A 72,089-nucleotide genomic window follows, 5' to 3' on the forward strand; every position below is an offset into this window, starting at 1 on the left:
GAGCTGTGACGACAAGGTCTGCTTGTTCTGGATGTCATTTTTTGGTGAGTATTGTTCAGGGAAGAAAGAGGTGTTGGTGGCGCGAGGATTCAATGCAGATGGACCAACGTTTAATGGGGCTGAGGACACAGATGTGGAAGACAGGGTCCCCTGAGGTGCTCCTTGACACTTGACACACAGACACAGCCTGGGGGACTTAGTTGTTGCCAAGCCAGCTCTTGGTGTGATGTGAGGTGCAGGAGTGGGGACGGACGGCCGCTGCGGACCCACCACCCCAGGATGGCCGGGCGCCTCTGGCAGATTGTCTACGGTTACTGATTGTCATGGCCAAGCTCAAACTGGGTCCGACAGGAGATGTGACTGGCCCATTTTGCTTCTTTTATCTGAGCCCGCACCTTTCCTCAGATTTTTAAGAGACTTTTTCTTTATGCTTATTTCCTTTTTCTCTGTACTGATACACTAACTCGGACTTCTGGCTTTTATTGGGCCAAGGTCCCACCAACCTGGGTGCTCAGCCTCATTTGGTAAAGAAAGAAAAGTATCTGAGAAACGTTCCCTATGGGCTGACTTCACCCCAAACCGTCGCTCAGTGCTGAGCCTCACTTCCCAGGGACACACCCCCAGAAGGCATCTCCTGGCCTCCGGGTCTGTTACCGCAGAGAGTGCTGGAGCAGGTGTGGTTGGGTGACCAGCAAGCTGGGTTTCAGTCTCTTTCCAGGCCCAGGGAATGATCGGAATTGGAGAGGCTTGGCTTTTAGCCTCCTATTAGAGAGGAGAAAGACTTCAAAAACTCAACAGCTGCTAAGGCATTTTACATCAGCAAAGTCCTGCAAAGCCTGCAAATGAAGGCTGCCTTGGCGCCTTTCATTCTAAGGACAGAGAAGGCAAATTCCGCGGCCACTTTCTGCAGAGCAGCGACTAGGCTCCTTTTTACTTCCAGGGGGAGGACGGCAGATTCATTTGCTTTCTGTTGCTGAGAATGCTACCAAAACAAATCTTCCTTTTAGCTGCAACCTTTCAAAAGCGTCTTAAGAATAGAACCCCAAAACATCTCCAGGCTTGTGTAGGCATTCTAGTTTTTTCGTGGTTGGTGTTTGTTTGTTTTTTTAATGGTGCCAGTTTCAGCGGAAACGGTTCAATTTGTTTCCATTTCCCACTGGACATACAGCAGTATATTCTTGGGGGGCAAAAGCAAGGGGGCAGATTGAGAAAACCCAGTTCATGAGAAGTGTGTTGTTGTTTTAGCAAAGAGAGGAAATCGGTAAATAGCTCTCATGTTGAGTCAGCAGGAGGTCAGGACATGGACGACTTGCAGTTGGGGTTATGGACTCAGGGCTGAGCGGCCGGAAGGACAAGAGAGTTGCCTGGCTGCGGGGTTGAGGGAAGTGGAGAAAGATGCCATCTCCTGATGGGAAGGCCTGTCAATATTTTGTGCCCACATTTAATCTACCACAGCTGGGAAGACTAATGAGAAGAAGGAGGTGACTGATCTAAGACCACACACACATCATGTACGTGTCAAGATCAGGGAATGGAGCCTGGGTGTCTCAGCTTCAGTCCTGTGTGGTCCCTTCTGTCCCCAAGCAGCCTCTTTTGGAAGGAAAGACAGAAATGTGCGCCTAGGGAAAAGTGAAGGCCTTCACCAAAGCCCTGGATATAATGAGGTCAGTCACATCCCTGCCATCTCAAACCCCACCTGACTTGGTTTGGCTCTGTGTCCCCACCCAAATCTCATCTTGAATTGTAGTTCCCATAATTCCCATGTGCTGTGGGAGGGACCCGGTGGGAGATAATTGAATCCCAGTCACTCGGTGATGCGCCTCCCCAGGTGCAGGCCTTCGGGAATGCCAGCCTTGAGTTGGGCTGTTCTGGCTCATTGTGTGGAGATGTCTCTGTACTCAGTGGTCAACGCAAACACAGTTGCTTTGAAGGAGGGCAATGGCGCCTTTCGCAGATGTAGGTAGGATACAGCTTGAAGTTGGGCTTTTCATCATTGAATAAAATCCTTTCCCTCTCAGATGGGAAGTTACAGTGCAGCAGCTGCTCCTCATACTTGGTATGAGGGAAACAGCATGATCTAGACTTGAACACGGCTCAGGCAACAGGAGCGCCAGCCGCAGACCCCACTCACTCTCACTGTTGTTTGCAGCTTTGGGCAAGTCAAATAACTTGTCTGCTGGATCACGGTTTTTCCAACTGTGTAAGCATTTGCAGCTTTCTCGCAAATAAGTACTTTGCTTCCTTACGTTTCAGAGTGGAGTCGGACTTCAGCATCACTGGGAGTTTGCTGGGAATGCTCAGTCTCAGCCCGGATTCCAGATCTACTACCGTGGAATCTGCGTAACCAGAGACCCAGTGCTGAGAGCACTGAGGTCTGAGAAGGACTGCTCTGTTCTCCCAGGTCACTGCGACAGTCTTAGGTTTTTCTGCTCCTCTCTCTCAGCAGACACTTGAAACTACACCTAAAAGAAAAGGACAATGTGGGTCAGGCATGGTGGCTCATGCTTGTAATCCTAGCACTTTGGGAGGCCAAGGCAGGAGGATCGCTTGAGCCCAGGAGTTTGGGACAAGCCTGGGCAACATAGTGAGACCCTACCTCTACAAAAGAATGAAAGATTAGCTGGGAGTGGTGGTGTACACCTGTGGTCTCAGCTACTCCAGAGGCTGAAGTGGGAGAAGTGGGAGGATCGCTTGAGTCTAGGAGGTCAAGGCTGCAGTGAGCCATGATTGCACCACTGCACTTCAGCCTAGATGACAGAGTGAGACCCTGTCTCAAAAAAAAAAAAAAAGATAATCTATATATATGGTCAGGACTTGGATAAGATCCTTAAGATGTTTTTGTATTCATCTGTAATACATCATTTTAATAACTGCATGTTCTCTGAAACATTTTCTGATAGTCATTTGTGCACCCATCTATTGCCAGTGATTTCTCCTCTGACTAGAGGTGTGAGATGTTTTTCAAGCCCGCTATGAATGTCTGTTAAATTACCTTACCCATTAGATGTTTTTTTCCCCTGCTGTCTCTCACCAGGGGAACGCTGTGAAAAAGCTTTAGAACATTGCGCAAGCAATCACCCTTTCCAGCCACCTGTTTCTGCTGACAACTTTATGAATGGCTTCTTTACCAATCATTAGACAAAAACCACTCCATTCCAGAGAATGATGACACAGAAGATTAAGGGCTTTTTATAAAAGCACACATGTGGCCAGGCACAGTGGCTCATGCCTGTAATCCCAGCACCTCAGAGGCCAAGGCAGGTGAGTCACCTGATGTCAGGAGTTTGAGACCAGCCTGGTCAACATGGTGAAACCCTGTCTACTAAAAATACAAAAATTAGCTGGATGTGGTGGCAGGTGCCTGTAATCCCATCTACTTGGAAGACTGAGGTCTGAGGCAGGAGAATCGCTTGAACCCAGGGGGCAGAGGTTGCAGTGAGCCAAGATTGTGCCATAGCACTTCAGCCTGGGGGACAAGAGCAAGACTTTGTCTCAAACACACACACACACACACACACACACACACACACACGTGTGAGGTTTGCCAAAACTAGCTTGTGTCCAAAGTGGGACACATGGGCCACTAAAGGGAAGGAGCAGAGACAGGGATTAAAGAGAAGGAAGTTTTTGTAAGGCTTGTGCTATAGACTGAGCGTGTCCCCCAAAATTTATAATCATCAATGTGATGGTGTCAGGAGATGGGGTATTTGGGAGATGCTTAGTTCATGAGAGTGGAGTCCAAATGAATGAGATTAGTGCCCCTATAGAAGAGACTCCAGAGAGCTCCCACACCCCACTGCCATGTAAGGATGCAGTGAGAAGACAGCAGTCTATGAACCAGGAAGCAGGCTCTCACCAGATACGTAAGCTGCAGGTGCCTTGATTTGGAACTTCCCAGCTCCAGAGCCATGACAAATAAATTGGTGTTTAGGCCCCCAGTCTACGGCATTTTTGTCAGAGCAGCCCAGGTGGATTCAGGCAGCTAAAAGGGGCCTTCTGAACGTGCATCTAGGAGACAAAGGTCACAGTTTGAAATGACTTCCTTAGACATGTCCTCTGAGAGTATGAAAGTAATAATAAGAAACCACTTTTGACAGAAGGCCCCCAGCTCCTAAGATTTCAGCCTTTAGGTTATGTCCCTGTCATCCTATTAATGAAACATGACTTTTTCAGTAGTAAAAAAAAGTGTTCCTTTTCATCCAAAGAAGACCACGGTCCTGTCTACTACACAGCATGAAGGAGGACTGATCAATAATCCAGATAATACAAGGCCAACCTTTCCCCCGCACACACAACCACCACTATACACAATATCATCACGGCCTTTTCCAAAGTATCAGACCAGGGAGACTCATCACCTGACTTGGACAAGGTTTTGCAAACCACCTGCCTCATGAATTCTTCTATTTATTCTATGGCAGAGATTCTCTACCCAGGAAGATTTGGCGATGTCTAGAGACATGTGTGGCTGTCATGACTGGCAATGGGGTGCTCCTAGTGGGCAGAGGCCAGGGAAGCTGCTGAACATCCTACACTGCGCAGGATGGTCCTCTACAACCTACAATTATCCAGCCCCAAGGTCAGCAGTGCTGAGGTGAAGAGGCTCCGTACTGGGAGATGGGGTTGAGCCTCCATTCACTGCAAAGTACAGGAATATTCACAGTAATATTGAAGGAATAGGGGCCAGGACTCTCTCCACCGTTTCTCCAACCACAGGAAAAGCAACATGAACAGCGTCTGGGATGAGCTAGATTGTGCTGCATTCCTGAGCCAAGTCCAGTCCCATTTAGCTATGTCATCATGGGGTGCCCTATGCCAGCAGAGCTCAGGTACTGACATATCGGCCCTACAGGGGGATTTCTGGGGTTTCTAGCTTCTTCCAGTCCTAGTACTTTGGCCTAGATCAGGGTTTCTGGGAGGTCAAGAGAAGCCCAAGTCACATCCATTTTGGAGGCTCCAATTATAAAAGCAAAAAGAGGCCGGGTGTGGTGGCTTACACCTATAATCCCAGCACTCTGGGAGGCCGAGGCAGGAGGATTGCTTGAGGTCAGGAGTTCAAGAGCAGCCTGGCCAACATGGTGAAACCCCGAATCTACTAAAAAAAATAAAAAGTACAAAAGTACAAAAAGAGGCCAAAATAAGATTATAAAAATTTCTATTTATTTTAAATATTTGCGTATAAGAAAGTCAAATATTTGCATGTAAGAAATTACCCCCCCCACCAATGGAATGCAATGCAGTTGTAACATTCACAATATAATTGCAATATTTATACAATTTATATATTAATTCATAGTGCCCTAGAGACAGGATTGCCTTAAAGTAGGGTACAACCTGAAGGAAGGTTTCTTTTCCTTAGTCCTGTCAGCGTGTCTTTGTAACTGTAAATGTAACCTTACCTGGAAATAATATTAAAGATCCAAATTTACAGCTCTTTGAGGCTATATCACAAGGAACAACAAATTTCAGAGGCAGAAAATAATAGTTAAAACATACAAGTACTTACAAATTTATATACATATATGTATGAATATGTGTTTATAGTTAAAACATAAAAACTGGGTATGTTGGGTAGCATTCTAAGTGACCATGAGTGTGTGCAAACTTTGATTTTTTTTAGTTTTTGAGACGGAGTCTCGCTCTGTCATCCAGGCTGGAGTGCAGTGGTGTGATCTCAGCTCACTGCAACCTCTGCCTTCTGGGTTCAAGTGATTCTACTGCCTCAGCCTCCCGAGTAGTTGGAATTACAGGCACCTGCCACCATGCCCAGCTAATTTTTATATTTTTAGTAGAGATGGGGTTTCACCATGTTGGCCAGGCTGGTCTCAGGTTCCCAACCTCAGCTGATCCTCCAGCTTCAGCCTCCCAAAGTGCTGGGGTTACAGGCATGGGCCATGTGTAAACTTTTATAGTTACATTTTGTTGTCGTCTTCCTATTTTACAGATGGATAAACCAAAACGGAGGGTGATTGAGCGACATGCCCAAGGTCACACACCCCAGGAGTACATACGTAAGTAGAATCAGGATTCAGACTGAGAAAGTTCCGCTCCAGAGGCCACTACCCTTAACCATTTTCATATACAGCCTCTCATAAGAAGAGGGGCAGATTCGACAAGATGTGTAGAATCATAGCAAGGCCTTGAAAGTATATAAAGAGTTCTTCAGGCATTGGAGTTAAAGAGATCCAAGTTCAATTCCTGCTTTGAGCCTTCTTAGCTGTGAGGCCTTGGGCTCTTTAATCTAAAGCCTAACAGTCCCCACCAGGCATGGGAGGATGTGTTGGAATCTGAGAACTAGTTCAGGGGCACCAAATAAGGGCTCAGTCATCACAGCTGTGTCTGATCTCAGCCTCTGCCTTCCCAGATAATAAAAGCGAGGCTGAGAGAGAGCAAGTGGGCTGCCCAGGGCCACACAGCCAGCTAGTGACAGGCCTCTGCACAGCTGGTCCAATGTCCTGTGCATAGCTTTGGCAGCTCTGAGCCAACTCATCTAGTCTACTCGGCCCCCTCCAACTTCTTGCCAATTTCAGGGCTCCAGATAGGCTTCTGCCCACCTGCAGGGCACGCTGCCATACTTGGAGGTCTGTGCCAAAGTGGGTAAAGCGGGAACAACTGGAGAAGACACAGAACAAAGCAAGTGGGAATCAAATGTCCAAGGTCCAGGCATGGGCTAGGTGTGGTGGCTCATGCCTGTAATGCCAGCACTTTGGGAGGCTGAGGCAGGAGATTTTCTTGAGCCCAGGAGTTCAAGACCAGCCTGGGCAACATGTTGGAAGCCCATCTCTACAAAATATACAAAAATTAGTCAGGTATGGTGGTGTGCACCTGTAGTCCCAGCTACTTGGGAGGCTGAGGTTGGAGGAGCCCTTGAGCCCAAGAAGCAGAGGTTGCAGTGAACACGGATCACACTGCTGCATTTCAGCCTGGGCAACAGAGCCAGATCCCGTCTTAAAAAAAAAAAAAAATAGTCCAGGCACAGTGGCTCATGTCTGTAATCTCAGCACTTCAGGAGGCTGAGGCGGGCAGATCATGAGGTCAAGATCCTGGCCAACATGGTGAAACCCTGTCTCTAAAATACAAAAATTAGCTGGGCGTGATGGCGCGCGCCTATAGTCCCAGCTACTCAGGAGCCTGAGGCAGGAGAATCGCTTGAACCCGGGAATTGGAAGGTGCAGTGAGCCGAGATCTTGCCACGGCACTCCAGCCTGGCCGCAGAGCTGAGTGTCTCAAAAAAAAAAAAAAAAAAAAAAAAAAAAAAAAAAAAAGTCCAGGCATAACCTTGGAGTGTCCACTAGGTGGAGCCACACTTCTGCATTCTTGGGTTCCAAAGAATTAACTACTTTTTTTTTTTTTTTGGAAGAGCGTGAATCTAACTTATACATGAGGGATTGAGAAGTTTCACTCATCCATTCATTCATTCAATGTTTACTCAACACCCACTCTGTGCCACGCATGGGGATCCAACACTAAACGTGGTACCTAGGAGCTGTAATTATCATCCTGCAACAACTTTGCTTCTGTGATGAATCGCACAGCCATGAAACAAGTACACCATCCCATCCTTAACAAGGTCTGAGAAGTCATCTTCCATTTATTTCTCAAGTATTTATTTGGCGTGTACTCTCTGCCAGGCCCTGGGCATGCCAAGATGTATAAGACCGTCTAGTGGAGAAGACAAACGTATGACCAGTGTCCACTCAGCCTGACCTACATGGTGACTGACGCCTGCTGAAGCCTGGCTGTAGAATTCCAGGAACCATGCTCAGATCCTCCTTTCTCCTCTGCCATCACGAAGGGAGAGATCGCCCTTCCTCTGCTTCTCGTGAACAGTGTGGTCCATTTTTCGGTCCACTCAGAAATCTCTGTGAGTGCCACATAGGTGGGTATCATGCTGCTGATAAAGACACACCCAAGACTGCGTATAAAGAGAGAGGTTTAATAGACTCACACGGGGCTGGGGAGGCCTCACAATCACGGCACAAGGTGAAAGGCATGTCTTACAGAGCAGCGGGCAAGGGCAAAAATGAGAATGAAGAGAAAGGGGTTTCCCCTTATAAAACTATCAGATCTCATGAGACTTATTCACTATGATGGAACAGCATGGGGCAACCACCCCCATGATTCAATTATCTCCCACCGGGTCCCTCCCACAGCACATGGGAATTATGGGAACTACGATTCAATGAGATTTGGGTGGGGACACAGAGCCAAACCAAATCAGGTGGGGTTTGAGATGGCAGGGATGTGATTGACCTCATTATATCCAGGGCTGTGGTAAAGGTCTTGACTTTTCCCTAGGCGCACATTTCTGTCTTTCCTTCCAAAAGAGGCTGCGTGGGGACAGAAGGGACCACACAGGACTGAAGCTGAGACAGCCAGGCTCCGTCCCCGATCTTGACACGTACACGATGTGTGTGTGGTCTTAGATCAGTCACCTCCTTCTTCTCATTAGTCTTCCCAGCTGTGGTAGATTAAACGTGGGCACAAATTACTGACAGGTCTTCCCACCAGAAGATGGCATCTTTCTCCACTTCCCTCGACCCCACACCCAGGCAACACTCTTGTCCAAGTCACTGCCATCTGCCCCTTGATTACTGCAATGACCTCCTCATAGTTCTCCCCACATTCACTCAGCCCACCCACCACCCCCACCCCTGCAGGACACACACGGGAGCTGAAATGACCTGAAACCTAAGTTGGGTGGTGTCATTTACCATCCTACACCGCTCCCCACAGCCCCATACCTCCCTAACCACCCACAGCAACACTGCATCATCTGGCTCCCTGCCACCCATCTGCCCTCTCTCTTCCTCATTCACACTGCTCTAGCATCACCTCTGGGACTGTGACCCTGGTACCACACAGCTGGTCATCTGGAGACAGACTGGAGCAGAAAACCAAGGTAGAACTTGAGTTGGAAAGCTTATAGGGTTGAAGTTTCACTTGAACACTGAAGGGTTACGCAGACGCTAGAGGGTGCAGAAAACTACTCCTTAAGTCTGTGGAAAGGAGCTTTCTGACAGGTGGTGATGGTGATGGCATCAAGGAGGAGGAAATGCTGTTTCTGGGAAGGGTAGATAGTCAAACCTCAGCTACCACCCAGCAACTGGACAGTGAACAGGATGAAGCAGTCACCCATCAGGCTGTCACAGCCACATTTGCTTGGATGTCTTATTTAACTTTCCCTTGACCATAAACCTCTGATCCTACGCTAGAGCACAAAGTCCTGGGGTGAAGGGAAGGGCTGTGTCATGTTCATTTTGGTAGCTCCCTGTCTCCCAAACTGTCCTGCATAAAGATAGCAAAGAAAACAATCGCTGCATGTCACGAGTGGAAGTGCTTCTCGCCAGCCCACTCCTCGCAGCGGCACCCCAAGTTCCCTCCAGAGAATTCTTGCTGCCACACTCTGTTCCCTGCATGGCTAATTGTCTCCCTGGCTCCAGGGCTGGGCATGTGGCTCAGGCTTTGCTAAAAGCATCACCTTCTCCACAGTGACTAGTGACTAGTGATCATTCCAGAACCGAAGAGGCAAATGAGACACGGAGAAGTAGAGGGAAAGGTAAGTCCTTTTTCTGCTGAAGTTGCAGGTAGTGAAGAGGAGACAAGCCTGAAGCTGCTGACGGCTTAAAGTTAAGTCAACAGATTGGAAGACAGAGACAAAAATGGGAGAGAGGTCCAATCCTGATGACAGTGGTTTCAGCCCCGAGACCCAGCTATGTCTGACATTATTTATGTTAGTAGGTTCTTGAGCTATCCAAGTATGTAAATTCTGTTTCTTGCCTAAGGCAACTGGAGTTGGTTAGCGGTCACTCGCATTCAATAGAGTCCTGAAAGATGAAGGAGTGAATGAATGAACTGATGAGCAACTCTACCAGAAAACTTGTGCCGCGTGACAGACAGGATCCTATCTCAGGAGTCAAGGTACTGTCTTGCCATTACTAACTATATAACACAGGGCAAGTTTCCTGATATCTTTTTTTTGTTTGTTTTTTTGAGACGCGGTCTTGCTCTATTATCCAGGCTGGAGCGCAGTGGCACGATCACGGCTCACTGTAACCCCTGCCTCCGCAGTTGAAGTGATTCTCCTGCCTCAGCTTCCCGAGAAGCTGGGACTACAAGCACGCGCCACCACACCCGGCTAATTTTTGTATTTTTAGTAGAGATGGGTTTCACTGGCCAGGCTGGTCTCGTACTCCTGACCTCAGGAGTTCCACCCACCTTGACCTCCTAAAGTACTGGGATTACAGGCATGGGCCACCACGCCTAGCCTTCCTAATGTCTTTAAACTTCAGTTTAGAAGTCTAATATTATTCATTTATTCAATGAATATTTACTGGCATTTGCTGTGCCAGGCACTCTGCCAGGTGTTGCAAATACTGTGGTAACAAGACCCTCATGGCTCTCGTCCTTGTGAAAATGCAAATTAACTTGAGTTCTAGAAAAATCAAGTTCCATTTTGTACTCCTGATTTTGTGACTGCCTAATCTATTCATGGTGTATGACTCCAGCACTTGGTAACTGGTAGCTATTATTTCTCCCACTCCTTATCAGCTAGAGGAGGAGCAAGAAAGAGAGCCTCGTGCAAGGCGTAGGAGGGTACCGTAGGCTTCATTTCCTTCCCAGCACCAAAGGCCATGTAGAAAAAATGTTTATGAGCCTAAGTACAGATGACACTGAGCTGAGGGTGTAACAAAAGCCTGACATGGCCCAGAGTTCAATCCTCTGGGGCCTTTAACTGAGAATAGCCAACATGCCACAGACAACATTTTTTCTGGCCTCTGGCAAAGAGACTTTTCTGAGTTAAATATGTTCATTAGTTCCCAACAATCAGGCTTAGAAACAGGGCTACTTAAGCTCAATCTCTTTCAATTCTCATTATAAGGAACTAATAATACCTGCTGCCCTGGGATTTTCGTTTTTAAAGGGAATTCACAGCTTGGGCTGAAGTGGCAGAATGTCAGAAATACGTCCTGTAAAAGAGGCTGAGCTTAGCAGGCCCAAAATAACTGGAGTCCTAGCCTACCTTCTATTATTTAATTTTTTCACTCATTTGACAAATATTAATATTTATCAAGAGCCCACGCTGCAGCAGACACCGTGCTGGGTGTGACAGCAAACCCGAGGGGACTGGGCATCATGGAGCAGAAGCTGGCCCATAAGAGGGTGGCCCACGTGGGGAAAAGACCTAGGGTCAAATACTCAAACCTAAGCCCATTCCTGTCTACCAGGTGAGCCCACATAAGCCTCACCAGGACTTCATAAATCAGCTCTGCTAATAAATCAGTTCATACAGCACAGTTCTCACCTGCTTGTTATTATTGCTGCATTTAAAAGATGACCTCAAAACTTAGTGATTTAGTACTTACTACGCCTAAATTATACTCTTAAAAATGGCCAAGTTCAAGGCTGCAGTGAGTTACGATCATGCTACTGCACTCCAGCTTGGATGACAGAGTTGTAACCAGGCACCCCATTTTTTTTAAGAGAATGAGTTATTTTTTTAAATTTCGTTATTTTCTCTTTTCTCCTTTTCCCCTGTTCCCCACCTCCTACTTAGCTCTTTAGAAATGCAATTATCACCTTTTACCTTCTCTTCACCAGACACTCTCTACAGGGCAACCTTATCTAACTATGAGCTTAGATTCTCCGGAGTGGAAATCTCTCCCACCAGGAAGACTGCCTTGAGAGACGACAGTCAATTTACAACCAAGTTGTGTCTCCTACAAAACGCTGTCTCGCCTGGAGAGTATCAGGAGACAAGGGCCATTTTTACAACTTAGTTCTGCCCGCGAAGGTGCCAGTTCAACCATCTAGTAGATAAGGCACTGAAGCAAGTCACATAGGCCCCTACTGCCCCCTCCCATGCATGCCATTTATGCCACATCCGCCTTTAAAAGCCCTAGCTTTCTGCCCCAGAAGTGAAGCGGTACCCTTAAGGCAGGAAGCCTATACTTCTTCCCTTAAGCTAGCTTTGGAATAAAAAGTTACTTTTTTTTTTTTTTTTTTGATATGGGGTCTGCCTTCTTCACCGAGGCTGGAGTGCAATTGCGCCATCTCGGCTCACTGTAATCTCTGCCTCCTGGGTTCAAGGAATTCTCTAGCCTTAGCCTCCCAAGTAGCTGGGATTACAGGCACATGAGTTGGTGACAGAACTTGTAATTGTATCAGCTCCTGTATGCCTTAATCTCAGAGTGGGAAGGTATTTGGGGACTCTATAACTTCATCTTTAAAACAAAGTGTTGTGAGAACCAGGTAAAGTATTGGTTATAAAGATAAATGTGTTGCAAAAAGGTCCCCAAATGGAGCCCACAGGTGGACACCCCCACTTTGACAATGCGACTGGGGAAGACCATGTGTACAGTTTACCCTGGCCACTTTTCACCGTAGCAGCCACCTTCCTGTTCCTTTTGCTTGCCTCTCTCAAAGGTAGATGCATTGAGGGTAAATGACCAGGACAGGGCCACACAGCCATGAAAGAGATCAAAACCCAGAGTTTTTCTGGGATGCTAGTTTGAGACTTTCCATTCTATAGTCGTCTAGCCACTCACAAATTCTACCTGATGACCGATCTTAGCTGAGAAGCATGACATAGATACAAGGGAGTCACACTGCCTGGGTGACTATCCCAGCTACACCCCTTACTAGCAGTGTAATCTTGGGAAGGATCGCTGGTTTCCCTTGTGTAACATGGAAATAAGACCTCTCATAACGGGATAAGTAATCACGTGAATATACACAGCGCCTTCAATGTAACAAGCACTTCGTGTTTGCCAATATTAAATCACTACCGCATACTTAGTATATAATAGGTGTTAAATGTTTCAAGGTGAGAAAGTAACATTTAGGAATGTAATGAAATGTATGGTAGGATCTCCGTGAAAAAACAAATTAATTTTGGAGAAAGCTTTAAAAAAAAAAGCAAACTACAAACCTCTACCATTTGTCAGCTTGAAGTCTACAACAACTGCAAGCAAAATAAAGATTGGTGGGACTTTGCTTCTGACTGACCCCTACAGTCTCAAATATTTTCTTTGCTTTTACAACGCCCGCAGGCATCGTCACAGGCAGTCCTGAAAAGCCTTCTCTCGATACTCAACACAGCCCAGCCCACCCCACGTGGATTCCTCGCCCGGCCGCTTCCGCTTCCATTGTGTCCCCTCCCATTTTCCCTTCGGCGTCTCCATATGACGTCAGAAACGAGTGCCAACGCTGAACGAGCTAAAGTCGGCGCATGCGCTCTGAGGGCAGCGGCCCCGCGCAAAACCCGAGGCTTGCGGCTGCGGCACTGCGGTGGTCCCTCCCGCTAAGGTCGGTTTTCTAGCCTGACGTGCCCTTGAGCTGAGAACCATGAACCGCAGCCGCCAGGTGACGTGCGTGGCCTGGGTCCGCTGTGGCGTGGCCAAAGAGATGCCAGACAAGGTGAGGCCTGGTCGCTGGGAGATAAGGGGAGCGGCTTCTTTACGGCACGGCTGGTCTGCCCCGCTGGGGGAACGTGGACCCAGAACTCAGGGTGGTGGCTGGCGCAACTGGCTGGGGTGAGGCCGGCTTTGCCCGGATTGTCGCAACTAGAGCTGCAGCTCAAAGGGTCTGGTTCGCCTGAGCGTGGGGAGTCAGGGACCGCGCTTCCTCACTATCCCCACCCTCAAGCCCAGACCAATTCTCACGCACGTGGACTTCGCTGGTTGGAAAGCGGTGAGCTGCTGCTTTTGGTGGGAAATACCCCAAAAGGCTTTTTAGCAACACCACAGTTTCACTCGCACCCCAGTGCATCTTCAAGCAAAACTGGGAAAAGAGCATGAAAACTCCACTTTCCACTCCTGTGCTGGGTGTCTGAAGGAGTGAGGATGACTGCTGTAGAAAACTGGTGTGGAAACTAAGATGTCGTGAGACTGGGAGGTGAATTCGGAATTTTTTGCAGTAATCCAAGTGAGCTGTTGATGGTGGCAGTGAGGATGAGAGGTAATTGTAACACGTGAAAAACCTAAAGGCGTTGGAGACTTAAGACCGTAGCACAGGTGAAGATTACTTAAGTAATTTACTCATTGGATTCTAAGTGCTTTCTGTAGGCCAGGCATTGTTCAGGGTCCTGGGATAGACATGAACAAAACAGAAAAAGTCCCCGCTTTTATGTGACTGATATGTGCACATGTAGTATGTCAGTGGGAGTAAGTGCTCAAAGAGTACAGGGGTTGATTTGAATGTAATTGACTAAGATAATGATGATGGTGACAGGAGTGTGGCTTGGAGATGGAGTTAACAGGAAGGAGGGATTGGAGTAGTCCCAGTAGTTGTAAATTCCACCGGGGCATGGACTGTGTTTTATTTACCACTGTTTTCCAGGGTTGGTTGATGGTAAGCACTGTGTGTGTGTGTGTGTGTGTGTGTGTAGAATAGGAACAGAAAATTATTTCATATAAAAATTGTTGGAGGAAACCGTTATTAGAAAGAGACGTATAGCCTGTCAAGTACTTGAAGACAGTGATTTCCAGATGAATCTACACATTGAAAACACTTGGGGAGGTTCAAAAAATACTGATATTTATGTCCCACTCCCAAGTATTTGCGTTGTAATTAGTCTGGAGGGTACCCTAAAATTTTTAAGATTCCCAGACATGTTAGGGAATCAGTAAATTGAACAGCTTATAGGAAGAAGAGATTGAATTTATTTTATGAAATCCCAGAAAGAAAAACTTGGACCAACTAAGAGATGTTGGACAAGCCATTTGTGGTGGCTCGTGCCTGTGATCCCAGTCACTCAGGAGGCTGAAGTGAGAGGATCACATGAGCCCAGGAGTTCACGGCTGCAGGGAGCTATTACTGCCTGTGCCACATCTCTTAAAAATTAAAAGAAACTGGGCAACTAAGTAGCTTTTAATTAAACAACCTTTAATTTCTAGAGCTATCCCACAATAGAATTCTTAAGGGGATTTTCATATTACTAGAGGCATTGTAGTGGAAACTAGGTGATTGATTTATTTATCAGTCATTACGCATCACTATCACGGGCCAGGCACTGAACTATACAATGACAAGCCAGTTTCTGTCTTCAAAGAGTTTACAGTTCCGTTTTAATAGGGATTTTTTTTTTTTTTTTTTGGTAGAGTCTTGCTCTATAACCCAGGCTGCAGTGCCGTGGCGCAATCATGGTTTATTACAGCTTCAACCTCCTGGGCTCAAAGCAGTCCGACTGCCTCTGTCTGTTGAGGTGACTACAGTGCGTACCACCATGCCTGGCTAATTTTTTAATTTTTTTATAGAGATGGGGGTTTCCCAGTGTTGCCCAGGCTGGTCTCAAACTCCTGGGCTCAAGGAATCCTCCCACCTCAGCCTCCCAAAGTGCTGGGATTACAGGTGTGAGCCACTGCAGCCAGCTGTGATCGGGGTGTTTTTAAAAGGTACTGGAGCATTGATTAGGTGAGGGAACTCCAGTTTTGAAGTAGAGAGAGTGACGTCAGCTTTGAATTTGGTAATACTAGGATAAAGGATGTTCAGGTGGGAAGTTTTATAGGCAGTTGGAGAAGTGGAACTGGAATATCAAATTAGAGGAAGAAAGTTTGGAGTAATCCGTTCAGAGGTGGTAGTTTTAGTCTTGAGAATGAATGAACTTTGCAAGGACATGAGCCAGATAAGTGACTGTGTGGCAGTTATAATAGGCAAAAGAACAGAGGACTAATGCAAGGGTGGTTTGTTAAGCAATGTCCACAGGGAAGAGAGGGAGTCAGGGAAGAGAGCCCTACACGGAGTCAGAGATAGCTGGAAGAAAACCAAATGGGTACCACAGAACCACTTTAACAAAATCAGTCTTGGGGTTTTAAGACTGAGTGAGAGGTAGAGTAGAATGAGCATGATTTTTGAAGTTTCAGATGGGGAGGGATCTTAATTGTAAGGATCTAAAACATCTATATTTTTTAATGTAGTGTATGGATTGATGTTTGATTCTTGATTACATTGCGTGATGTTACATTTTACATTCGTTTGCAAACTACTTTTTAATTCAAAGAATTCTAATGATTTCCTTACATATATTGTAATGAAATGTTTGCTCTCTCACAGGTAGAGCTGAATAAAGAAGAAGTAAAACGACTCATTGCTGAGGCAAAGGAGAAGTTGCAGTAAGTTTAGGACCAGATGAAATCTACACCTTAAATCATGATGACGAGGTGGTGTTGTTATTGGAAGGTACCACTTGGGTAATTCTCTTTTATGTGTGTGTGCTGACAGAGAAGAAGGTGGCAGTGATGAAGAGGAGACAGGCAGTCCTTCAGAAGATGGCATGCAGAGTGCACGCACCCAAGCACGCCCAAGAGAGCCCCTGGAGGATGGTGACGCGGAGGATGACAGGACCCTCAATGATGATGAGCTGGCTGAGTACGACTTGGATAAATACGATGAGGAAGGTGACCCAGGTTAGAGTTTATCCCCTTCTGGTTTGTAATTATAAGCTCAGTGTGTTGGGTCATGTTTGTGGTGTTCCAAAGCTTTACTTTGAGATTTTATTGTTCCTGACATCAGTAAGATAATCTGGTTAAAGACTTGGGCAGAGGGCATGATTCCTAAACTAGTTTAGAGGATAAGCTCTAACCCACCAATCTAAGATATACATCTAGGATCTAAAAAAAAAAACAAAGTACTGTGTATTTTATTGCATCTATCAGGTTTAATAATCTGTAACCCGCTTGTGAGTTCCTTTATGCAATTGTGCTGTGGTGTGCTTGAACTGATATCCATATACCTTTTCCTCAACTGCAGTCAGTTTTCTCAGAATACAGAAGATCCCCCTTATCCACGGTTTTGCTTTCTTTGGTTTCAGTTAGCCACAGTCAACTGCGGTCTGAAAATGAGTAAGTAAAGTACAGTATTTTGAGAGAGATGACTTCCACATAACTTTTATTACAGTATAACTATTTGATTCCTAGGTAAGTATAGGAAAAGACAATGTATATAAGGTTTGATACTATCTGCAGTGTTAGACAACCATTGAGGGTCTTGGAATGTATCCCCCATAGATAAGGGGGGACTACTGTATGCATTGTGAGATGCTATTGTTGGAGATAATTAGAAAAAGGGGCTGGGTACGGTTGCTCATGCCTGTAATCCCAGCACTTTGGGAGGCCGAGGCAGCTGTATTACTTGAGGTCAGGAGTTCAAGACCAGCCTGGCCAATATGGCAAAACAGTGTCTCTACTAAAAATTAGCCAGGCGTGGTGGCAGGCCCCTGTAATCCCAGCTATTCAGGAGGCTTAGGCAGTAGAATTGCTTGAACCTGGGAGGTGGAAGTTGCAGTGAGCCGAGATTGTGTCACTGCACTCCAGCCTGGTTAACACAGTGAGAATCCATCTCAATAAGAAAAAATCATGAGTGGGAAGAGAAAAAGGAAATAGAGCAGAAGACAGATGATAAGCGGAAGTTTATAGAAAGCCTTGTGGGGGAATAAAGTGAGCTGCAATGACAACAATAGTGCTCTTCCGGGGAAAGTAAGTATAAAGATTAATGGGCCCGGTGCGGCGGCTCACGCCTGTAATCCCAGCAGTTTGGGAGGCCGAAGTGGGCAGATCACCTGAGGTCAGGTGTTTGAGACCACCAGCCTGGCCAACATGAGGTGAAACCCCATCTCTACTAAAAATACCAAAATTAGCTGGGTGTGGTGGCATGCACCTGTAATTCCAGCTAATTGACAAGCTGAGGCAGGAGAATCTCTTGAACTCAGGAGGTGGAGGCTGCAGTGAGCCGAGATCGAACCAGTGCATTCCAGCGTGGGCGACAGAGTGAGACCTTGTCTCAAAAAAAAAAAAAAAAAAAAAAAAAAAAAAAAAAAAAAAAAAAAAAAAGATAACTGGAAAAGGGGCTGACAAAAGCTGGATAAGCTCTCTGTTTCTTTTGGAATGTGCTACACTAGGTGGCACTAACCCCAAATCTTAAGAGTTTGAGAAACAGGCATTTGGCACACTGAGTAGGTGAAATAAGTTATTTAACTTGTAAATCCTAGTTAGTCTGCGGACCTGGGAGCTGAAGAGACTCTTGACAGCTAGAATCAGCTACTCCCAAGTTATAAAATGTAGATGATCTGAAACAGAAATTAACCCTTAGTACAAATGTTATCTGCGACAAAGTAGAATCACAATTACCTGTTAAATCACAGCTACCTGTTAAATTGATGGTTGAAATACTACATAAGAAAGTCATAGCAGAGCTGAGTATGGTGGCTCATGTCTGTAATCCCAGCTGCATGAGGCACTTAGGCAGCAGGATTGCCCGAGCCCAGGAGTTCAAGGCTGCAGTGAACTATGATCACGATACTGCACTCCATCCTGGACAACAGAGTGAGACTCCATGTCTAAATAATAAAAGTTTTAAAAAGTCTTACAGCAATTATAATTAGGCACTTAAAAATGACCGTATCTGTTAGGAGTATCATTGAAATGCTGAGTAAAAATAATATACTTTCAAGGATTCAATTTGAAAAACTCCAGAGATGGGGAGAGGGAGGGCTGAAAGTGATATTCAGAAAATAATGTTAATCGTTAAAGTGAGGTGATACAAGGTTCATGATGCCCTCTCTACTTATTTTCATTTTTCAAAAATTCTACAGCTGGGTGTGGTGGCTCACGCCTGTAATCCCAGTACTTTGGGAGGCCGAGACAGGCAGATCACGAGGTCAGGCGTTTGAGACCAGCCTGGCCAATATGGAGTGAAACCCTATCTCTACTAAAAATACAAAAATTAGCTGGGCATGGTGGAGGTGCCTGTGGTCCCAGTTACTTGGGAGGCTATCCGGGAGCAGAGGTTGCAGTGAGCCGAGATCTCACTACTGCTCGCCAGCCTGGGTGACAAAGCAAGACTCCATTCCAAAAAAAAAAGAAATTCTATAATACAAAGTTTTAAAATCAGACACGCACGGGTTGATGGTGAGCACTGTGGGGTATCGGGAAGAGCAGTGTGGTTGGAGTGCGTGAAGAATAGGACATGAGACATGGTCTGTGTTGGACACAGGACAATCAGTAAACAATGGACAGGCAATGAGAAATGAGGGAGTAGGTTCTGAGTGGAGGTGGGATTAACCAAAGTCAATCGGCAGACTTGGCCTGGATGCCTCAGGCGGGCATATTTGAGGACTGTAGATAACCTTGAGGAGGTAGACCTGAGCCAAGTAAGAGGAAAATTTTGTGGAATGTGACAAACTATAGGAAGCCTTTAGTGCCAGAGCAATGTTGAGCTTGGCCCAATGTGTGTGATGGGGAGAGGAAGAGCTTAGAAAAAGACCCAAAGGAGGGAAATGCTCGGTAAGTTGATCTGTATGAGTGAAACAGAGAAGGTGGGTGGGGAGTTGCTGTGAAGTCTGGAAGAAAGACTTATCAGGTCCCAGTAGACTTAGAAGACCAGGCTTAGCAATCTGTGTGTTCTGTGTGGGGGAAATCATTAAAGGTATTTGAGCATGGAACACATGATAATTGAACATGCCCTTAGGAAGTTAACTCAGGCAGCAGTGGAGAATAGGTTGGGAGATAGTGTGAATCTCTTTTTAGAGGAGCAGAAACTTAAATTAGGCCAGAAGCAAAGAGGGCCTGGCTTGGGGCACTAAGAATGAGGAGGAGGACAGGGAAGAAAGGGGTTACAGTGGTAGCTGGGAGTTTTGCATCATCCTGGTGGATGAACTTTCTTCCAGAATTGGTACCTCTAGTTTCCATCTTATTATCGCTAGTGTACTTCTTTTCCTTCAGACAAGAAGTAACCCTGATTTTTTTTTACTCCATCTATATTGAATTTTATTGTCACTTACCCATTTTTCCATCTAGATGTGTATTCCTCTTTTTTCCTCATTCCCTTGGCCATCTGTCCTATGGATTACTATTAACCTCATTTTTCTTTATCTGCATTACTTAGAAAGGAATCATTACCTCCATTTACACATAGCTCATGAAAGTGCTTAGTTTTGACCACTCTCTGGCTCTAAAGCCTTCATTCTTTTCACTGCATCTTTTCTATAGATACAATCCAGCAGAGGATAGTTTTTTCCATTTGACTCTGGGTTGTGGGCTCCAACCTTGTTAGGGACAGAGTGCTGTGAATTTACAGAGAAACAAAGAGCTAACCCAGCCTGGAGAGATGGCATTCAGAATCAGCTCTTTCTCAGGTAGCAGAAATTGCTTTCTCTGTTGCATATCAGATGTTTAAGACATCAGTCCTGCCTCCTTAAAGTGGCTTTCTCTAACAATTTAGTGTATCTTCCTTTTCCTGAGTTATCCTTTGTTACCCTTGTAGATGTGCCATAAAAGAATAATTTCATTTTCAAGTAAGTTAGTGGAAAAGGCATACAGTATTTCTTGTGCATATTTTTCATATGCTAATAAGGTCTATGGGCTATCAGCAGTTCTGAGAACATGTGCAGTAAAGCAACCTGGTTAATTTTTTGAAACACATCATTTCTCGATTGTTTTTACCAGGCAGTCCTTATTTATTGTGTTGATTTCATGTTTCAGGGTCATTTTACTTCCAGGTCCTCAAGAGTGCCTCTCTGTAGCACCTTCAGTCATGACTGCAAGGAGCCAGAGAATCTCAAGAGAGTTCTAATATTTTCGAAAAGGGTCTAATGCTCTGATGCAATTCTTTATATGAAGATTGTGAATTCCGAGACTATCTGAAATGCACTCCAAAAGTCAAATACAAATAGCTTTTAAATTCCTGCTGCTTCTTACGTACTTTTTTTCCCAATTCTGGATGATCCAGAATTAGTTATAGATGGTTGCATCTAAGTCCAAGAATGGATGTCACAGAAAAAATGTTTTTGTCAAGATGACTATTTTATTCATTTTAATTTATCAATTTTTCTTACAGATGCTGAGACTCTTGGTGAATCTCTCTTGGGTCTTACAGTCTACGGCAGTAATGATCAGGATCCTTACGTTACTCTGAAAGATACGGTAAATATTTACATCGTTTTTCTAATTATGCTCTTAAGTGTTTGAAAAACCTTACTGACTCTCTTGTTCTAGCCAATGACTTTTGTTTTCTCTCACCTAGGAACAATATGAACGTGAAGATTTCTTGATTAAGCCCAGTGATAATCTCATAGTTTGTGGCCGAGCTGAACAGGACCAGTGCAATTTAGAGGTGCATGGTAAGTGATAAATCCCTTACTACAAGATTTTCTAAGTGATGGTAAAATAATAAATGAAATAGTTACTATTTCATTTTTAGGTGCCAAATCCTATTGTATCTCATTTAAGTAAACTTTACACAGGTGGCCAATTTCTTGTTTATTGTTCTGGGGGCATGTATAGTCCAGTAGATACTTTGGTATCTGAATTTTTTATGGAAATAAGTCCCCTGGAAATTTTTCATAGGAGTGATTGCCTGAGCCCAGGAGTTTGAGACCAGCCTGGGCAACATAGTGAGACCGTCTCTACAAAAATTTTTTTAAATTACCTGGACCTGGTGGCACATGCCTGTAATCCCAGCTACTTGAGGACTAGGGAGGCTAAGGCGGGAGGATCACTTGAGCCCATGAGTTCTAGGCTGCAGTGAGCCTATGTTTGCTCCACTTTACTCTATCCTGGGTGACAAAGCCCATCTCGGTGAGAAGAAAAGAAAAATGTATAATTCTATTTCCTAGAGTTAATAACTTCTCACCTGGTTTTTTACTCCTAATTTTTTTTCTGGCCACTTTTTCTTTATGTGGATTATACCGGATGGACAGGTTTTTCTCATGTTTTTTAAATAGAGTTATTTCAGATATTTCCCCTTTGCAGAACATTTTATTTTCCTCATAATAATTCAACACAAAAGGCCGTATTTCTCTTTTGGAACCAAAATATCTTAGTTGTCTTTCCCACTTCAAGGAATATTTGTATCAAAGCCAGAAGTGAATGCTTTGCAGTAATCAGAAGCAGGCATGAAAATAGGAATTTTTAAATAATACTTTTAAATGTTGCTATTTTTGATTTAATAAACGTTGATTGAATGGCTTACCTCACTTGGGTATTTTTTTTTTTTTTTTTGAGACGGAGTTTCGCTCTTGTTACCCAGGCTGGAGTGCAATGGCGCGATCTCAGCTCACCGCAACCTCCGCCTCCTGGGTTCAGGCAATTCTCCTGCCTCAGCCTCCTGAGTAGCTGGGACTACAGGCACGCGCCACCATGCCCAGCTGAATTTTTGTATTTTTAGTAGAGACGGGGTTTCACCATGCTGACCAGGATGGTCTCGATCTCTTGACCTCGTGATCCACCCGCCTCGGCCTCCCAAAGTGCTGGGATTACAGGCGTGAGCCACCGCGCCCGGCCTCACTTGGGTATTTTTAATGTAAAATTTATTTTTTTATATGCTGAAAGTAGACTTCCACAATGTGTGGAGCACTCTCCCTACAGATTTTCCCTTTTGTTTTTTTGCCCCTTCCACTGTGCTCATATCCTCAGACAAGTCCATCCCTGCCCAGATACTCTCCTCCTCCAGCAGTCTTCAGATCATCTTGAAACTTTGAAGATTCAAAGAGATTATTAGGCTGATAAATCCTTTGTTATAGGAAACACAGTTGCACAGTTTGAAAAAAATAAAACCCTTAGGCTTAATGTTTATTGGCATCTTCTAGGTTGCTTCATCGCAGCTTCCATTGATTAACTTTTGGATTTCTGTAACTCTTCAGAATCTTTAAGGTTGCCAGTGGGAAGCCTATAGATGAGGCCCATTTTATCCCGTGGCTCATTGTGGTCCTCTTATGCAGTCTTTCTTAAAAAGGCTTTAAATAGCAGGCACTTTAATGTGAAATTATTCTTTCTAACTCTTGATATCTTTGAACTTTTACATATTTCAAATGAAAACCACTTGTTTACTTTGCTTTTAAGACCAATTCTAATTCCAAAAAATTGAGACCTTATAGTTTTTTAGTCATTATTGATTTTTTTATGCATTCTTATCTGAGAACTTATAGTCATTCCTTTGAACTCAGGATCAAAGAGGAGCTGAGAAAGAAGTTAAGGCTGTTGTATTTCCAGTTCCTTCTAAGTTAGGTTATTATAAATATACTTCATTATTTCAGTTTGGAAGGAATCTCCAAATTGCCCAGCATATCTGTGCAAGAATAACTTCAAATTTATATTCTAACACTGATCCAAATATTTATCTCACATGGTTAAGAGTATGTTTTAAAGTATTATCACCATTTTACATTTTATGTAAAATGTAAGCTGAATACATTGAACATGGTCGAGGGTTTTGTAGGACTACAGTCTAATAATTTTGAACATGAATTCTCTTTATAGAGATGTGTAGAACATTACACAAATCTGCTAATCCCAGGATGTATTCCAGAAGCAGAGATCTGAGGAATTAAAAATAAAATCCTTAGCTTGTTTTATATTTACCTCTTTTTTAATAAAAAGCATATGGGGAAGGGTTCTGATTAGTGGGTTCTGTTGTGAATTTTTTTTTTTTTTGAGACAGAGTCTCGCTCTGTCCCTTAGGCTGGAGTGCAGTGGTGCAAGGCTCACTGCAACCTCCCCCTCCTGGGTTCAAGTTATTCTCCTGTTTTAGCCTCCCGGGTAGCTTGGACTACAGGCACGTGCTACCACACCTGGCTAATGTTTTGTATTTTTAGTAGAGACGGGGTTTCACTGTGTTAGCCAAGATAATCTCGATTTCGTGACCTTGTGATTTGCCTGCCGCAGTCTCCCAAAGCGCTGGGATTATAGGCGTGAGCCACCACGCCTACCCTTCTGTGTAACTTTTAAAAGACTTCTTAGTCATTGATTTGACAGTGTTTTTGCTGCTTAACATTATAGCTGTTAATATTAAGGAGCTAACTCTGTTAGTTGCCATATTCCAAAAGGGTTTCCTCAGGAGCTTTGTTTGCATTGTTCGTCTTCATAAACCATTTTTAAAAATATTAAAGTAATTTTTGACAAGCATTTAGATTCCAAATATGAATTATTTCTCTGCAGTGCTATTTTTGGTTTGTTCTTTTTGACTTATAATCAGCTAGACCTTTAGAAGATAAAATAATAAGTACTTCTTGTGGAGACCTTATGAGCATTTGTTTTCTATGAATGAGCTAGAAGACAGGACTGTATATCTGATAAGGATGCAGGTGGAGTATCAGATGTCAGTGTTCATTTTCTCCTATGGAGTATGCCAGAAGATGAGACTATATTAGACATGCAAAATTTTTGCCTAGTCATGATATGGGAATTTTTTTTTTTTTTTTTTTTTGAGACAGTCTCTCTGTCCGCCAGGCAGGAGTGGGATGTGATTTTTGATGACTTGTTTTGATGCACTAAAGTCTCTTTTCCCAACCTTTTCAGTTTATAATCAAGAAGAAGACTCCTTTTATGTACACCATGATATACTCTTGTCTGCATATCCTCTGAGTGTGGAATGGCTGAATTTTGATCCTAGCCCAGATGATTCTACTGGTAATTACAAAACTTAAGGTTGCTCAATGATTTCCGGTCTAATTTTCTCCTAGATCTATAAATTATTCTCTTGAACGTTTTCAGAATTGTTGCTGATATTTTCTTAGTTTACTGTTATTTTATGAAGTTAAGTAGTTCTTAACACACCATCACTTTATTGTTTGGGATCCATAAATCCCCAGACTTTGATCAGCTGAGGAGGTAGCTGCTGTACTATAGGCTGAAGGACAGGACCTGAAAGCCTTTTGCACTGTAGAGCTGTAAAGTTCCCATAAAGTCTCAGTTTAAATAGTAAGATGTGTCAGGTGTTACCAGCTAGAGTTCAGGGGCGTAAACTGTTTTAGAAAACATAAGGTAAAATCGAAATGAGGAGGCTCGTGACAAGTGATTAGGTTTTCATGTTAGTCTTTGTAACCAAATCTGCACTCTATTAGTTGACCCTGTCTGTACTTTTTAATAAAGGTAAACACTGATTATACTATCTTACATCCTGTTTGCAAACCTTGTTCATGTTCATGATCTGATCTGATCTGATCTTCATTCCCATAGCACCCTGTGAAGGAGGAAAGGAGGAGGGCTGTTCTCATTATATAAGTGAGAACACTGAGGCCAAGAGATTGAGCCTTGGTTACTCAAAATTATGGGCCAAAGACCAGCAGCAGCACAGCCTGGGCATCACCCATGAGCTAGTTAGAACTGCCTGCCTAGAACTACTTGAAATAAGTCTGCTTTTTTTTTTTTTTTTTTTTTTTTTTTTTTTTTTTTTTTTTTTTTTTTTTTTTAAGACAGTCTCGCTGTGTTGCTTAGGCTGGAGTGCAGTGGCATGATCTCAGCTCACTACAACCTCTGCGTCCTGGGTTCAAGCGATTATCCTGCCTTAGCCTCCTGACTAGCTGGGATTACATGCATGTGCCACCATGCTCGGCTAATTTTGTATTTTTAGGAGAGACGGGATTTCTCCATGTTGGTCAGGCTGGTCTCAAACTCCCGACCTCAGGTGATCCACCCACCTCAGCCTCCCAAAGTGCCAGGGATTATAGGCGTGAGCCACCACACCCGGCCTACAATCTGCATTTTAACAACATTCAGATGCTGCATTTGCATATAGGTTTGAGAAGTACTGCTTTAAAGCATTTTTCAGTTAACCTACAATGTAATGTATTTGATTAGAAGTTCTGTATGTCTTTTTTTGTGTAATCATACGTGCATTATTTCCTCCCATAGGAAATTACATTGCTGTAGGAAACATGACCCCTGTTATTGAAGTGTGGGACCTTGATATAGTGGACTCTTTAGAGCCAGTCTTCACCCTTGGAACTAAACTTTCAAAAAAGAAGAAAAAGAAAGGAAAGAAGGTAAAGAAGTTAATGAATATTTAAACTCTAATGACAAAGATAAGTTTACTTGGGAGTAGGGGTGAAAAGGTAGGAATGTACACTTTTTCAATCAGATATTCTTGGTGAGATGGGATAGTTAGGAAATTATTGTAGTTTTTAGTTTTGAAAAGCCCATCCAAAGAAAACTTATTTCTGATTGCATAAAACCTCCATTGTCATGTTGTTCTTTCTTTACAAAACTAGTTCAGAGCTAGTATATTAATATGAATAGCTACCATAGATGGACTATCAGGTTATGAGCCTCCTCCATATACAGTAGCTATTTATACAGAAATACTAATCTTGAACTTTAAAACAATTTCTGTTATTGTGTTGAATTCTTACTATCCATGTATTAACTCCTGTAGCTTTAAAAACTGTTAGGTTTTATGAGGGTTGGGAACCATATTGATATTTGTATAATTATAGTGCTTAGATTAATAACTGCTAGACCAGGCCAGGCACGGTGGCTCACACCTGTAATCTCAGCACTTTAGGAGACCGAGGTGGGTGGAACACCTGAGGTCAGGAGTTTGAGACCAGTCTGGCCAACATGGTGAAACCCGGTCTCTACTAAAAATACAAAAATTAGCTGGGCGTGGTGGTGCACACCTGTAATTCCAGCTATGCTGGAGGCTGAGGCAGGAGAATTGCTTGAACCCAAGAGGTGGAGGTTGCAGTGAGCTGAGATCGCACCACTGCACTCCCGCCTGGGTGACAGAACGAGACTCTGTCTCAAAAAAAGGAACTATTAGGCCAGTCATAGTAGCTCATGCCTATAGTCCTAGCATAGGCATGGAAGGTCACTTGAGCCCAGGAGGTCGAGGCTGCAGTGAGCCATGATTGTGCTACTGCACTCCCACCTAGGTGGCAGAATGAGACTTTATCTATAAAAAAGAAAAAAGTTTCTTCCCTGTTCCCTGTAATGAAATTTTTTTCATTTTTTTTTTTTTTTCCCCCTTAGGGGTAGGGTCTTGCTCTGTCTCCCAGACTAGAGTGCAGTGGTACAATTATAGTTGTAGCCTTGAACTCCTAGGCTCAAGAGATCCCCTAATTCTCCTGTCTTAGCTTCCTAAGTAGCGGGGACTATAGGCTTGTTCCGCCATTGCCTGGCTAATTTTTACTTTTTTGTAGAGACAGAGTTCCGCTGTGTTGCCTGGGCTGATCTCAAACTCCTAGCCTCAAGCAATGCTCCCACATTCGCCTCCCAAGGTCCTGGGATTACAAGTGTGAGCCATCACGCCCAGCCCCTATAATGAAATTTATGATGAGCCTCTAAAGTAACAGGGAGACGAAGTTTTATTTATTTTATTCTTCAAAAGTTTATATGATATCAGTAGGTTGAGCGCAGTAGCTCACACCTGTAATCCCAGCACTTTGGGAGGCCGAGGCAAGTGGATCACGAGGCCAGGAGTTCCAGATTACCCTGGCAAACAGGGCAAAACCCCATCTCCGCAAAAATATAGAAATTAGCCGGGTGTAGTTGAGTGCATCTGTAATCCCAGCTACTCGAGAGACTGAGGCAGGAGAATGGCTTGAACCTAGAAGGCAGAGGTTGCGGTGAGCCAAGATCATGCCACTGCACTCCAGCTGGGGCAAGAGAGCGAGACTGTAGCTCAAAACTAAACAAAATGGTCTTTTTTTTTTTTTTTTTCCTTTTTCTTTTGTTTTTGAGATGGAGTTTTGTTCTTATTGCCCAGACTGGATGGAGTGCAATGGCACGATCTCAGCTCACTGCAACCTCCGCCTCCCGGGTTTAAGCGATTCTCCTGCCTCAGCCTCTAAGTAGCTGGGATTACAGGCATGCACCAGCATGCCCAGCTAATTTTGCATTTTTAGTAGAGACAGAGTTTCTCCATGTTGGTCAGGCTGGTCTCGAATTCTCGACCTCAGGTGATCTGCCCTCCTTGGCCTCCCAAAGTGCTGGGATTACAGGCGTGAGCCACCATGCCTGGCCAAAACAAAATAATCTTAAGGTTTAAAGAATCTTGTAAATTAATATATTCAGTTTTATTATGGGGGGACTTTAATACAAAAAAATAATTAAAACAAATTTTACAGAATTCCTCAGCAGAAGGGCATACCAGTGCTGTCCTTGACCTTTCATGGAATAAGCTAATCAGGTAAAAAGAAATAACATTTGAATGATTGTAAAAGACCATAGCCATTGTGATCTTACCTCATGCCTACACGTCTTTTTACTTGTGCCGTGGGCCTTTGTGTCTGTCTTCCTTTCTTGTAGTATGTTGTGCTTGCAGGCAGGAGCTCTGCCATCTGTTTCTTTGCATCCTCCAGGTCACTTGCCAGCTCATCACTGTGGGTGCTCATTACATGTTTGGTGACCAAGTGCTCTCTCCCCACCATCACTAGAAAAAAACAGTGTATGGCAGTGCCCATGGTGCAATAGGATGGTGTTTCTTCCCAGAAGACATTTTTCTCTGTTTAGTTTTCACGTCTTATCCACATATTCTTTTTTCTTTAGATTATGGCAAAATACATATAAAACTTACCAATGGTATTAGTCTGTTCTCACACTGCTAATGTAGACATACCCAAGACTGGATAATTTATAAAGGAAAGGTTTAATTGACTCACAGTTCCACATGGCTGGGGAAGCCTTACCATCATGGCAGAAAGTGAATGAGGAGCAAAGTCATGTCTTACATGGTAGCAGGCAGGAGAAGGGGCAGGTGCAGGGGAACTCTCCTTTATAAAACCGTCCAATATCGTGATACCCATTCACTCTCACGACAACAGCACAGGAAGGACCTGCCCACATGATTCAGTTGCCTTCCACTGGGTCCCTCCCACAACACATGGGAATTATGGGAGCTACAATTCAAGATGATATTTGGGTGAGGACACAACCAAACCATATCACCGCTTTAACCATTTTTAAGTGTGCAGTTCAGTGGCTTTCAGTACATTCACAGAGTTGTGCAACCACCACCACAATGCATCTCCAGAACATTTTCATCTTTCCACACTGCAGCTCTGCCCTTTAAACACTTAACTCCCCATTTTTCCCACTCCCAGCCCTGGCAACCACCACTCCACTTTTTGTCTCCATGAATTTGACCAAGCACCTCATATGAATGGAATCATACAGACTTATTTCTTTGTGTTTGGCTCATTTTACTTAGTGTCTTCAAGTTGAGTCATGTTCTAATAAGTGACAGAGTTTCCTTCCTTTTTAAGGCTAAAAAACATTCCATTGTATGTAATGTATGCTATCCATTTCTTTATCTGAATTTACCTGAATTGCTTCTACTTTTTGGATACTGTGAATAATGCTGCTATGAATGTGGGTGTACAAATATTAAAGTCCCTGCTTTCAATTCTTTTGGTAATGTACCCAGAACAGTTATTGCTGAATCTTATGGTAATTCTATTTTTAATTTTTGAGGAGCCACCATTTTACATTCACCAATAGTGCACACAGTGCCCTAGTATCTCCATATCCTCCCAACGCTCGTTATTTTCTGTTTTTCGAAGCAGCCATCCTAATGCAGATGAAGTGGTTATCTCATTGAGGTTTTAATTTGCATTTCCCCTCACCACCTCCCTTTAAAACAAAAATAAGATGAGGGTCTTACTATGTTGCTTAGGCTGGTCTCAGACTCTTGTGCTCAAGCATACCCTCCCAAGTTGCTGGGAGTACAGGGGTGTGCCACCACACCTGGCTTAATCTTTATTTCTTAATGAATAGTTAGTGATGTTGAACATCTTTGTTTTGTGCTTATTGGCCATTAATCTATCTTTGGGAGAAATGTTTTTCAAGTCCTTTGCTTACTTTTTTTGAGACAGGGTCTCACTCTGTCAGCCAGGCTGGAGTGCAGTGGCATGATCACAGCTCGCTGCAGCCTTGACCTCCCAGGGCTCAGGTGATCCTCCCACCTCAGCACTTGCAAAATGCTGGGATAACAGGCATGAGCCACCATGCCTGGCCTCCCTTTGCCTGATTTTTTTGTATTTGATGTTGAATTTTTAGAGTTCTTATATACTCTGAATGCTAACTCTTACCAAATACATGATTTGTAAATATTTTGTTGTATTCTGTGGGTTGTTTTTTCACTTTCTTGGTGCTATCATTTGTAGCAGAGGTTTTTCATGTGATGGTGCCTACTTTATTTCTTTTGTTGTTCATGCTTTTGGTACTGTATCTAAGAACCACTGACTAATTCAGGGTTATGAAGGTTTATATGTATATAAAGCATGTATGTTTTCTTCTGAGAGGTTTTTTTTGTTGTTGTTCGTTTTTGAGCTGGAGTCTCGCTCTATCTTCCAGGCTGAAGTGCAATGGCGCGATCTCAGCTCACTGCAGCCTCTACCTCTGGGTTCAAGCAATTCTCCTGCCTCAGCCTCCTAAGTAGCTGGGATTACAGGCACCCACCACCATACCCAGCTAATTTTTGTATTTTTATTCGAGATGGGGTTTCACCATGTTGGTCAGACTGGTCTTGAACTCCTGATCTTGTGATCCACTCGCCTCAGCCTCCCTAAGTGCTGGGATTACAGGGATGAGCCACCACGCCCAGCTGAGAGTTTTATAGTATTAGTTCTTACATTGATGTCTATGGTCCGTTTTGAGGTTTTTTATGTGTATGGTGTGAGGTAGGGGTCCAACTTCATTCTTTTTCATGAGGATGACTCATTTGTCCCTGCACTGTTTGTTTTTTTGTTTTGTTTGAGATAGGGTCTTACTCTGTCACCCCGGTGGAGTGTAGTGGTGTGCTATTAGCTCACTGGAAATTCCACCTCCAGGGTTCAAGTGATTCTCCTGCCTCAGCCCCAAGTACCTGGGATTACAGGTGCGCACCACCATGCCCAGCTAATTATTGTATTTTTAGTAGAGATGAGGTTTTACCATTTAGGCCAGGTTTGTTTTGAACTCCAGACCTCAAGTGATCTGTCTGCCTTGGCCTCCCAAAATGCTGGGATTACAGGTGTGAGCCACTGTGCCCAGCCCCATTTGTTAAGACTTTTTTCCCTCATTGAACATTCAGTTTTCTTAGCACCCTTGTCAAAAACCAGTGATTATAAATGTTTATTTCTGGACTGTTAGTTTTAGTCCATTAATGTGTATTTCCTTATGGCAGTAGCACATTGTTGTGGTTGCTGTATATTGTAAGTTTTGACGTCAGGAAGTGTTAGCTTGCCAGCTTTGTTCTTTTTTTGAGTACTATTTTGGGTATTCTGAGTTCCTTGCATTTTTATATGAATTTTTTCTTTTTTTTTTTTTTTTTTTTTTTTTTTTTTTTTTTTTTTTTTTTTTTTTTTTTTTTTTGTGAGACGGAGTCTTGCTCTGTTGCTCAGGCTGGAGTCCAGTGACATGATCTAGGTTCACTCCAACCTCCACTTCTTGGGTTCAAGCCAGTCTCCGCAGATCAGTTTAGAGCTCCATCTGTAGATATAGTATTTCCATATTAATATGTAGATATTAGATTTCCAATGAGAAGATCTAAATAAGTTGAAAGACACCCAATGTTCATGTATTAGAAGACTGTTAAGACTTAACAGTGTCTTTCAACTTATTTAGATCTTCTCATTTCTTTTGATAAGTTTTGGTAGTTTTCATTATGTAAGTCTTAAATTTCTTTTGTTAAACTTCTTCCTAAGTATTTTATTCTTTCTGATGCTATTGTAAATGCAATCCTTTTCTCATATTTAATGCTCTTGACTTTTAAAAAAGATTGCCTGATTTGATTCTTCTCTTTCTCAGAAATGTTTTGGCAAGTGCATCAGCAGACAACACTGTAATTCTGTGGGATATGTCCATGGGGAAGCCAGTAGCTAGCCTCGCTGTACATACAGACAAGGTATGGTGATTTAGTTGATCACGGTGATTCTTAAAAATCTGACACAATATTGGCTAAAAATAATCTCAAACGTTTATATATGGCTTTGAAAATAATGTTATCTGGCTTGCAGCATGCTTTCACATGTTATCTCAGGATTTGCACAAAGCCCTATGTGGTAGGTATAATGCCATCGTAGAGATGAAAAAATGGGTACAGAAAGGTATGGTTATTAGGAACATTAGTGCCCTCTAACATATTTATATCTCATCCCTAAAAAGGGATGAGAACTGTCGGTCACAATGATGTTAAAGAATTCACATCCATTACTGCATTATTCCTCAGGCATCTAATGCACATTATTTTGGGACTTCTGGAGCATGAGGAGTTGATCAGATACGTTTCACTACTTCCCTTTGTCTTCTGAGTAACCTTTAACATTTGAGGGACATAAGTGTTCTGCCAAACAGTTTGGGGAAACTATATTTTCTTTTTAAGTGCCAGCCTTTATTTGGGAGCATGGTTTGGGCCCTTTGATTATGAAGTATATTTGTGTTTCTTTTGTTTACTCTATTTCAAAGGGAAGCATTTATAGAAATACTGTCAAATCAGTTCTTAACACATAGTAGATAATTTTACAAAAAGCAAATGAACAGAGATCTCTGCATTTATATTTCTTCCCTTTAGGTCCAAACGCTGCAGTTTCATCCATTTGAAGCGCAGACTCTGATTTCTGGCTCGTATGACAAGTAAGAAAGCACCGCAGGAATGATTGCTGCTCTGTTTTTATCCTCTAGAACTCACTGAAAAAGTATAATTGATGCCCAGGCAGAATATATCCCTGAGGCCACCTACATGTTTAAATTATTCACACTACTGATTTTTCCTTTTAACTCTGGTCCCTTCAGTCTACAAGGGAACAACATGGTTCTGTCATAATAATGAAACTGTAGGAACTAGCTACTACTTTGGCTTTTAGAGGCTGTACTTTGCCTTTATGGGAAGAATTCCCATGTCACATGACAGCGGGCATGGATATAGGGAGAGGTGAAGAATTGGGGCCACTGTGGTCAGCCACGTGGTTTCTACCTCATGTCTGTGCTCCTTTTTACAGATTGGGTCTACAGGTGGGAGAAACAGATAGTAGAAGCCAAAACCAACTTTACAGTCTTTATTTTCATTTCTTATCCTCTTGAGGCATGGTATGTTTACATTTCTTGTGATTCATGCAGAATTTCAAGTGTATCCCTTGCTTCCCCCAACACAGTAACCTGCTTGTGGAGAGTAAATGTGCCTAAGACATGAGTAAGCAGGCTCTGAGCTCGACCAGAGAAGGGCAAATTGGAAATTGTTTGGGTTTTTGGACATAGAGAGGATTCTTGCAAGTGGAGGATCTGATCTAGAGAAGGTCAAGACTAGCTGTTACATTAGAGCCACCAGTGCCTTAAAGTGTTAAGATTAGAATCTACCAATTACTGAAACTGAGCTCATTTTTTTTTTCTACTTTATTTAGAACCTCAAAACAGGCTTTAGATGAATCTTGACTTCACAGTGCTATTTTATTATAAACAACCTTAAATATATAGGAGAATTGAACTCTTAAAACCCTAACTTTGCCTGAATGCTTCTAGGTCAGTGGCTTTGTATGACTGCCGAAGTCCAGATGAAAGCCATCGAATATGGCGATTCAGTGGGCAGATAGAGAGAGTGACTTGGAATCACTTTTCACCTTGTCATTTTTTGGTAAGAGTACGCATGTTATTGTTTTGCTCTTCTAGGTTACTAATGACTAAACTTTTTAAAAATTCCATGGTAGAATATCTGAAAAACTTTTTCTAGTTTTAACAGTATGAAGTATTTGGGTTTAGGGTTGAAAGCATAAGGTTTTTGGTTTTTTATCTCCCAAATAGGAAAAAAAAGTATAAAATCTCTCTCTAAATACCCTTATTATGTAGGTAGGATGATGAGTTTCCACACAGCATCCAAAGATTCCACTGACATTTCAGTACGTGTAAAAAGAAGATTCCAGCTTTCATCCAGAGAGTAGATTAGTTAAATCTGTATTGCCCAGTTTTCCTAAAGTAATTATGTAGTGCTTTGCCAAGGTAGGAAAGAGTTTTTTAAAAACAGCGTTCTCAAAAGACGTGAACAATTTTAATAAGGTTCCTGAAGTAATGATTCTGAGATACTTAATCTCAATTCTGCACTATTAGTAGAGGTTCATGCTGTTCCTAGTCAGGCGGACTGAAGCCAGACTCATTTTACAATGCTTAGGAATGAAGTCCAGTTGTACTTGACTGTTGTACTTCCACTCCCATTATTCAGGCACATAAACTTCCAGGGGTTATTTGCCAACAAATGGTCATAGATACTAAAATCCTAAATATTTAGGGAAGTGGGAGGTAAAAGTAGGAGATGAAATGGTTCGCCTGCTTCCCTCTCGTCTCAAAAGAAGAGCCAAGCGTTCTCTTCCCTGGCCCAGCCTTGAGGCTGCCTCAGCCATCCTTTTCTTTATCCTTTTTTTTTGTGCTGGCTGTTGCCCTTGGCCTGTATACAGGCTCAGGTTTCTGTCTCCCATTTTTGACTCTGTCTCCTAATTCCTTCATTTCTTCTCCCTTTCTTGGTAGTGTAACAGCCCATTCTAATCTGCCTTTCAGTCCTAAGTTCCTTATCTGATTGAATTTCTCTGCTGCTAAACTGGTCAGTTAGGCTGTTGGTGATGCCTTGGCTTCCTTGACACTCTTCCCTGTCCCTTCCCTCTCTGACCCACTTCTGTGGATGCCTCCGCAGCCTGCACCTTAAAGTAGCCATTCTCACCAGGCCTCTGCTTGCGTGGACGTAACTATGACTTCTTTGCTTCTACCTCTCTAGCCCCATTCCAGACCACTTACCACAGCTTCATTCTCATATCCAGTAGACATGTCAACTGAATTAGTCCTTGTGAGTGCAAACTCAGGTCGTCCAAAAGTAAATGATGTCTGTCCATGTTAATTTTTCATAAGCTCCACCAGTAAGTCATATAGCTGATTTTCACTGTGATTTAGACTTTTTACCTATTGTCAGATTTGTCACATAGCATGACCTTGCCCATCTTTTACTCTTTCTAGGCCAGTACAGATGATGGCTTTGTATATAATTTGGATGCACGTTCAGATAAGCCAATTTTTACACTTAATGCACACAATGATGAAATCTCTGGTGAGCAAGAATAATGTTTCTTTCATTTTTAACTGATGGTGAAGTAAATCTGTATTTCAAAGTGACAGTCTCTGAACTAATCTTCTCTTCCTTTAGGTCTTGATCTTAGCAGTCAAATCAAGGGCTGTCTCGTGACTGCTTCAGCAGACAAATACGTGAAGATCTGGGACATCTTAGGAGATAGGCCAAGTCTAATTCATTCTAGGGACATGAAAATGGTAAGAATCTCCCTGGGTATCTGTTTTTTTTTTGCTTATTCTGTTTCTGACCTTACCTTTCTCTGTAACTGGTGGTGCACTTTTTTCTCTTGGAGTCATTGCATTAACAAATATGGATGTGTTGGGGAAGTTAATTTTGAGCTTAGTAAAATTTGGTGGGATCTTTATGACTTAGGACACTGTGAGGAATTCAGTGACTGGTTCTTTTCCCACTCACATGATGAACAGTGCTTGGTAAGACAAAGAAGGCTAGGGAGAGGGTTTTCTAGGACACAAGTGAAATGGCCACTTTTTTTTTTTTTTACCCTGAAATCAGGACCATCCCAAGAAATCTTGAATCTCAGGGCACCTTAGTTATTAGGGTCAGTTTATGTATCCCTGTCTCTTTGCATAACTAGTTCTGACTACACTGAAATGAATTACTATGTAGTAGGAAAAATTTAGAAATAACCAGATTCATTCAAGAAATATTTACTGAGCACCTACTGTAGGGCACCACTGAGTTAGATTGCAGACATAGTAACACTGTACAACTGTTCAAAATTGTGTATGAATAAATAAATATATGTACAAATAATGAAAAGACAGGTTACAGAGCAATTTTTATACCATCTCATGCTTATTTTTAAATGCATAATTGCTTAAATGCTTACATTTAAATCTAGATTGTATCCCAGAACATGAACCGTGGTTATCTCCCTGTGATATTTTTGTATATTTCTCTTGTTCATATTTTCTGCAACAAATATATATTGCCTATCAATAAAAATGTAAAAAGGAAAACATTAAAGTTTAAAAATGATTTAAGCTGATATCATTGTCACTGTTTAAAAGGGGAGCTAAAGTTTCTGGAAATACATAACATGTTAGGTTTATTAGGAAATCCCTAAGAGACAGTCATAACGAAGATGCATGGCCTGAGTGGTCAGAAGATGCACATATCATCATGCAAGAATCAGCGTGCTGTGCTTCTCTGGCTTCGTATTGTAGTAATAGCCCTTCTGACTTGACTGTGAGCTACCTTTGCAGCACACTTGATAAGTTAGTTTTGAATAACCATTTAAATCAGAGACGAGAGTAAGGATCTGGATATTAGGGCTCTCTGAAAAGACCGAATTCACTGTCTTCCTGTTCTCTCTCCAGGGAGTTCTCTTCTGTTCTTCATGTTGCCCTGACTTGCCATTTATTTATGCCTTTGGAGGTCAAAAAGAAGGGCTTCGGGTCTGGGATATAAGCACAGTCTCTTCAGGTAAGGAGTTTTAGTTCTCTGCACACACCCCCTACTTTTTTGCTTTCTTTTCTTTTCTTTTTTTTTTTTAAAAAAAAAAAGGATCTCACTATGTTAGCCAGGCTGGTTGCATACTTCTGGCCTCAAACAATCATTGATCCTCAGCCTCCTGGGTAGCTGGGATTACAGGTGTGAGCCATCACACTGGCCTCTCCTTTTTCTGAATGAGTTCTGTAAGGACTGACACAGAATGTGTGACTTGAATCACCTCTCAGCATTTTGGCCTAGACCAAGTGCAGAATGTGTGACTTGACTACATCAGGAAAATAGCAAAGTTAGCATATAGTCTGCTTAGGAAAGAGAAAAGATCAGATGTAATTGGAAATGTTTATGTTCACAAGTTTGTCTTCACACTTTAAGTGTAAATTTTATCAAAAATTTTGATAAAATTTTTGCTCCAGAATAGAGAACTTCATTCCTCAATTCTGCATTTTAGTGTCTTTTTATATGGACTTAATTTCCTGATCTGGTGGTTTCTTAACTGTTTATTTGTATTTTAGTAAATGAAGCATTTGGAAGACGAGAGAGGCTTGTTCTTGGGAGTGCAAGAAATTCATCTGTTAGTGGCCCCTTTGGCAGCAGGAGCTCAGACATACCCATGGAATCTTAATGAAGATCATCTAATTTCCTGTTTACCTTAACTGGGAATTTTTTAAAGTTGGCCTAAAAATGCTCCATATGTGGCAGCAGCCTTGCAGAGCGACTGAAACACAATTCACATCTGACTGACATTCTTTTCTGCAACTGCGATGACACCAGAGCCAGTATTTGTGCTTGCTCTTCAGATGGATGGTTTGTAAGGCTCTTGTTGCATTTTTTAAAAAGTAATTCCTTAAACATACCATCTGTCACAATTAATCTAGGTTTGTAAATAGGTAGTAATTTATAGAATTTTTAAAGCATAAAATCCTGTAATATTAAAAGACTGGTAAACCTAGGCCTGAAAAGGTTGTTACTTGGCTAAGATTGCACAGGAGGCTGTAAACAGAGGCGAGTGCCCCAGAGACTCCACTTTCCAAACTGTTCTCAAATTAATGCTCATGATTGAAAGGTATTCTCAATGCAACGCTTAGAATTTGGTAAGTAAATTAAAAGTTACATGCCCCTATTTTCCTAGCATGATATTCAGTGTTATCAAAGACTACAGGCAGATCATTCATTCATTCTCAAAACACTGAATACCATTTTGTGCCTAGCGCAATACAAGGCATGGGAGATTCTGCATGAATAAGTCTTTGCTCTCCATCTAACAAGGGACAATTTTAATTATAGATTGTCTTCCTATTAAGTATGAATTTTAGTAGGCATTAAAAATTAGTTTGATGATACCCAATCCTAACTTGGTAGAAAAATAATCAGTTCATGAGCCATTGATATTTCCTGTATAATTCATGAATGTGACTTCAATCATTCTGGTGTTAATACTGTGGAATGTTATTAGTGTAACAACTTGGGTTCACCAAAACACCTTTCTACAAAGGACAGATGTCTGAATTAAAGAGATTAAAGGATAGAGTATTCTGTTTCTTTGATTTGGCTTTTAAGTCTCAAGGCCCAGATCACTAAAAATTAATGACAGAGGGAGACTTCTAATAGATTTAAACTTAGTTAATTCTCTCTCAAATTTGATGTTTTCTTCTGTAAAGAATAACTCTAAAATAGGCTTCTTCCCAGGACTTTCAGTTCGGGAGGCTGAGGTGAGCAGACCACGCAAGGTGAGGAGTCCAAGATCAGTCTAGGCAACATGGTGAAACCCCATCTCTACTAAAAATACAGGAATTAGCCAGGCGTGGTGGTGGGTACCTGTAATGCCAGCTACTTGGGAGGCTGAGGCAGGACGATCACCTGAACCTGGAAGGGGGAGATTGCCAAGACAGCACCATTGCACTCCAGCCTGAGCAGCAAGAGTGAAACAACATCTGAAAAAAAAAAAAAATTTACCCAGATGTGGGCAGGTGCCAGCCAGTTTTGTCTGGGAATTCAAATTCTGCAAGACCCAATTGTTTTACAAACTAGAAACAATCAACTTCTATGATACTCTATGAGCATTATAGAGGTGGAACTTTAAGGCCTCAATATTTCAGGACAATCCAAACTACATCTTATGAAGCTCTTTTCAGTAAAGGTGGTGTATGAAATGTATACTATATTCTTACATACTCTTTTTAGGTGGAGGGAGGTTTTTTCTTTTAGACAAGTGTGGTGGCTAAGCTGCTGACGCTGGAGTGGTGCAATGGCTTATCTCGGCTCACTGCAACCTCCCCCTCCCAGGTTTGAGCAGTTCTGCCTCAGCCTCCTGAGTGGCTGGGATTATAGGTACGTGCCACCATGCCCAGCTGATTTTTGTATTTTTAGTAGAGACAGGGTTTCACCATATTGGCCAGGCTGGTCTCGAACTCCTGACCTCAGGTGATGTGCCTGCCTTGCCTCCCAGAGTGCTGGGATTACAGGCATGAGCCACTGTGCCAGGCCAAGGGAGGTCTTTTCAAAATAAGTAATTTTACAACATCCTGTCGGAACAAATAGCCAGATTTTGTTTCAAAAACAACTTATTTCATACTCCCATTTCTAGATGTGACATTGTAGCAGCTTTACACTAAACAAAAGGTTGAACAGGAGGCATGCAACGTCTATTTGAAGACACTGAAATGCTTCTAAGGCAGCCAGGACTTGAGGGCAAAGATCCTGGGAGAAGGGAGATGCAGAGAACCCCATGTGACTATGCTGATTTTCTTAGTCATTTACCAAATTTTATGTTGTACAAGGTAAGAAAACTAAAGTGCAGCAGAGCAAAAACAAAAATTGAACTTGATTTTAAAGAGGAAGCTCTCTAAAAACACTCCAGGTGCTCTCACTGTAACCCCTCAAAGGCTTCATTCACCCCAAAAGCTGAGATAAACCAGAAGTAGAGCTAACTAAGGAATCTGAAGCCCAGCCATGAGTAAGCTCAGTTTTTGACTGGATTGAGGCGTCCCTGCTCTAGTTTGAGAGAGGACAGGGTGAATCTTCTCTTGAAGAGGATACTTTCATCCACAGCTTCTATAGTTTTTCAAACAATTTCTAGCATTCCAGCAAAAATTTCTAAGCATACTAAGAAATAGCACCATGAATCAAATTAGAACTTAGGATTAAGAAACTCACTCAAAACTGCACAACCACATGGAAACTGAAAAACCTGCTCCCAAATGACTACTGGATAAATAACATGAAGGCAGAAATAAAGATGTTCTTTGAAACCAATGAGAACAAAGATACAACATACCAAAATTTCTGGGACACATTTAAAGCAGTGTGTAGAGGGAAATATATAAGATTAAATGCCCACAAGAAAAAGGAAGACCTAAAATTGACATACCAACATCATGATTAAAAGAAGTAGAGGAGCAAGAACAAACAATTTCAAAAGCTAGCATAAAAGAAAGAACTAAGATGAGAGCAGAACTGAAGGAGATTGAGACACAATCCTTCAAAAAAATCAATCCAGGAGCTGGTTTTTGAAAAGATCAATAAAATAGACCGTTAGCCAGTCTAATAATGAAAAAAAGGTGAATCAAATAGATGCAATAAAACATGATAAAAGGGATCACCATGGATCCTACAGAAATACAAAATACCATCAGAGAATACTATAAACACCTCTATGCAAATAAACCAGAAAATCTAGAAGAAATGGATAAATTCCTGGACACTTAGACCCTCTCAAGACAAAATCAGGAAGAAGTCAAATACCTGAATAGACCAATAACAAGGTCTGAAGTTGAGGCAGCAATTAATAGCCTACTAACCAAAAAAAGTCCAGGACCAGATGGGTTGACAGCCAAATTCTACCAGAGGTACAAAGAGGAGCTGGTACCATTTCTTCTGAAACTATTCCAAACAATACAAAAAGAGGGAATTCTCCCTAACTCATTTTATGAGACCAACATCATCCTCATACCAAAACCTGGCAGAGAAAAAACTAAAAAAGAAAATTTCAGTCCAATATCCATGATGAACATCGATGCAAAAATCCTCAATAAAATACTGGCAAACTAAATCCAACAGCACATCAAAAAGCTTATCCATCACAATCAAGTCAGCTTCATCCATGGGATGGAAGACTGGTTCAACATAATGCAAATCAATAAACACAATCCATCACATAAACAGAAGCAAATATAAAAACCACATGATAATAGATGCAGAGAAGACCTTTGACAAAATTCAACAGACTTTATGCTAAAAACTCTTAATAAACTAGGTATTGATGCAACATATCTCAAGAGCTATTTATGACAACCCCACAGCCAATATCATCCTGAATGGGCAAAACTGGAAGCATTCCCTTTGAAAACAGGCACAAGACAAGGATGCCCCCTCTCGCCACTCCTATTCTAGATAGTATTAGAAATCCTGGACAGGGCAATCAGGCAAGAAAAAGAAAGAAAGGGTATTCAATTAGGAAAAGAGGAAGTCAAATTTTCTCTATTTGCAGACAACACGATTGCATATTTAGAAGGCCCCATTGTCTCAGCCCAAAATCTCCTTAAGCTGATAGCAACTTCAGCAAAGTCTCAGGATACAAAATCCATGTGCAAAAACCACAAGCATTCCTATACACCAATAACAGATTGAGAGCCAAATCATGAGTGAACTCACATTCACAATACTACAAAGAGAATACCTAGGAATACAACTAACAAGGGATGTGAAGGACCTCTTCAAGGAAAACTACAAACCACTGCTCAAGGAAATGAGAGGACACAAACAGATGGAAAAAACATTCCATGCTCATGGTTAGGAAGAATCAATATCGTGAAAATGGCCATACTGCCCAAAGTAATGGAGAGTTTCAATACTATCCCCATCAAGTTACCATTGACTTTCTTCACAGAATTGGGGGAAAAAAAACACTACCTTAAATTTCATATGGAACCAAAAAAGAGCCCTCACAGCTAAGACAATCCAAAGCAAATCAAACAATAACAACAACAAACAACACATACTGGAGGCATCACGCTACCTGACTTCAAACTATACTATAAGGCCACAGGTACTGTTACCAAAACAGATATAGACCAATAGAACAGAACAGAGGCCTCAGAAATAATGCCACATGTCTACAGCCATCTGATCTTTGACAAACCTGACAAAAACAAGCAATGGGGAAAGGATTCCCTATTTAATAAATGGTGTTGGGAAAACTGGCTGGCCATATGCAGAAAGCTAAAGCTGGATCTCTTCCTTACACCTTATACAAAAATTAACTCAAGATGAATTAAAGATTTAAACATAAGACCTAACACCATAAAAACCCAAGAAGAAAATCCAGGCAATACCATTCAGAACCTAGGCATGGGCACGGTCCTTACTTCATGAGTAAGACACCAAAAGCAATGGCAACAAAAACCAAAATTGACAAATGGATTTAATTAAAGAGCTTCTGCACAGCAAAATAAACTATTGTTAGAGTGAACTGGCAACCAACAGAATGGAAAAAAAAAATGTTTGCAATCTACCCATCTAACAAAGGGCTGATATCCAGAATCTACAACAACTTAAACAAATTTATAAGAAAACAACCACATCAAAAAGTGGATAAAGGATATGAACAGACACTTCTCAAAAGAAGACATTTGTGCAGCCAACTAACATAAGAAGAAAAGCTCATCAACACTGGTCATTAGAGAAATGCAAATCAAAACCACAATGAGATACCATCTCACACCAGTTAGAATGGCAATCATTAAAAAATCAGGATACAACAGATGATTGGGAGGATGTGAAGAAATAGGAACACTTTTATAGTGTTGGGAGTGTAAATTAGTTCAACCACTGTGGAAGACAAGTGTGGCAAATCCGCAAGAACCTAGAAATACCATTTGACCCAGCAACCCCATTGCTGGGTATATACTCAAAGGATTATAAATCATTCTATTATAAAGACACATGCACATGTATGTTTATTGTGGCACTGTTCACAATAGCAAAGACTTGGAACCAACCCAAATGCCCATCAATGATATACTGGATAAAGAAAATATGGCACATATACACCATGGAATGTGCCACATCCATATCCTTTGCAGGGATATGGATGAAGCTGGAAACTATCATTCTCAGCAAACTGACACAAGAACAGAAAACCAAACACTGCAATGTTCTCATTCATAAGTGGGTACTGAACAATGAGAACACATGGACACAGGGAGGGGAACATCACACAGTGGGGCCTGTCAGGGGTTTGGGGGTTAGGGGATGGATAGCAGGGGGGTGGGGACCTAGGGGAGGGGCAGCTTTAGGAGAAATACCTAATGTAGATGACAGGGTGATGAATGCAGCAAACCACCATAGCACATGTGACTTATATAACAAACGTGCACATTCTGCACAGGTACCCCAGATCTTAAAGTATAATTTTTAAAAAGTCAAGCTATATTTTCAGAAAAAGGTACCATTAGAAAAATAGATCTGTAATAAATTTACACATTGGATTTATGTTGGACACAAACTTTGAAATAGCCAGGATTGGTAAATGTAAGAAAAAACAAGATTGAATATATCATCAAAGAATTGGAATCTATAAAGAATAAAATGAGAAACCTAGAACTCAAGAGAATTTTATATATGAGATTACTCACAAATTAGGGTTGAAGGATTAGTGAATTTGAGGGTCACATTAAATACAAAGAGTAAAACACATATATATAATACATATATACTTTATACACACACACACACACACACACACACACACACATATATATATACATAATGCCTGACAAAAGAGCATTAGGGGCACATCAGGCATGGTACAAAAGTCTAACATACGTGTAACTGGAATCAGGATGAGGAAGAGCAAAATCCAAAAAGAATATAGCAAAAGTTAAACATATGTTTATGAACCTGAAACTACTCCTTGGTATATATCAAAGAGAAACAAAACATGTCCTTACAGAGACTTACATGCACATGTTCAGCGGCCATGTCATTCTTAACAGCCCAAAAGTGGAAACAATCCAAATATTCATCAGTGGGTGAATGAATAAACAAAATGTCGGATAGCCATAAAATGGATTTCTGTTCTGTGATAAAAGGGAATGAACTATTAATATATATTACAACATAGATGAACCTTTAAAACATGCCAAATGAGAGAAGTTGGACACAAGAGGACACATATATAATTCCATTTATATGAAATTTTCAGAAGAAAAGGCAAATCCATACAGACAGTAGCTTAATCATTTCCTGGGATTGGGTGTGAGAATAGAGTGTGACTGCAAATGAGCAAAATGGATCTTTTTGGGTGATGGAAGTGATTTAAAATAGAATTGTGATGGTTGCGCTATTCTGAATATCCTAAAAACCAATGGATTGTACACTTAAAATGGGTGGATTTTACAGTAAGTAAAAATATTTAAATAAAACTTTGTTTAAAAAGATGAAGTAAAGAAACTTTGGCTAAGCATGATGGCTCATTCCTGTAATCTCAGCATTTTGGGAGACCAAAGCAAATAGATTGCTTGAGCCTAGAAGTTCAAGACCAACTGGGCAACATGGCAAAACCCTATTTCTACAAAAATGCAAAAAAGCCAGATGTGGTGGTGCTCCCCTGTAGTCCCAGCTATGTGGGAAGCTGAGGTGGGAGGACTGCTTGAGCACAGGAAGTGGAGGTTGCAGTGAGCCAAGGTCATACCACTGCACTCCAGTCTGAGTAACAGAGTGACAGCCGGTCTCAAATGACAATAATAATAAAGTTATGCTAAACTTAGGCAGAATGAAAATGATCCCAGATTGAAACACAGAAATGCAAGAAAGAATAATGATCAACATGGGTAAATTTAAGTGAATATTACCACACACACACACACAAAAACAGTAATAATCATGTTTCATAGGGTTTAAAATGTCTGGAAGATTAAAATGCCTGACAAGAGGGTAAAAGGAGACAAATCGAGTTAAGATATTCTAAGATCTCAGCATTGTTTTGGAAGGGACAAAAGTATCACTATTACACTCTAATAAATCAAGGACGCATGTTGTAATCTCTAAGTGAACTACTAAAAGAGTACTGAAAAAAAGCCAAAAGGGGAGAAAGCAAATAATAAATACTTGATTAATCCAAAAGAAGCAAGGAGGCCAGGCACCATGGCTCATACCTGTAATCCCCACACTTTGGGAGGCCAAGGTGGGTGAATCACCTGAGGTCAGGAGTTCAAGACCAGGCTGGCCAACATAGTCAAACCCCATCTCCACTAAAAATGTCAAAATTAGCTGGGCATGGTGGCATGTGCCTGTAATCCCAGCTACTCGGGAGACTGAGGCAGAATTGCTTTAACCCGGGAGGCAGAGATTGCAGTGAGCCAAGACCATGCGACTGCACTCTAACCTGGGTGACAGAGTGAGATCCTGTCCCCCTCCAAAAAAAGGTACAGGAATTTAAACCCAAAAATGTGAACAGAAGGAAATAACAGTAGAAATTAATGTCAGAAAACAAACACAATATAGAAAATCCTCAAAGAAAAAATAGATTTATAATAGGAAGAAAGTTGATAAACCTATAGGAATAGTGAACATAACACAAATTACTAACATCAGACTTGAAAAGGAAGACATCACTACAGACCCTATAGACCCTAAACAGAAGATATGAACAATTTTATGTGATTAAATTTGAAAATGTGTATTAGACAAATTCCTAGAAAAATATAACTTATGAAAATCCATACTAGGAGAATTAGAAAATTTGAATATTGAAGCATGCTTCTTATCCATATACAACAGACATGTTTAGGTAGATCAAAGAAGCAGGGAGTTTGGTTCCATGACTGCCCTGAAATAATTTCTTTTCTCTCTAGCCACAGAGCGATACAGTGAAAAATCAGAAACAGAGTCTGTTCCTGCAGGTTACTGATAAACAACATAGGTTGAATTCATGGCTTCATCAGGTTTCTTAAATAATAATTAGATTATTTTGAAAGAAAGAATACAAACCCAAAAAGTAGAATAGTGGTACCTGAAAACATTACAATGACCAAGTACCCAAAACCCCGAAGATTTATCTTGCCAATACGTAGCTCCTACCCTATCTAATGAGAATGGTTTTGATTTTCTTGAATATCTTGAAAAGCAATTTTTCTGAACTTCATTTTCAACATCTAGACAACTGAGGGTAAAACCTACTTTTATAATACTCTATTGAAGAAGGAAATTAAATCATAGCAATAGTAAAGAAAAACCTTATACATTGTAGTTCCTATAAAATACAGTAAATTTTGCTGTGTTGTGTGCTGTCATACCTCCTTAGCTTCCTGCAAACCATTTAACCCTTATCTATCCTCCTCACATTCCTAGCAAAGTTCCCAGGCATCTAGAAATTCCTGTTTTTCTTGCTGACCTGCTGCAAGGTCACAGAGCAGATAGAAACTGAGGAATGCGTTTCTCAAAATGTTACTTTTCAAATGTAAAGTACATCACAAGACACGTCACAAACTGATTAACTGTTCTGTGTTCTGGCTTCTGTAACTACTGCATCATTTTAGGTGCATAAAAAGTACCCCATTTTCTTTGTCCTTTGCTCAGAATTAGGAAGCGATACTGCTAAGCCCAATCACGTTAAATAAAATCCTCCTGCAACCCCATTGGTCTCTCTAAATCTCTGATTTCCTGCTACATTTTCTGGCGCCTGAACAGGGACTTGAAACGGCAGGCTTACTGTCTCCTTTACCTGTGGGACGAAGGCCCTGGACCACAGGAGACCTGTGACCCTAGGTACTGCTGGGAGAACTTCAGCCCAGACAGGAGACCTGCTCTGCCGTGCCCCGGCATCCACTCCTGGACAGCGCATCAGACCTTTGGAAGGGGTTGCAGGACGATCTCCAGGACCAACATATTTCAGGAATTACAGTAAGGCATTTAAGGAAAAGAAGAGCCCGCCCCAAGAGGGTGGAAGGAGAGTCTGATCAACTCCTGGGAAGTGACTACTAATCCAACCCAGAAAGGCTGGGGGATGGAGAGCAGCTCGCTGATTTGGATGAAACTCACATCGCCACAGGCACACTGAACAGGGGTAACTCATCAAGCCAGTTTGTAGAGGAAAGTGGGAAAGGGGGAAGGAGTGTGGAAGTGTCTGAAAGAGACGGTTCTGGGAGGAGCCAATGTGGGGTGTGAAGCGGGGAGGCGCAGATCACTTAGCATGGATTGCATGCTCCGAAGCAAGTGAGGGCTGATTTACTAGGGGCTGACCGCATACGGTTGACAGGAGCGGCCCCACAGTTGCAGCTGACTGTGGTGGGATTAAGGCACTCTACTAGCTAAATGGCAGTCTGAAAACTCCCATAACAGGGGACGGTGTTCAATCCGAAGTAGAAGTCTGTGAGAGTGCACACTGTGTGGGAGGATGGGAGGAAAAGAGTCAAAACCCACACCACTAGAGTCCATGTTAGAGAACTTTAAAAAGGCTTCTCAGGAGACTATTGAGTTAAATTGTCCCCTCAGAAGTTAAGGACCTTGTGTGAGTTAGAATGGCCTTCCTTTGGGGTTGGATGGCTGGCCGAGGAAACGATAGACAAAGAAACCATTGGTTGAGTGTTTAGGGTGGTGACCAGGGTCAGACAGCCAGGACACCCAGATCAGTTTCCATATATCGATGCATGGCTAAATGTACGCCAGACACACCCTAAGTGGTTGCAACCCTGCCTAGCTGTCTACCACAAAGCCTTGGTGGCATGGACAGGTTCAAAGGAGGCCAAGGAACCTACAGACCCCAAGCCCACAAGGGAAGAGAAGAAAGGGCAAGAGGTACTAGAGAAACTGATTTTACAGGCTCGCCCTGAAGAAAGACAGATTCCACCCCCTTCTGCTCCAATATACCCATCCCTAGCACAACCTGAGGCAAGGTGAAGAGCAAGGAGCCAGAGCCCATGCTGTGCCAGGCCTAGGTGCAGGGGCTCAAGTAGAGTCAGACTTAGAGGGGAGCAAGAGCTCAATGTCTCCCCCTCATAAGGAAAGAAAAGAGAGAGAAAAAGTGAGTGACATGGCCAGTCATCTCCAATCTGGCTGTACTTGAGCCAGAGATGCCTCTCGGTGAAACACAGGCACCAGCCTATCTAGATGAGCAGGGCAGGTTCATGGTGGGCAAAGAATCTTTATCCACCAGCCCTTTTCTACTACCGACCTTCTGAATTGGAAACAACACATCCCCTCCTTCACGGAGAAGCCCTAAGAGCTCACTGATCTAATACAGTCCATCTTTGCTACTCATAATCTTAATTGGTTGGATTGCCAGGAACTGCTGTTAATGCTGTTTAATACAGAAGAGCACAGGAGAATAAACCAAGCAGCTCTCCAATAGTTTGAAAATAATGCACCAGCAGGCACTAATGATGCCCTGAAATATGCAGTGCAACGTTTTCCTCAATGTTGGGACCCCAAGGAACAGGAGGGGCTGCAAAACCTACAAACATATAGGACTGTACTTTTAAATGGGATGAAGGCAGGTGGGAAGAAGATAATAAATACAGGAAAAGTCTCAGAGGTCCATCAAAAATCTGATGAAAGCCCAAGTGAATTTTATGAGAGGCTCTGTGAAGCATACCAGCTTTATACCCTATTTGACCAAGAAGCCCCTGCCAACCAACGTATGGTGAATGTGGCTTTTGTCAGCCAGGCACAAGGAGACATTAAGTGGAAGCTACAGAAGTGAGAAGGATTTAAGGACAAGAGTGCTACTGAACTCATACAGATGGCTACCAAGGTGTTTCACAATTGAGAGGAAGAGGCTGAAAGAAAGGCAAGGCGAAAGGCAAAAGAAAAGGTGGACTTGTTAGTGGCTGCCTTAGTTGAGAGGGGAGCTGGTGTAACAAGAGGACATGGAAGAGGGCATGGGAGAGGTGTAGTCAGACTGGAGTCTGAAACTTGGCCTAGGTTAGAGAGAGATCAATGTGCAGTGACCAAGGAGAAAGGACATTGGGAAGCTGAGTGCCCAGAGAGAGTAGTATATGAAGATCGGGTACCCCATACAGCCACCGATTTTACCTCTATGCAATACTTAGACCAGCAGGCCCCAAATGATCAGGATACAGGCTTAATTGGCTTGGCTGGGGTAGACAGCTTTGAAGACTGAAACACATCAGGCTCCATTTCTCTAGGCTCCCAGAAGCCTATGTTCAGGGTAAAAGTAGGGGACCAAAAAACAGATTTTATGATAGACATGGGTGTTCAGCATTTGGTGGTGACAAAACTGGTGGGGCCATGGTCTAAAACTTATACCACCATTAGTGGGGCCACAGGAGTGTCAGAAAACACATCTTCCAGTCAAAAAGATGTGTTACTGGAGGGCGCAAGGTCCAGCATGAGTTCCTCTATCTCCCCAGCTGCCCTGTCCCTTTGTTACGAAGGGATTTGCTTCAAAAGTTTCAAGCACAGATATCCTTTAAACCAGAGGGACGCATGACTCTAGATTTTAACCAACCAACAGCTATGGTATTAGCCCTCCCAGTACCACAAGCTGAAGAATGGCGGCTATTTGCTAAGGATGTGGAAGGATCCATCAAGCAGTCCTGGAGGCTAGTGGAAGAAGTCATATTGTCAGGGCTAATTAGTGAATTCCCACAAGTATGAGCTGAAGATAATCCACCTGAGCTAGCCATAAACCATGGTGGTAGTAGAACTAAAAACAGGAGCTTTCCCAGTCTGGCTGCACCAGTACCCTATGCCCCAGAGGCTGCCCTAGGCATAGAAAAGCATCTAGAATGGCTCAGAAAACATGGCATTCTTGTGCCATGTCAGTCACCTTGGAATACTCCGCTCTTACTGGCGAAAAAGCCACTACCTGATGATGGGATATCTACCTCCCATGATTATAGGCCAGCACAGAACTTATGAGCTGTAAACCAGGCTACAGTAACTATTCACCCAGTAGTGCCAAACCCATACACTCTACTCTCACTAATCCCCTCCAATTCAGCATGGTTCACTGTTTTAGACTTAAAAGATGCCTTCTTTTGCCTTCACCTAGCACCAGTCAGTCAACCCTTATTTGCTTTTCAAGGGGGAAGTTTCCAACTTACTTGGACCAGGCATCCCCAAGGACACTGAACTCCCCCACGATCTTCAGTGAGGCCCTAGCATCTGACCTTAATGCCTACACTCCACTGCTGATCTTCTTTTAGCAGCCCCCACTTTAGAAGATTGTCACAAAGGAACTCAAGACTTCCTCCACCTTCTACAGAAGACAGGGTATAAAGTATCCACAAAAAAAGCCCAGATTTGTTGTGGGAGCATCACATACTTGCCAAGAGCAGAGTATGCTAGGTAGTGCACACAAAGAAGCTGTGTAGGATTCTAACCGCAACCTGCCAACAAGTAAGAGAGATCCTAGGGGCAGCAGAGTTTTGCCATAGGCAAAACTGCTATATGAAGCCACCAAAGCGTTGGGGGGGGGGGTGGGTAGGGGGAGGAACCCGTCATCTGGGGACCTGAGCGAAAAAAACATTTAATGCAATCACAACAGCTCTAGTTAGGGCCCCCGCCTTAGGACCACCACACATAACTAAGCCCTTCTTCCCATACGTTCATGAGTGAAAGGGAATGGTTATCAGGGTCTTAACTCAGATTCCAGGATCATGGCACCACCCAATAGCCTACCTATCTAAGCAACTGGACCCAGTAGCTCAGGGATGGCCGCCCTGCTTTAATGACCTTGCCGCTGCAGCCATGCTCATACAGGAAGCTAAAAATAGACCTTAGAACAGCAGTTAACTGTATGAGTGCCACCATCTGTCCTAATGCTAATGGATCAAAGAGGGCATCACTGGCTGTCAAATCCTAGAATGACCCAACACCAGGGACCCTTATGTGAAAATCTCCATATATAACTTTAGAAACTGTAAACACTCTTAACCTTGCTACCTTGCTCCCACTGCAGCCAGGAGGTCCCCTTCATGACTATATAGAAACAGTAGATGGAGTTTTCTCCAGCAGGAAAAATCTCACAAATCGCCCCCTCCAAAATGCTGATGTTGAATAATTTACAGATGGTAGCAGCTTTGTAACAGAAGGAGTCAGGCAGACTGGATATGCAGTTGTAACTTTAGTTTCAATTGCAGAGGCCCAAAGCCTACAGGAACACCAGCCCAGAAAGGAGAATTAATAGCCTTAGCAAGAGCACTGTTGCTAGCTAAGGGTAAAAAAGCCAACATATAAACCGACTCAAAGTATGTATTTGTATATGCTCCTATGTACACTGCATGTACATAGGAGCAAATACAAATACACAGGACTCTTAACTGCCCAAGGAACAAGTGTACAATATCCAGAAGAGATCTTACAACTCTGTATGGGAACCAAAAGAGATAACTGTTATACACTGCCAAGGTCATCAGAAAGGTGGAACCCCAGAGGCCAAAGGAAACAGGAAAGCAGATGCAGAAGCTAGGAGTGTAGCAATAAATACCCTACCTTCTAGTATAGCAGCTAGAAAGGCAGTCTGTGCCATGCCTCTCCTCCCAGAACTCTTGACTCTAGAGGAGCCAAATTACTCCCCAAATAAGAAGGCCTGGTTTGCTCAAGAAAATGGAACCTATACTAAAGAAGGACAGTGGAAATTCTCAGATGGAAGGTTAGCTATTCCTGAAGTAACAGCCCCCCGGTTTGTCAAACAATTCCACCAAGGAACTCATACGGGAAAGACAGCACTAGAAATGCTAGCAGGGTGCCACTGGTATGTGCCACGGCTTACTGTCATCTCCCAAGCCGTTTGTGAACAATGCTTAATCTGTGCCCAGAACAACCCACAGCAAGGGCCAACCCAGCCCCCAGGAATTCAAGGAGTAGGGTCAGCACCTTGTGAAAATTTGCTTGTAGATTTTACAGAGTTGCCCCAGGCAGGAGGCTATCGCTCTACGTTAGTGTTTGTCTGTACCTACTTGGGTTGGGTAGAGGCTTTCCCCATTAAAACAGAAAAGGCATGAGAAGTAACTAGAATATTAAAAGATATTGTCCCCAGATTTGTCCTACTTTCAACTGTAGGATTAGACATGGCCCAGCATTTGTAGCTGAAATTGTCCAAGACCTACAATGGCTATGGAAAATAAACTGGAAATTGCATACTGCCTATCACCCACAGAGCCCAGGAAAAGCTGAGCATATAAATCAAACGCTCAAACAACCTATTAAAGAAATTCTGCCAGGAAACCCATCTGCGATGGGATCAGGTCTTGCCCATGGTCCTCCTCCGAATCAGGTACATTCCCACCAAACAGACTGGGTATTCACCCTATGAAATTCTGTTCTGCCAGCCACCACCAATCAATCATCACCCAAATTAAAGGGGAAATGAGAGGGTTAGGAGAATTAACCCTAAGAAAGCAAATACAGGCCTTAGGCATAACTATGCAAGAAATATGAGGTTGGGTTCAAGAAAAATTACCTATCAGCCCAACAGACCCTGGACATCCCTTCAAACCTGGAGACTCGGTTTGGGTTAAAAAGTGGAACCTGACTACTTTAGGGCCAACTTGGGATAAGCCCCATATTGTAATTTTGTCCACCCTGACTGCTGTTACGGCTGCAGGCAGTGTGCCCTGGATTCATCATAGCCGGTTAAAACCCACAGCAGCCCAGAAGTGGACCAGTGAGCAAAGGCTAATCCTGAGATGAGACCAAAGTGTCAATGAAGGTGACAGCCCTGCTCTAGTCACACCACCAGAGGCTGACCAGTCCAGGCATGGCTGAAGCTTAAGGAATCATCAAAAATAAATATGGACTGAAATTTTAAGTCTAATTGCAATCTTAGTGTTCTTATCTATTCTATCACTATGCTGTCATCTTTGCCAACCCTTACATCCAAGGAAAGATTTACCCTGCCCCTGCATAGTGGTATAGATATGTTAATTTTTATTCTACTATTGTTAACTTCAGTATCTGTACAAAAGGAACCGCAACCGGTAAAATAATGTACTTACTGCCTGTAGACTACTTGAATTTAGGAATACAGTAGTTAAGACCTTGCTGTATCCAACATATTATAAGTGTACAGGGACTCAGCTAGGCGCTTGTACTTATAATCCAATAATTTATTCAGTTGGTAACCCAGGCAATGAGCAACTTTATGTATGTTACGACCCCAAATCTGTGCCTGGGATCGGGTTTGAAATACAAAGGGAGTCAAAAGAAGGTCCTCTCCTAAACAGAACTGAGGTCCCACCTTTCCATGAGGAAGCATTTCCTTTGCATTTCGATGCCTGCCAAGCAACATACTCAGGCATAGCCTACTCTGCTAACTGTGGTAACCCAACCTGGGAAAGACATAGCAAACTTCGTATGTGTGTGGGCCAAAAGTTGCTCCACTTTGCTCCCCTGGGACCCCGGGAAGGGATTATAGGTACTGCACAACACGTTCCTAAACGGGAGCATCAGGAACCAGTTGTGCTTACCGAAATGCCAACAAAGCCAAACTGTGAAACAAAAACCTGCAATCCTATAAAGCTTACTATCCCAAAGCCAGATTTACCCACGTGGACTAAGGTCACCCCATAATGGTGTTTACAGAAACATTCCCAATCACCCATTTGTATATTATCAAAAAGGGAACTCGGGCCCATCCCCCTCAACCTCAGTTCCAAGTTTTCAAGTCATTTTATGAAAACTATAAAAGAACTAACCAGGAGGTTTTTGAACCCCCTCCAGTAGCCAGTAATCTGTTTGTTCAACTGGCTAAAAGTATAGCTAATAATCTAGCTGTTTCTTCTTGCTATGTCTGTGGAGGCATTATCATGGGAAATCAATGGCCATGGGATGCAAAAGAGTTAATGCCTCAATAAAACTTTACCTTGACCCTCACCCCTCCCAAGCCTACACTTAAGCACTCAAGTATTTGGCTCCTAAAAACTTCCATTGTTGGGAAGTACTGTATTGCCCACTGGGGAAACACTTTCATTAATCCAGTAGGAGAACTGGCTTGTCTAGAGCAGAAATACTACAACCAAACAGTAGGGAAAACTTTGTGGCGGGGCAGGAATAAACAAGCTAAAGTTAACTCCAGATTGCCACGCTACAACTCATTCTCTTGCTTCCCAGCTTTAAACCACTCCTGGTATCAGTTTAAGGCACCCAATAGTTGGCAGGCATCCCCTGGCCTTTATTGGATTTGCAGACAACCAGCCTATTAGCAGTTACCAGCCAATTGGACAAGGGCTTGCGTACTAGGGACTATCAGACCATCCTCCTTTTTGCTCCCCTAGTAGCTGGGAAAACTTCTAGGTTACTCTACTTATAATGAAGTGGGAAACAGAAGTACAACAAGTGTGGATATCAGAGGAGGTATAAAAATAGGAGACTGGAAAGACACTGATTGGCCCTCTGAAAGAATTATTCAATATTATGCGCCAGCTACCTGAGCACAAGACGGGTAATGGGGATATCGTACTCCTATCTATATGCTCAATCGCATTATAAGGTTACAAGCAGTACTTGAAATCATTACCAATGAAACTGCACAAGCTTTAAACCTGTTGGCTGTACAATCCACAAAAATGAGGAATGCCATTTACCAAAACAGACTAGCTTTAAATTATCTCTTAGCCCAAGAAGGGGTATGTGAAAAATTTAACCTATCAAACTGCTGCCTAGAAATTAATAATAATGGACAAGCAGTCACGGAAATTACAGCCAGGATGCAAAAACTAGCTCATGTTCCAGTTCAGACATGGAAAGGGGGGTCACCAGATTCCCTCTTTGGAGGATGATTCTCATGGTTTGAAGGTTTTAAAACCCTGATAGTCTGAGTAGTCATCATATTAGGAGGATACCTAATACTTCCTTGTCTCTTACCTCTCCTAATTGGAAGTATTTGGTCAACTATAGAAGCAATAGTAGCCAAGTAAACCACCAGTCAATTAATGGTATTAACTACGTACCAGCCTGTACCTCAAGAAAAAATGGAATTACCTCAAAATGACATGTATATTAATGATGCTTTCTATGGGCTTATGTAAGGCATGTTCATCTAGCTAAACCCACTGGTAGCAAATGTCTGGATGGAACAAGCTCAAACAAAGCAAGTATTAAGAGTGCAAAAATCCTTAGTAATAATCTTTCCCAAGCAGGCAACTCAACAAGGAAGCAACTTAAAGGTGAGTAATAGCTCTGTTCCTGGACCCACAATGCTCTGCGGGTCAGCCCCCAAGAGCCTTCTGACCTTCCAACTGTTGCCTTGGTTGGCCTCATGCAGATGACTGGTTAGCCAAAGAAGGGTAAGATTCCTCAGGGGAGGGACAGCCTAAGACAGGCACAGTCCTGAAGGTACCCTCAGGAGCTAAGGTAGAGTTAATTTTGTGCCTTTCGTGGCAGGAGAGGAGCTCCCAACCTAAAAGAATCTAACTCAATGCAATACATTCATCATGAGCTGACACACTAGCCTGCTGTCAATCATCCAGTAAAAGTATAAAGGCGCTCTTAAATGCTTTCATTGAAAGGCTCTACAACACTCTTGATTAACTCTTCCACCCTGACATTCAGCTACAAGGTCATAGATATACTTAAATAAATTTGGTAAATAAGCTTATTAAAACACCAATCAGATTAAACCAAAAAAGAAAAGAAGAAGGGAATAAGGAAAGAAAAAAACAAACCAAAAATGGCATACCTCTAAAGGTAATAGTAACTTAGATGCTTAAATTAGTGGTGTTGCTTTCTATTGAAATGTTATTTATTAAAAGGCAACAAAGGGTGAAAAATGAAGAAATTAAATCACAGCAATGATAGTAAAACAAAACCTTATAATTTGTAGGTGCTATATAACAAATTTTGTGGTGTTGTGTACTGTAATACTTCCCCGGCTCTGTTTAAGACAGAATATTAAACTGCCTTCCTGCAAACCATTTAACCCTTATCTATCCTCCTCACATTCTTAGCCAAGTTCCCAGGCATCTAGAAATTCCTGTTTTTCTTGCTGACCAGCTGCAAGGTCACAGAGCAGATAGAAACTGAGGAATGTGTTTCTCAAAATGTTACTTTTCAAATGCAAAGTACATGTCACAAGTGATTAACTGTTCTTTGTTCTGGCTTCTGTACCTGCTGCTTCATCTTAGGTGCACAAAAAATAACCCATTTTCTTTGTCCTTTACTCAGAATTAGGAAGCAATTCTGCTAAGCCCATGATCATGTTAAATAAAATCCTCCTGCAACCCCATCGGTCTCTCCAGATCTCTGATTTCCCGCTACATTATGAGGATTAAAACTATAAACTAAAATGTACTCCTACTGCTAGAAAGCATATTTGCAAGCAAATGTGTCACAAGCGCCTAGGCAGTGCTAAGAGGGGCCAGAAGCTGTGTCTATTGACCAATTAACAGATCATTCAAGAAGGAAAATTTCCCAAAGTAAGTGACTTTCACCTTAAGTGATTTTTCTCTCCCAAATCTTGCTATAAACTGATCTTGATGCTTGTCCAACCCCAAAGCCCGTGCCCAGCCTGAGCATCAGCAAGTATGTAGCAGCATAAGAAGGTATGCTGGAGGGTGAGGTGGCAGGTGCAGGGGACAGAAAACACACAGAACAAAGCATGTTTTCCATGTGCTCCCTAACTTGTGGATATAAATATGTGTTATCTAAATGGAATAGTTTAGAGTTTATGTGATTTCCTTTAAGGACTTGTAACTTGGGCCGGGCACTGTACTGCACACCTGTAATCCCAGCACTTTGGAAGGCCAACGCAGGCAGATCACCTGAGCTCAGAAGTTCAAGACCAAACTGGCCAACATAGCAAAACCCTGTCTCTACTAAAAATACAAAAATTAGCCAGGCTTGGTAGTGCACACCTGTAATCCCAGCTACTCTGAAGGCTGGGGCAGGAGAATCATCTGAACCTGGGAGGCAGAGGCTACAGTGAGCCAAGATCACACCACTGCACTCCAGCCTGGGTGACAGAGTGAGACTCCAACTCAAAAAATTTTAAAAAATAAAGACTTGTAGCCTGGATATATATTATGCTATGGTGAGATCCCAATTTTAACCAAACCACTATTAAGGAATCAATAAACTTCCATGGTTGGGAAGGATTTATGTGTTTAAATCTTAGAGCTGCTACTGTGTAACTATGGGATAATTACTCAACTTCTCTGCACCTCAGCCTCTTCTGTAAATTAGGGATAATCATAGGTCTTCTGTGCAGATTAAATTTTATAAAGCATTAGAACAATGCCTAACATAAATAAACACTATCATTGCAATTTAAAATAGTTTAATGGCAAGATGTCCAAATAGTGCAGCTCCCGGCGAGATCAATGCAGAAGGCAGGTGACCTCTGTATTTCCAACTGAGGTACCTGGCTGATCTCATTGGGACTGGTTAGATAGTGGGTGCAGCCCAAGGAGGGCGAGCCAAAGCAGGAAGCACAAGGAGCTGGGGAACTCCCTCTACTAGCCATGGAAATCCATTAGGGACTATCCCCCGCACTCTGGCCCAGATACTGCGCTTTTCCCACAGTCTTCACAACGCACAGACCAGGAGATTCTCTCCAGTGCCTATGACACAAGGGCCCTGTGTTTCCAGCACAAAACTGGGTGGCCGTTTGGGAAGACACAAAGCTAGCCGCAGCAGTTTTTTTTTCATACCCCAGTGGCACCTGGAATGCCAGTGAGACAGAACCATTCACTCCTCTGGAAAGGGGCTGAAGCCAGGGAGCCAAGTGATCTGGTTCGGTGGGTCCCACCCCCACAAAGGCCAGCAAGCTAAGATCCGCTGGCTTGAAATTCTCGCAGCAGTCTGACCTTGACTTGGGGCAGTCAAGCTTGGTGGGGGGAGGTGCATCCATCATTGCTGAGGCTCGAGTAGGCAGTTTTAACATCACAGTGTAAACAAAGTTGCTGGGAAGTTCAAACTGGGTAGAGCCCACAGCGGCTGAGCAAGGCTTCTGCAGGCAGGCTATGTCACTAGACTCCCTCCTCGCTGGACAGGCCATCTCTAAAAAAAAAGGCAGCAGACGTATAAATAAAGCCCCCACCTTCCTGGGACAGAGCATCTGGGAAAAGGGGTGGTAATGGGTACAGCTTCAGCAGACTTAAACGTCCCTGCCTGACAGCTCTGAAGAGAGCAGCAGATCTCCCAGCACAGGAAACACAGGGTTTGAGCTCTGATAAGGGACAGACTGCTTCCTCAAGTGTCTCGCTGACCCCCGTGTGTCCTGACTGGGAGACACCTCACACAGAAGGGCTCTGGCTGGCATCTGGTAGGTACCTTTCTGGGATGAAGCTACCAGAGGAAGGAACAGGAAGCAATCCTTGCTGTTCTGCAGCCCTTGCTGGTGATTCCCAGGCAAGCAGTGTCTGGAGTGGACCTCCAGCAAACTCCAGCAGACCTGCAGCAGAGGGACCTGTTAAAAGGAAAACAAAGAAACAGAAAGAAATAGTTTCAACATCAACAGAAAGGACGTCCACTCAGGGACCCCATCCAAAGGTCACCGACTTCAAAGACCAAAGGTAGATAAATCTATGAAGATGGGAAGAAACCAGCGCAAAAAGGCTGAAAATTCCAAAAACCAGAACACCTCTTCTCCTCCAAGGGATCACAACTCCTTGCCAGCAAGAGAACTAAACTGGACAGAAAATTAGTTTGATGAACTTATAGAAGCAGGCTTCAAAGGTGGGTAATAACAAACTTCTCCAAGCTAAAGGAGCATGTTCTAACCCAATGCAAGGAAGCTAAGAACCTTGAAAAAAGGTTAGATGAAATGTTAACTAAAATAATCAGTTCAGAGAAGAATATAAACGACCTGATGGAGCTGAAAAACACAGCACAAGAACTTTGTAAAGCACACACAAGTTTCAATACCCAAATTGATCAAGCAGATAAAAGAATATCAGAGATTGAAGATCAACTCAATGAAATAAAATGAGAAGGCAAAAGCAGAAGAAAGGATATCAGAGACTGAAGATCAACTCAATGAAATAAAGCAAGAAGACAAGATTAGAGAAAAAAAGAGTGAAAACAAATGAACAAAGCCTCCAAGAAATACGAGATTACATGAAAAGACCACATCTACATTTGATTGGTGTACCTAAAAGTGACAGGGAGAATGAAACCAAGTTGAAAAACACTCTTCAGGATATCATCTGGGAGAACTTCCCTAACCTAGTAATAAGGCAGGCCAACATTTCAAATCCCGGAAATTCAGAGAACACTACAAAGATCCTCGAGAAGGGCAACCCCAAGACACATAATCATCAGATTCTCCAGGACTGAAATGAAGGAAAAAATGCTAAGGGCATGCAGAGAGAAAGGTCAGGTTACCCACAAAGGGAAGCCCATCAGACTCACAGCAGATCTCTCGGCATAAACCCTCCAAGCCAGAAGAGAGTAGGGGCCAATATTCAACATTCTTAAAGAAAAGAAATTTCAACCCAGAATTTCATATCCAGCCAAACTAAGCTTCATAAGTGAAGGAGAAATAAAATCCTTTATGGACAAGCAACTGCTGAGAGGTTTTTGTCTCCACCAGGCCTGCCTTACAAAGGCTTCTATAGGAAGCACTAAACATGGAAAGTAACGAACATTACCAGCCACTGCAAAAATTTACCAAATTGTAAAGCTCATCAATGCTATGAAGAAACTACATCAACTAAAAGGCAAAACAACCAGCTAGCATCATAATGGCAGCACTAAATTCACACATAACAATATTAACCTTTAATGTAAATGGGCTAAATGTACCAATTAAAAGACATAGACTGGCAAATTGAATAGAGTCAAGACCCATTGGTGTGCTGTATTCAGGAGACCCATCTCATGTACAAAGACGCACATAGGCTCAAAATAAAGGAATGGAGGAAGATTTACCAAGCAAATGGAAAGCAAAACAACAACAACAACAAACAAATAAAAAAAGCAGGGGTTGCTTTTTTTGCAGCCTAGTTGCAATCCTAATCTCTGATAAAACAGACTTTAAACCAACAAAGATCAAAAGAGACAAAGAAGGGTATTACGTAATGGTAAAGGGATCAAACCAACAAGAAGAGCTAACTATCCTAAATATATATGTACCCAATACAGGAGCACCCAGATTCATAAAGCAAGTTCTTAGATTCCTACAAAGAGACTTAGGCTCTCACACAATAATAGTGGGAGAGTTAAACACTCTACTGTCAATATTGGACAGATCAATGAGACAGAAAATTAACAAAGATATCTAGGACTTGAACTCAGATCTGGACCAAGAGGACCTAACAGACATCTACAGAACTCTCCACCCCTGATCAACAGAACATACATTCTTCTCAGCACCACATCACACTTATTCTAAAATTGGCCCTATAATTGGAAGTAAAACACTCTTCAGCAAATGCAAAATAATGGAAATCATAACAAACAGTCTCTCAGACCCACAATCAAATTAGAACTCAGGATTAAGAAACTCACTCAAAACTGCACAACTTATATGAACAACTATCTCCTGAATGACTACTGGATAAATAATGAAATGAAGGCAGAAATAAAGATGTTCTTTGAAACCAATGAGAACGAAGACACAATGTACCAGAATCTCTGGGACATGTTTAAAGCAGTGTGTAGAGGGAAATTTATAGGACTAAATTCCCACAAGAGAAAAGAGAAAGATCTAAAATTGACATCCTAAAGTCACAATTAAAAGAACTAGAAGAGCAAAACAAATTCAAAAGCTAGCAGAAAACAAGAAAAAACTAAGATTAGGGCAGAACTGAAGGAGATAGAGACACAAAAAAATCCTTTAAAAAATCAATAAATCCAGGAGCTGGTTTTTTGAAAAGATCAACAAAATAGATAAACCGCTAGCCAGATTTATAAAGAAGAAAAGAAAAAAGAATCAAATAGATGCAATAAAAAATGATAAAGGGGATATCATCACCAATCCCACAGAAATACAAACTACCACCAGAGAATACTATAAACACCTTTATGCAAATAAACCAGAAAATCTTGCGGAGAGAGATCCAAGATGGCTCATCATTAGCAGCTCGAGATTGTAGCTCCCAGTGAAAGTGCAGAGAACGAGAGGACGCCACACTTTCAGACGAATTTTTGTTGCTCACTGACCAAGAGATTCCCAGCGGAGGAGCCCCATGGGTCACCAGCGCGACTTTTGTGGCCGGTGTGGCGGTTTTGCCAGCACCTCAATGCAGCGGTTCTTGGTGCAGAGTCAGAAAAGCACCATCAATCTTAATGCCACCGTTTTGGCCACGCAGTGGGTTGCTCAGATTCCGGCACTGGGAATCAAGTTGGAAGTCCACTCAGAAACCTAATTAGAAAGTCGGTAATTACAAAGACAACAGATGGATAAATTTATAACGAAGGGAAGAAACCAGCCTAAAAAGGCTGAGAATACACAAAATCACAACACCTCTCCCTCTACAGGGGATCACAGTTCCTCATCAGCAATGGAACAAGACCTGATGGAGAACGAGCATGTTCCATTAACAGAAGTAGGCTTCAAAAGGTGGTTGATAAGAAACTTCTGTGAGTTAAAAGAACTTGTTCTAACCCAATGCAAAGAAACTGAGAACTTTGAAAAAAGGTTTGATGAAATGCTAACGAGAATAGACAATTTAGAGAGGAATATAAGTGAATTAATGGAGCTGAGAAACACAACACGAGAACTTCATGAAGTATGCACAAGTTTTAACAGCCGAATTGATATCAGAGGTCGAAGACCAACTTAATGAAATAAAACGAGGAGACAAGATTAAAGGAAAAAGGATAAAAAGGAATGAGTAAAGTCTGCAAGAAATATGGAACTATGTGAAAAGACCTAATCTACATTTGATAGGTGTACTTGAATGTGACAAAGAGAATGAATCCAAGCTGGAAAATACTCTTCAGGATATTATTCAGGAAAACTTTCCCAACCTAGCAAGGCAGGACAATATTCAACTCCAGGTAATATAGAGAACACCACAAAGATATTCCTCAAGAAGACCAACCTCAAGGCACATAATTGTCAGATTCACCCGGTCGAATTGAAGGAGAAAATACTAAGGGCAGCCAGAGAGAAAGGTCAGGTTAACCCCAAAGGGAAGCCTATCAGACTGACAGCAGATCTCTCAGCAGAAACCCTACAAGCCAGAAGAGAGTGGGGGCCAATATTCAACATCCTTAAAGAAAAGAACTTTCAACCCAGAATTTCATATCCAGCCAAACTAAGCTTCATAAGCGAAGGAAAAATAAAATCTTTTGTGAACAAGCAACTACTCAGAGATTTCATCACTACCAGTCCTGCTTTACAAGAGCTTCTGAAAGAACTACACATAGAAAGGAACAACCAGTATCAGCCTTTCCAAAAATATACCAAAAAGTAAACAGCATCAACATAATGAAGAATCTACATCAACTAATGGGCAAAACAGCCAGCTAACATCAAATGGTAGTATTAAACTCACATATATTATTATTAATCCTAAATTTAAATTGACTAAATCCCCCAATCCAAAGACACAGCCAAAACTCATCGGTATGCTGCATCCAGACCCATCTCACATCCAAGGATACACAGACTCAAAGGGATGGAGAAAAATTTACCAACCAAAGGGAGAGCAAAAATAAATAAATAAATAAAAAGCAGGAGTTGCAATTCTCGCCTCTGATAAAATAGACTTTAAAGCAACAAAGATCAAAAGAGGAAAAGGGCATTACATAATGGTAAAAGGATCAATGCAACAAGAAGAGCTAACGATCCTAAATATATATGCACCCAATACAGGAACACCCAGATACATAAGACTTATAAAGAGACTTAGACCCCCACACAATAAAAGTGGGAGACTTCAACATCAATATTAGACAGATCAATGTGACAGAAAATTAACAAGGATATCTAGGACTTGAACTCAGATCCGGAACAAGTAAACTTAATAAACATTTATAGAACTCAGCACTTTAACTACACAAAATATACTCTCTTATTAGCACCACATCACACCTACTTACAGGTTTAAATGAAATATTGGTTGGCTGCTTGTTTGTTATTTTCTTCCCTCATTTTTTCCTGTCTCCATTATTAAGCACAATTATTGGTAGAAAAGAGGTTTTTAATACCCATTTTTAGACTGCATTCTAGCCTGGGCAATAAAGCAACACTTCCATTCTCTCTCCCTCTTCCTCTTCCTCTTTCTTCCCTCTCCTTTATTCTTTTTTCTTTTTTTTCGAAAAAAAAAAAAAAAAAAAAAAAAAAAAAAAAAGAAAATCTAGAAGAAATGGATAAATTCCTGAACACATACAACCTCCCAAGACAAAACCAGGAAGAAGTCAAATCCCTGAATAGACCAATAACAAGGTTTAAAATTGAGGCTGCAATTGCCTACAAACCAAAAAAAGTCCAGGACCAAAAGGGTTCACAGCCAAATTCTACCAGAGGTACAAAGAGGAGTTGGTACCACTCCTTCTGAGACTATTCCAAACAATAGAAAAAGAGGGAATCCTCCCTAACTCATTTTATGAGGCCAACATAATCCTGATACCAAAATCTGGCAGACAAACTAAAAAAAGAAAGTTTCAGGCCAATATCCCAAATGAACATCAATGCAAAAATCCTTAATAAAATACTGGCAAACCAAATCCAACAGCACATGAAAAAGCTTATCCATCATGATCAAGTTGGCTTCATCCCTGGGATGCAAAGCTGGTTCAACATACTCAAATCTATAAAACGTAATCTAACACATAAACAGAACCAAAGACAAAAACCACATGATTATCTCAATAGATGCAGAGAAGGCCTTTGACAAAATTCAACAGCCCTTTATGCTAAAAACTCTTAGGTATTGATAGAACATATCTCAAAATAATAAGAGCTATTTATGACAAATTCACAGCCAATATCATCCTGAATAGGCAAAACTGGAAGCATTCCCTTTGAAAACAGGCACAAGACAAGAATGATGCTCTCTCTCACCACTCCTGTTTGACATAGTATTGGAAGTTCTGACCAGGGCAATCAGGCAAGAAAAAGAAATAAAGGGTATTCAATTAGGAAAAGAAGTCAAATTGTCTCTATATGGAGATGACATGATTGTATATTTAGAAGACCCCATCGTCTCAGCCCAAAATCTCCTTAAGCTGATAAGCAACTTCAGCAAAGTCTCAGGATACAAAATCAATGTGCAAAAATTGCAAGCATTCCTATACACCAATAACAGACAGAGAGCCAAATCATGAGTTAACTCCCACTCACCATTGCTACAAAGAGAATAAAATACCTAGGAATATAACTTACAAGGGATGTGAAGGACCTCTTCAAGAACTACAAGCCCCTGCTCAAGGAAATGAGAGGACACAAACAGATGGAAAAACATTCCATGCTTATGGTTAAGAAGGATCAATATTGTGAAAATGGCCATACTGCCCAAAGTAATTTACAGATTCAATGCTATCCCCATCAAGATACCATTGACTTTCTTTACAGAATTAGAAAAAACCACCTTAAATTTCATGTGGAACCAAAAAAGAGCCCTTATAGCCAAGACAATCCTAAGCAAAGAAAACAAACAAACAAAAAAACAAAGCTGGAGGCATCACACTACCTGACTTCAAACTATACTACAATGCTACAGTAATCAAAACAGCATGGTACTGGTACCAAAATAGAGATGTAGACCAATGGAACAAAGCAGAAGCCTCAGAAATAATGCCACACATCTACAACCATCTGATCTTTGACAAACCTAACAAAAACAAGCAATGGGGAAAGGATTCCTTATTTAATAAATGATATTGGGAAAACTGGCTAGCCATATGCAGAAAGCTGAAACTGGATCCCTTTCTTACGCCTTATGCAAAAACTAAGACCTAAAACCATAAAAAACCTAGAAGAAAACCTAGGTAATACCATTCAGGACATACGCATGAGCAAGGACTTCCTGACTAAAACACCAAAAGCAATTGCAACAAAAGCCAAAATAGACAAATGGGATCTAATTAAACCAAAGCGCTTCTGCACAGCAAAACAAACTATCATTAGAGTGAACTGGCAACCTACAGAATGGGAGAACATTTTTGCAATCTACTCACCTGACAAAGGGCTAATATCCAGAATCAAATTTACAAGAAAAAAACAACCCCATCAAAAAGTGAGCAAAGGATGTGAACAGACACTTCTCAAAAGGAGACATCTATGTGGCCAAGAAACATATGAAATAAAGCTCATCTTCACTGGTCATTTGAAATGCAAATCAAAACCACAATGAGATATCATCTCATGCCGGTTAGAATGGAAATCATTAAAAAATCAGGAGACAACAGATGCTGGAGAGGATGTGGAGAAATAGGAGCGCTTTTACACTGTTGGTGGGAGTGTAAATTAGTTCAACCACTGTGGAAGAAAGTGTGGCTATTCCTCAAGGATCTAGAACTAGAAATACCATTTGACCCCACAATCCCATTACTGGGTATATACCCAAAGGATTATAAATCATTGTATTATAAAGACACATGCACATGTAAGTCTACTGCGGCACTGTTTACAATAGCCAAGACTTGGAACCAACCCAAATGCCCATCAATGACAGACTTGATAAGGAAATTGTGGCACATACACACCATGGAATACTGTGCAGCCATAAAAAGGATGAGTTCATGTCCTTTGCAGGGACATGGGTGAAGCTGGAAACCATCATTCTCAGTAAACTGACACAAGAACAGAAAACCAAACACTGCATGTTCTCACTCATAAGTGGGTGCTGAACAATGAGAACACATGGACACAGGGAGGGGAACGTTACACACTGGGGTCTGTTGAAGGGTGGGGGGACTAGGGAGGGATAGCATTAGGAGAAATACCTAATTTAGATGGGGTGATGGGTGTAGCAAACTACCATGGCACATGTACAACTATGTAACAAACCTGCACATTCTGCACACATACCCCAGAACTTAAAGTATAATAATAATTTAAAAACTGGGCTGGCCACAGTGGCTCATGCCTGTAATCCCAGCACTTTGGGAGGCTGTGGCAGATGGATCACTTGAGGTCAGGCATTCGAGACCAGCCTGGCCAACATGGTGAAACCCTGTCTCTACTAATAATACAAAAATTAGCTGGTACTGGTGGCGGGCGCCTAGTAATCTCAGCTACTAGGGAGGTTGAGGCAGGAGAATCGCTTGAACCTGGGAGGTCAAGGCTGCAGTGAGCTGAGATTGTGCCACTGCACCGTAACCTAGGTGACAGAGTGAGACTCCATCTCAAAAATAATTGAAATATTTCAATTATGAATAATGAAATAAATGAAAATAAAATAACTGTTACTGATTTGGTAAACCAGGTATTCTAAAATGTTCAGCCCTGTATCTCAGATCTATGATCTATTTTTTCATACACAGTCTCTTCACTCTTCTCAAAGCCTAGTCGTCTTTGTCTCCACCACAGATCCAGGCTTGTCTTGCCCATTTTTATTTTTATTTTTTTTTAAAGAGGGCCGTTCTGTAGCCCAGGCTAGAGTGCGGCGGCATGAATCTCAGCTCACTGCAACCTTCACCTCCCGGATTCAAGTGATTCTCGTACCTCAGCCTCCCAAGTAGCTGGGATTACAGGCATGTACCTCTATGCCCGGCTAACTTTTTATTTAGTAGAGACAGGGTTTCACCATGTTGGTCAGACTGGTCTCAAACTCCTGCCCTCAGGCAATCCACGTGCCCCAGGTTCCCAAAGTGCTGAGATTACACGCATGGGCCTCTGCGCTCAGCCCTTGCCCACTTTTCTTTACCAGTTTTCTTAGACTTCTTTTCTTAGAAGTGACTTTTCACTCCTGCCCCTAGATCTTACGAACCTTCTGTTCCTCTATTATAAGGCTGACAAGAGTCTGGCTTGCATTAGGTATAGGTATCTGCCATATGTATCTTGCATGGTTCCCAGAATAGGACTCCTGTGGACTGCTTCACAATCACCTAGGGAGTCCTAGAAGCTCATCAGTAGGGCTGGGGCTCACCTGGACACTTAAATGTCTCTTATTTCCTTAGATAATCCTGAAGTGAGGTCAGGTGTTAGAGCTACTGCAAAACTATCCAAAGGCAGGAGCAGGGCCCTAGTCATTATTCTGTTCTCCCTACCATGCCTTAAACTGTGCCAGCATTTAATAAATGGTTTTTGAAAAGAATGCTATCCTTGTCTGAGGATTACACAGGCCTGAGTGCCTAATGATCTGCAACAGAACATATGCAAGAAAACCTAAGGAGGAAAGAAGTTGAGTGATTTCAGCCCTTTCAGTAGTAGGGAAATCTGCTAGCAGCAAATCCGCCAGAAATGGTGACTGCCTTTATATTCATGCTAACCTGTAAACTGGGGTTAAACTGAAGTCACTATATTGGAAGCTGCTCCTCTTTAAGCAATCATTATCAAGAGTGTATACTTGGTTAGACTGTTTAGTTTGCCAGGGCTGCCACAAGAAACTGCCATGGACTGGGGAGACTAAACAGAAACGTATTGTCTCGGTTGCAGTTCTGGAGGTTAGAAGTCCGAGATGGCGGCAATGGCAGGATTGCTCGGAGGGTTGTGAGGGAAGGACTTGTTCTAGGCCTCTTTCCTTGGGCTTGTAGATGGCCATCTTCTTCCTCTGTTTTCACATCTTCCGTCTGCATAAGGCTTTGCCCAAATCTTCTTTTCCTAAGGACACTAGTCACATTGAGTTAGGTCCTAATTTAAGGACTTCATTTTAACTTAATTTCTTCTTTAAAGACCGTATCTCCAACTACAGTCATGTTTTGAGACTACTGGAGGTTAGGACTTCAACATATGATTCTGGAGCATTGGTGGGGCGTGGTCTGTTCAGCCTGTAACAGACCATAATCACTTGTGTACATGGAGATATGTCGTTTCTTAGTGTGTGCCTCCAAGATGCAGTTTGGTGATCAGTTAATTAAGCTTACATACTTGATGAGGGGCTGACCTTCTGGCATCAGGGCACAGGAAAGGAGTGTTTACTAAAAAGTGGGTACACAGGTCAACAGTGTGAAAAGGCTGAAAACTCTAGTTCCTGTTACCTATGCCCTCTGAGAATCTCAGCACAACAAAAATGCCAGGATCATGAGCAACTCACCTTTTTGGGAAGGAAACGCCTAGCATACACTGGGAGCTACAAGAATACTCTGAACTAGTTTATAGGCTTTGGCCCTGAAAACTCAAATTATTCCAGTTTTAGTTGTATTACTAAAATCTAGGGTTTCTTGGGTCATCTATACCTCAATTTTTTTTTAGCATAGAAACCTATGTTAAAATGGAAAATGTAGACTAATTGAAAACTGAAGAATATTAGCTATTGTTTACTCTGTGTTGAGCACTGTGGGAGCCACCGCCATGTATGAGCTTAACATCTGACAGTATAATGAAGTGGCACTCTTAATACTCTCCATTTACAGTAAAGAGGCATAGAGAACTTACATAATTTGGCTGAGGTTACAAACTATCACACAGCAAAGCCCACACTAGAGAACATTCTGCAGGGCTCTGGAGCCTACATACACATCCTGCCTCTCACTGCGACCATTTACTCAACAGCAGCAATAAATAAGGCCACCAAAAATGGGCAGAAAAGGCTGAATACAATCGTGTCAAAAGGTACTTAATCATCTATTCATCTTGTGAAAATGACCTAGAATTTAAAACTAAGAAGTTAAAAAAAACCAGACAGTTATAAATATTAAGCAGTAATAGCCACATTCTCACTAAAGTTTTCCAAGCTTCCTCTGCTGTTTGTGGTTCTGTGACTCTAGGTGTAACTATTTTGGGCATTATTTCAGTCTTGAGAATGAAGGAAATTAACTCAGTGTGTGCTACTGAGATAAAGGAAGAAGGGGAGCTTATAGTCCCAGTACTAGTGGTTTCCTGGGAACGGGGGAGCCTGCCAGCTGGATGCCTTTGGCAAAAGACTGAGTTTGAAGCTGCCCTAGGAACCATGGCTGCCCTGATGGAGGCATCACGACTCAGTGTCAGCAGCCACCCCTAACCACCCACAACACACCCCCAACCCTCCACACTGCAGACCTGCCACACTTCTCCAAGGAGGTAACAGAGTAAAGGCATACCTTTGGGAGGAAGAGGGCAGAAGAGGGCTGGAAGCAGCTTATCCAAGCACTAATAGCAGAAACAGTAAGAACATGATCTCAAAGCTGTAATACTCTGCAAGTGCTTTCTCTCCTTTAACCTCAGAAAAATTCAAATTGTACTTGACTTTCTCATCTCCTTCCTCCATAAAACGAGACTACCAGAGGAATCCTGTATTTTAAAAAAGCTTTAATTTCAATCCTTCCTAGAGGAATACAGACTTGAATGAAATACATTCATTCCATAAATACATAAGCAGCAAAACCTTCCCACCAGAGTCCTCTACTCCAGCCCAGAGGTTGTGCCTTGAGCAGGAGAGCATGTTCCATCAACCCTGTCAACTTAAGGGTGGGTCTGCTTCTAAAAAACGCTGGATGTGCACTGGAGACACAATGACTGGGGGCACAGGTGACTTAACTAAGCTGGGACCGTAAAAACAGGCCCATGTGGTGACCATTCAACCTTCTTTACCTTCCAAATCCTTTGGCCTTTTCCAAGCTTCTCTGATGAGGTTCCTCAGCATGGTGACAACTGGGAAGACCGAACTTTGCACATGCTTTTAATGCATTTGTAGTCATTTGTTGTTTTGAGTTGGCAATGTTTTAATGGCATCTTAACACTTTCCATAAGGTACACGAAACATAAAAGATTATTCCCTTCCTCAGGTGAGTCCACATGTACTCATCATTTGACAATCCAGCAGGCATTATTTGGGCTCTTTATACCTCCAGGCCCCCTTTGTTTGAATGGCTGGAAGCTTTACTGGAGACAGAGAGCCATGCCTAAACCTACAAAGATCTCTATGTAACAATAATCAGATGACTTGCTCAGGCTTCCATCAAAGCTAGTTTCTTGGGCAGAGGCCAGGCATCTCTTCTCCTCTTCTTCTCTCCATCATTGCTTACTGACTGACTGCTGCTTTTTTATTTGCCCTATAGGCACCTGCTGAAACTCTGGAAAGCAAGATCTACCCTAAACTCCCAAGCAGCTAGCAGTTAAGGCAGGTGCTACTTTAAACTTACTAGCTGCCAAGTAACACACTTATGCCACTGTGTCCCAATCCATGCTGTGGTGAGTATAAGTCACATGAGTCTGCATAAAACAGTCAGCAATCAGGATAGCTATGGGGCAAGGACAAAGTTTAGAATGTTACTAAGTCACAGGACCAGAAGGAAAATAGATTAATGGAAGAATGTGAAACAATATATCTGAATTGTTTGAGCAGAAGGCAGTTCTGATTCAGGCATAAATCCATCTCCCAGATTATCATGTAAATAAAAAACAGACCTCAGAAGTTGACACTTCCCTCCCAGTCCATCATTAAAACAGGCCACATGCTCTCTTTTCCTACTCTGTTTTAAAGTGTTTTCAATAGGACGCTCTTCTGTAAGTGCTTTACTCATTCCCATTCAATCTGTTCCGACTATTGGCTGAAAATATATCAGGAGCTATTTTATATAAAAACCATTATAGTAGATAATTGGTTATGTGTATTTTTCCATTTGTATTTTCTTCCAAAATAGCTTCTTTTCCTTTTATTTATGTGCAGAGAGAGACTCATCCACTGAATATACAGCACTGTTAATCCTACAGTCTTCTGTCCCCACAGAGTCTGCTAGATCTTCCTCTTCTGAGTCATCTTCCTCTTCCTCCTCTGGTGCTGATGAACTGGAGGTAGGCCCTTTGCAGGTTTTCAGGTGGCGGGTGAGATGGTATTTGGTTAGATAAGCCTTTGTACATTTTTCACACACATAATCCCGTTTTCCTTCATGAGAATTGAGATGCTTCTTTAAGTGATTTGTTCTCAAGAACAGCTTATCACACTTGGGACACTTGATCTGGCGTTCTCTAAGAGGAACACAAGAAAAAATGTTTGATTTGGGGTTGCAAATAACAACTGAGGCAACACTTATTCTTCATTACCTCAGGCCTTTGTCAGAGCAACTCTATCCTCCTGAATCAGGCTTTTGCATAGGCGATATACAGAAGACTCATAAAATGTGCATAGTTTAAAGCAACATAGGCTGATTCTGCCTATTTTAGAACTCTATATAAATTCTTGAATTCTATGTAAATTCTATGTATTCTATATATATTTCTTTTCTGTCTTGCTGCATTCTCTCAATATGATGCTGACAAAATTCATTGAAGTTGATGTATCAGTTGCTTATTCCCTTTCACTGCTGTATACTATTTACAAATATGCCACAACTTAACTACGGTACTGGATTTGTCTCTAGCGAAATGGATATTTTGGTGGCTTCCAGTTTTTTATTATCACAAGCAAGAGTGCTATGAATGCTTTTAAATTTTTTAAAATTTTTATTATTATTTTTTAGAGACAGGGTCCCACTGTTGCCCAGGCTGGAGTCCAACGGCTACTCACAGGTGCGATCATCGTGCACTACAGCCTTGAACTCCTGAGCTCATGTGATCTGTCCGCCTCAGCCTCCCAAGTACCTGGGACTATAGGTGCATGCCACTGCACCTGGCATTTGGACATTTCAATACTTGTATGGTGCTCTGCAGTATATGTTTCTCTAGGGTATATACCCAAGAGCTATATAGCTGAATCAAAGGATATGCACATCTTCAACTTTACAAGATAATGACAAACTGTTTTCCAATGCAGTTGTTTGAATATGCACATCTATCACTGGTGGTTCCGGCTGTCTCACATTCTCAACAACTGGAAGACTAAAATTTGAAAATGTTTGCCAATTAGCCAGCATATAATGTATCTCATTATGCTGTTATTTGTATTCCTTTAATACCACTTTAATGGAATTGCCATTTTTCTGTCCTTTTCATAGACTAGGGGTTCTCAGGTAGGGGGTGACTGCCTCTATGGGGGCATCTGGCAATGTCTGGAGGCCTTTCTGACTGTTATATTGGGGAGGGGTGGTACTATGAGCATCTAGTGGGAAAAGACCAAGAATGCTGCTAACCATTCTACAATACACAGGGCAGCCCCATAGCAAAAACTTAAGTGGGTCAAAATGTCAAGGTTTGAGTAACCCTGGCCTAGACATTTTAGAGCTGAAAAGAACCTTAGAGATCACACTTACCAGGAATTTTTTAACTTTTTTGAGCAGCTTAACCCCATGTCTTTATGAAACCCCAATATGAAACAGTTAAAGCAAGTTATTAATAAAATCCTGGAAGGAGTGATAGGGTGCAGTTGGGGGTTCTGAAGCCTGGCTTCCTTAGCATTTCTCCCATCCTCTACTGAAGAATGCTTGGAATTCCCCAGAGCAGTTTTAAAACCACCAATCTAATCCAACCTCTTAATTCTGCAGATAGGAAACATGTGCATAAAAACTACTAAGTAACTTGCCCACAACAAAACCCAAATCAGAAGTCTGACTTTTCATCTTATAGCCTTCTGGTTTTTACATGTTTGTATTTACTGAGTCTAATATATGCCAGGCACCGTTCTAGCTGCTAGGGCTATAGGATGTGGGTAAACAAAGTCCCTGTCTTCCTGATTCTTGCATTCTAGTGGAGCGATTATACCATATGCAAATGTATAACATGGTATCAGACAGCAATAAGGACTATGAAAACACATGAAGCCAGGTAAAAGTGATGGGTCCTATTTTAGATAAGATAGTCAAGGAAGGCCCTTCTGAGGAGCTATTTGAGCAGAAACCTGAATGAAGGGAAGGAGACATGCAGGTATCTGGAGGGAGAAGTTGCTAAGGCAGAGGCCCTGAGACTGGATGTGCTTAGTATGCTCAAGGAGTAACAAGGGGAGGGTCAGAGTGGC

General features: G+C 42.1%; 2 protein-coding genes and 2 long non-coding RNA genes across 7 annotated transcripts in view; 2 read left to right on the top strand and 2 right to left on the bottom strand.

The window, feature by feature from the left end:
• Positions 1-7,284: 7,284 nt before the first annotated feature.
• LOC108312890 lies at positions 7,285-28,141 on the bottom strand. 2 transcript variants are annotated; one of them, XR_001828832.2, is made up of 3 exons: positions 27,957-28,141; positions 8,406-8,461; positions 7,285-7,894 (listed from the first exon to the last, which is right to left on the bottom strand). It is a non-coding gene; the product is annotated as an uncharacterized LOC108312890 (long non-coding RNA). The 2 variants fall into 2 exon arrangements; XR_005202287.1 differs by lacking the exon at positions 27,957-28,141 and adding an exon at positions 8,836-9,819.
• PWP1 (PWP1 homolog, endonuclein) lies at positions 13,185-36,931 on the top strand. 2 transcript variants are annotated; one of them, XM_017541049.2, is made up of 15 exons: positions 13,185-13,419; positions 16,054-16,112; positions 16,222-16,406; positions 20,833-20,918; positions 21,019-21,115; positions 24,291-24,401; positions 25,626-25,756; positions 27,839-27,900; positions 31,500-31,596; positions 32,263-32,324; positions 33,207-33,318; positions 34,683-34,773; positions 34,870-34,991; positions 36,135-36,240; positions 36,780-36,931. In XM_017541049.2, exons 1-15 carry the CDS (start codon positions 13,348-13,350, stop codon positions 36,887-36,889), a joined length of 1,503 nt encoding a protein of 500 aa, XP_017396538.1. In that variant the 5' UTR covers positions 13,185-13,347; the 3' UTR covers positions 36,890-36,931. The 2 variants fall into 2 exon arrangements, with proteins under 2 accessions (XP_017396538.1, XP_037598948.1); XM_037743020.1 differs by lacking the exon at positions 13,185-13,419 and adding an exon at positions 13,503-13,692.
• A 7,692-nt stretch (positions 36,932-44,623) lies between these two features.
• Positions 44,624-53,213, top strand: LOC108312893. The gene is made up of 2 exons (XR_001828836.2): positions 44,624-46,167; positions 51,836-53,213. It is a non-coding gene; the product is annotated as an uncharacterized LOC108312893 (long non-coding RNA).
• Positions 53,214-68,489: 15,276 nt separating this feature from the next.
• Positions 68,490-72,089, bottom strand: part of PRDM4 (PR/SET domain 4) — a 32,936-nt gene continuing 29,336 nt past the window's right edge. For both annotated transcript variants that reach the window (XM_017541079.2, XM_017541074.2), the window contains exon 12: positions 68,490-70,168. In XM_017541079.2, coding sequence (XP_017396568.1) covers positions 69,856-70,168 — 313 coding nt within the window. In that variant the 3' untranslated portion in view covers positions 68,490-69,855. The remainder of the gene's footprint in view (positions 70,169-72,089) is intronic.

This window comes from Cebus imitator, unplaced genomic scaffold (genome assembly GCF_001604975.1).
Source record: "Cebus imitator isolate Cc_AM_T3 unplaced genomic scaffold, Cebus_imitator-1.0 Scaffold8, whole genome shotgun sequence".
Taxonomy (NCBI): Eukaryota; Metazoa; Chordata; class Mammalia; order Primates; family Cebidae; genus Cebus; species Cebus imitator.

Excerpts from the sequence above, each read along its gene's own strand:
- PWP1 (XM_017541049.2), top strand. The coding sequence starts at position 13,348 with ATGAACCGCAGCCGCCAGGTGACGTGCGTGGCCTGGGTCCGCTGTGGC. Across the intron at positions 13,420-16,053 it reads CCAAAGAGATGCCAGACAAG|GTAGAGCTGAATAAAGAAGA; the intron begins GTGAGGCCTGGT and ends GCTCTCTCACAG. Across the intron at positions 34,774-34,869 it reads ACACAATGATGAAATCTCTG|GTCTTGATCTTAGCAGTCAA; the intron begins GTGAGCAAGAAT and ends CTCTTCCTTTAG.